Consider the following 71,131-nt stretch of genomic DNA (forward strand, 5'->3'; position numbering starts at 1 on the left):
TTTTTACAAACAATATGGGTGAGAAATTGCAGGCTCATGGGAATGTCATTTTAAGAAGAAAATGAGCTTTGCACTTGAAGCAGGGTTTCAAACAACAATCTTATTGAGAGAATAACATTGATCACAGGATCTCGTACGCAGTTTTTAGGCTTGCTGAGAGGGGGTAGATGGTAAGTTTTTGTAACTGCTGGCCATCCTCTGTATAATCCTCATTGCTGAACCTGTTCCCTTCACACAGGCTTCTACTAAATTTGTCAGAGTTGATCTTCCCAGAATTGTCTTCCCTCCTTGTTTTCAAGGAAGTGATAACCTTTCCTAGCAATACTGAAGCCATAGGCTACTCCTAAACAAAACAACTTGTGGATTCTCTCTCACTAAATACAACAGATGGAAATATCATTTTGGGACAGCATGTTGCCTAGGTTTTCAGCTTGCTTCCAACTTCTAACAATCTAGATGGACAGATTTAAAACCAAACCCTCAAGTGGGATCCCACCCTGCCCTGGACAAGGGCTCTGACACAGCACTCAGTTGCTGGGGTACCCTGAGACACTTTAGGAAAAAAACCCAAAGAAATCTCTACAAGGCACCAGCAGGAGATGTCTGGATAAATAACATATGTACGTTTTGGTTTTTTGCTGCCTTCATTTCTTTTCCCCAACCATGTAATTGTCCAGGTTCAGTAAGGAAAACAAGGAGTCCATAGACCCCTATACGTACCTGCCCTTCGGGGCTGGTCCCAGGAACTGCATCGGGATGCGGTTTGCTCTCCTGACTCTCAAAGTTGCCATCACCTCCCTGTTGCAACATTTCACCTTCCAGACCTGCAAAGAAACTCAGGTGAGGAGCCCATCATGGTTTGATGCTCTCATGTGAAGAGGTGGGTGCTGAGTTTCTCACCACGGGTGCCAAAACCAGACACTTTGCACTTCCAGGCACTACGGACCCAGTTTGTGCCTAAACCGTGGCCAAGTTTCTTTCCTTTAATCTCTACTTATTTAACTTGTCTATCTCCAAGTGTGTTTCTCCTCTTATTGTTGCAGATCCCGATGAAGCTGAGTTCAAAGGGGCTCTTAATACCAGAGAAGCCGATTATTCTGAAGTTGGTTCCCCGGACCAACACTGCGCCTGCAGGGAAGTAAAACCCAGCTGTGCCTGCCACAGTCCCCCAGCATCCAGTGAGTGCTGTGCTAACAGAGGGATCACACATCACAGGAAATGTCTCTACACATTCAGACACAGAAGAGCAGCTCTAGTTAATTCTAGAAGCAATTACTACATATTTACTAATAAACATAGCTGTCAGAAACGTAACATGGATCGCTGGGCAGTGACAATACACAACCCCCTTAATTTTGATTGCAGAAAACAAGAAATAAATCCAAATGAGGAGCTGATCATCCATTCTAAGGGGACTTCTCCATCTGGAGAGAAGGAATTACTGTCGCATTCCAAGAAAAACAAGGTGTGATGGAAATTCAAGCTGCCAGACCCTGCCGGGCAGGGACGGGCACCGTCCTTCTGGGTGTATCGATGCTTGAAATTTCATGTGTTATAATTGAGACGACTGGTGTGAGACTACATCCTAGTTACCAAACCCCTCTTGTGCCATGTGTTAATTAAACTAAAGTGTGTACAAATACTGTCATTAAAAATGTTTGAGAGCTGCTCTGTGTTGTGTATAGCAGCTGATCACTTCCTATTTAAAAACCGCTTTCAGCCTCAACCCTTGAAATTATCCATGTACATTGCTTTCCACTTAATTTAATGAATCAGATCCTTCATTTAACGCGATCAAACCCTCCCATTTGTATGGTATTTTGCAAACACTTTAACTCCCACCTCTTAGTTTGATTAAGAGGTTGCCTTCAGTTTAGCACCGGCCAACCCTTTTCCATGCTGGAATGACAGAGGATGGATTACAGAGAGCAGCAGCTCACAGGAGGTGGGGACAGCACTGCAGGAGGGCCATTGCTCCTGGAGAAACAGTCTGGACACAGCCTGTAGCTGAGCCTTTCCTCCCAGAGCCATAGATGGTTTTAGACAGTGCTCATAGTGGGGTTTTAGGCTGTTGTGATCTGCCCCACCCTTGAACTGTTTCAGAGCAGTCTGTGGCTTGGGCCCTATGGGCTGGTCCTGCTGTCAGCAGGATGCTCTGACCAAAGGGTTTATGCCATCCCTGACCATATAAACAGGGAGTATCAAAAAGCAACTGAGAGTTTCTCCCAGATTTGAATTTCACACACCAGTTCACCCCACTATATTGTGCTGGTCCTGACACCTACTGCAAACCAAATGAAGTCATCCCTTAACTTCCTCCTGGCATCCTTCAGTCCAAGGTATTATTTGCTGCATCATGCTCTATAATTTTCTCCTGTGGCCACATGCTTTTTTCTTTAGCCTGTCAGACAAAACTGCAACATGACTCAAATGCTACAATGCCATATAGTACAAATTTATTCAGGAATTCAGGTCCACTCTTTAACAATGGCAATTAAGGGGTTTGGGAGTAGATAGCCAACAGGGCAGTGGATTCCTGATCACCAGAAATCCCCAAATCAAAGCTGTCCACTTTTCTGGAAGATACAGCAACATTCACCAGACTCTAACTCAAGAGTAAGCAGCTTGTGGTGTCCCAAAAGGCAGATAAAGCAATTATAGTGCTCCCTTCTGATTCATCATCTGTGATAGACTGTTTGGGTTGTGCTGTGTACACAGCAAGGCAGTTGGGAGCGCTGCCAATGAGGCCCTTCCTCACTTTAATCTGTTGCCCATCTCTTACCAGGGGTTAAAACCGTCACTGGAAGAGCTGGGCTTGCCTGACTGCTGTGATGCTGCAGTGGCTTTGATGGGGAGAGTGCAATGCCCCTGCACAGAAAAATTAGTTGGAAAAAAAAAAAAAAAGGTATTTTCCCTGTAGAAAAATAGTGATATGCAAAACTAACCCAGATTTGAGGAAAGGGAAGGAAAGAGGAGGCAAACACAAAAGCAGTAAGGCACTTACATGCCAAAGAGCTGCTCTCAAGTCAAGTCGTTTTGGTGTCTCATGAGCAAAATTAGGTGCCTTTGCAGGGTGCTCAGAGCCAGGAAGGGTTAATCCAGCCACACCCCAAGACAGGCAGTCCCTGCCCGGCATGTGGCATCTCCAGGAATGAAGTCATTAGTGTAGCTGTACAGATCATTCTTCCAAATGTGAAAAATGTGACTAATTTTCCGGCTTCAGCCAATTATGACCTGCCAGGACTATCATAACAGCCCATAAATAATGTGTAACAAAATCATGGTAATGAGTCTTCTAGAAGAAAATTAGATCCTCTGTGTCTTAACTCCATAAAATTACTTTGCTTATAAGGGCTGCCTCCATCATTCCCAGCACTTTCCACTGCTTTGCCGGCCACCCCTCAGAAATGACTTGGCCAAGAGTCTGCTGGTCCTGGGAGCTGGGCATTCATCAGATTTGTTTTCGCTGGTTTGGCTGTTTCCTCTTTAAATGAGACCTAGCACTGCTTAACAAGACTTTTGAGTGGTTTTTTGCTGACAAAACAAATTTACTGTATCCGGATTCCTATAAAGATCCATAGAATCTTTACAGTTAGAAAGAGCCTCCAAGATCATCAAATCCAACCATTAATCCAGCACCACCGTGTTCACCACAAAACCATGTAAACCATGGCCACAAGTGCCATATGTAAACACATCTTTTTGAACCACCACTGCCCTGGGCAGCCCGTTCCAGTGCTTGACCACTGTTTCAACACATCCTTGGCAGGCCTGGGACACTGTCTTGTCCAAAATAGCTGGGTCTCATCAGAGGAAAGAAAACAGAGCATAAGGTAGAAGTTAATTGTGAGGACACTTCTATTTTACCTCCTCACCTGAATCCTCCCAAGGCCCAGGCAAGAAGGAAAAAAGAATGAAGAAAATAGATGTTTCACCAGCATTTTAAAGCACATGGTTTTCTCAAAGACTTTAGAATCATGTCTCACCAGAGAAGTTATTTTCACATCACACAAACTCACACCTGGTGAAACACCAGCATCACTCAGGAGCTTCTGTGAGTATGCAGAAATATATTCCCCTTAACACTGAAAGGCTTGCTGGGAACTTTCCAAAGGAGATCTATATCCCATGGGATGAGAACTGTTATTGCATCAGTCCTGATGAAAGACAAAAGCTGGTTTTAAGTGGGGAAATTTGTTTTCTCTTTCCCAGTTAACTACAGCAGAGTCACCATCACCATACAGTAACTTGCCTAAATGATGCAATACTTCCAGTTGATTGCAATGATCAAATGGATTTTATGAAAAACAGGCTTCCTGCTTACAGTGGGGGAATATTTCTTGTGCTTCACCAAGTCAGTTATGAGGTGTTTCAACACCAGGCTGAGCCCTGACAGAGAGAAGAATGGTCTGACTATTACCAAACTAAGTGTCCCTAAAGCATTGAATTCTTTTGCAATTCTGCCGTGCCTTTAAAGTGAAAAATGAAACATTTTCAGGCATATTTCACCTGAAAAGAAGAATAGGCAGCATTGCTCCTTTTACCTCCGCTGAGGCACAGCTTCTCTGTCACTACTCTGGCACCAGGAGCCTGCAAGTCAAGGTGCACAAGTGGCAAAGCCAGCACACAGAACTGGGGTTGATCTCAGTCCCTCCTTCCTCTCTTCATCCCCCTATTAGAAATAACAAGCCAGCGTGGGGAATTACCAGACAGCTTGGAAACATGGAAAAAACCTGCAGCTGAATTTATGCACCGACATCACTTTTATCTGCTGTAATGGAGAGAATTAGGCAGATTGAATCGCTCACCACACAGATATGGAATTTTGAAAACCCTTACTACCGCACAAATGTTGACAGGATATTTTATTTACTGCATCATTAAAGGTTAAAGAGACTCATCCTCCAGAGGATTCATTTTTTTCAACTCCTAATATCAATTAAAGCTAATTTCAGCTCTAACCTAATGATTAACATAAAATACAGAAAAATCTCTAACTGAGCATTTCTGTTCATTACTTCAATTTTCTTGTGTTGCTGGGGTACTTTATAGGTACTGATGCAGCTTTATATCACCCCTGACACAGTTAATTTTCCCCTCAGAGGTTCTTTTTTTTGTGTTCCCGAACACTTGAAGATGTTGCAAAGATGCTCAAAATACCTTTGATGATTGGGAACAAAGTTTTTAATTAACCATTTCATAGCTGATGATCAGTGATGTTCTCTGTGGGTTGGATACAAATCTACCTTGTTCCACAACCTACAGCTTCCATATCATTTATATATATAATGTATAAACCCACTCTGATGTATTTGTGCAGCCAGAAGTTTGCAAATGAAGTGGGGAGGACAATATAACTGTTCAAGGGAAAATGAAAAACCTTGCCTGCCACTTATGAACTGAAGCCAGTCCAGTTCAGCTGGATGCATTTACCCATCTTCACTTGGCAAAATACTAATTCCATCCACACAGGAGTGCCCAGGAAAATAAGTTACAGTCCATCCCCTGCCTTTGTGCAGCTCAGCTGAGGAGGCACAGGTGCCACACCACAGTACCCCCATCCTGGGGCTGTCCAGCTGGTTTTGTTCTGGAATTGTAGGTAATAAGAACAGAAAACACTTTTGGAAAATAGACCACACAGACCAACCACCAGCATGGTGAACAGTCTTGCACTAACTTGCCCTGAGCTTGTCTAACCTTTTCAGAACTTGTCTACTTGTATCCTAATTTTAGGGTATTTATTGTTAACAAGCACTAATCTGGGATCAATCTGTATCCAAAGGTCACAGCAAAAGCCAGAGGGAAGGCGAGGAGCAATACAGATGCTCCTAAGAAGGTCAGCTGCTGCCACTCAGGCTGCTCTCCAGCGGTAACCACACATCAATCAGCCCACCAGTAGCCTTAGTGACATCCATGGAAGCAGCAGATGTCTGATGCTCCCAGTAATTATAACAGACTCCAGTAGAAACCTGCAGGATGTAGAAGTGGGGAGAAATGCATTTGCAGATTCCCCTTGCCAAGAAAGGAAGGGTTTGCCACGCTGGCTGTTGTACCCATGAGCTGTGATTGCAGTTCCCACAGAGCTCTGGCCCAGGGCTCTGTACTGAGCTATGTGTGTCTCAGACAGGCCACTGAACCCACTATTCTTATTTTTGCTCATCTTTTCAAGACTGCAAGTGGCTTTCTCCTTCCCCCTCTGCATTTTCATGCTTAGCTTTCAATGACTGGAATTCATTTGGCTGGGAGTAAGTGAAGCCGCTCTCTTAAGTGGAAGAGCTGCCTAATAAAGTTTTAATGGAAGATATAATTTCTAATCTTTACATTACATTAAAAGCCAGTCGGGAAATGAAAGCCCAGGAGGGTTAGGCATGTTGGAAATATTCAGCAAGTCAGTCTTGTCTTCAAGGAGTTCACAGACTAAATGTTGCCCTGAGAAACAGAATGTGCAGCAAACAGACAGCTTTGGCTGTTACAGACTTAGCAGTCGTGTGTACATATATATTTATATTTGTGTGCATATATACACACTCAAAGGACAGAAGGGTATCTTTGCCTTTGGATAGGCTCTCCAAAGCCAGGTCTGATACCCAGCTGGGAGAGTCTGAGGTGATAATTTAGGGCCTAGACCATTTATTTGCCTGTTCTGCACCACCAAGGTACACAACTGATGTTTACCAGCATCATTTAAATATCAAAACTACTGCCATCTTCAGGAGTTTTTTGTGTGACTTACATAGAATTCTTCACTAATGCACAACCTGAATTTAAGAAACCTTCTCACCCTCAGTTCCTCACTGTGCTAAACTTCCATACCACAACAACAACAAGAGCAGTTACAGAAATCTGTTTTCAGCAGCAATAGCAGAACTGAGCAGTTCTCAGGCTCCCCATGGAGGGCCAGGGACATTTGAACTCATATCAGGAAAGACAAAATGGGTCAAAAGAGTACTATGCATTCTTGAAACACTGGCCTTTGAGTTTAAAAAAGTTGACCTTTCAAGTTTTGGTTGGCTGAGAGGGACCACATTTGGTCACTGATGCTCCTGCTCCCAGGTAACAAGTGACAGGTTAAGAGAAAGAAGCCTAAAGTTGCACCAGGGGAGGTTTAATTGAATATTAAGGAACATGTCTTCATGGAAAGGGTTTTCAAGCATCAGAAGAGGCTGCTCAGGGCAGTGGTGGAGTTACCATCCCTGAAAGTGTTCAAAAAATGTGTAGAAGTGGCACCTGGGTACGTGGCTCAGTGATGGGCTTGGCAGTGCTGGGTTAGTGGTTGGACCCGATCTTAAAGGTCTTTTCCAGCCTAATCCATTTATGATGTTGTAACCACCACCAAGAGTCAAACATCCTCAAAAGCTGTTTTTAAGTAGCAAAAGGCAAATTTCAAAAAAAAAAAAAAAAAGCCAGAACATAAATCTTCCCAGGGACCTGGCAGGCCCCAAGGTGGCAGCAATGAAGCTTCTGCAACAGGAACGGAGAACTTCAAAAGACAGAGATCTGCCACAGTGTCCAAGAAGCAGCTGCCCCAGGGAAGTGGCCAGACCCACTGCTGGGCTGACCCAGCTCTAAGGACAGCGAGAACAATAAGAAATTAAGTTGCACAGTCACAAAACCCAGCACACAACAACTTCTGGCACTGGTCTGATTTGTGTATTAAAAACCACATTGGCTTTGTGTTGGGCTTTCTGCCTTCTCTCTGCTTGCTGGCAGCAGCTCTAGAGAAGATCTTTGGAATTTTGCTAAAAGTTTCAGATATTGGTTTCCTTTGCAGCACCTGCTCCATTGTAAGAAGATAGAAGCTCCCTCCAGGCTCCCTCCCTAAATGTATGCCACAGCTGCACAGCTTATTATTTGCCACATTTATTACATAATCACCAGAATGTTTGGTGTCCAAACCTGGCTGTCCCTGCCCATCTCTGCAGCAGGTCCCAGGTGGAGTTTGAGAGCCAGAGCCAACCCTGCTGGGCTGTTCAGCCCCAGGGGAAGGTTCCTGTTGTCCAATTCATCCCTGAAGCCACAAGGAAGGAAAATAAACCCATTGATCAGCCTCTCCTTTCCTCACTGCTCATATTCACAGCTCAAAGAGCAGTGCAGGGAAGAACACCAAGCTCTTGGCTGAACACGTGTCCCAGTGTGACTCCCAAGTGCCTCCATGCCAGGGCAGCCTGATTCCCAAAGCCTTGAGATTTTCCTGACAGATACCTGCTGAAATTGTCCATCTGAGCATTCATCTTTCATTTGTAATTTCATTTTAAATCCATTTTTTTAGTGTTTGCTGGAACTTCAACCAAAATTGCTTTCAGAAATATGGGAAACCTGAGGGGAACTGGTTTCCCCAGGAAATGTCACCCTGCTTGAGCCTCTGAAGAACAGCTGCCACCTGAGTTAGAGGTCCAATGCCTGGGAATCTTAATCTTAAATGCACATTATGTACCTGCTTAACCCGGCCTGCCAAGTGAGAGCCCCAAGCAGTTCATGTTTGATGGCTTCCACTTAAACTTTTTATTCCAGTAAATAAAAAAAAAAAAAAAAAAATCTGGCTTTGGGATAAGTGTGATCCGAGATATTTTTTGTATAACTTGGGCAGTTTTTCGATTGAAGTTTCGTGGAAGAGGTTGGGCACAACCAATGCTGAGAGGCTGGGAAGAGGGACAGCGAGGCAGGGAGCAGCAGCTGAGCTGGCAGAAAGGATCTGAAGCTTCAAACACACCACAAGCAGTGGGTGGGCTTTTTGAATAAGGAGAAAATTCATTAACTCAGTGTCAAGGATCACACAGAATTTAACGAAAACCTTAAGTAAGAGATGCTAAGCGTTTCTGAGGCCTCCTGGATCTTTCCTTGAAGATCTGCAAAGAAATGTGAAGGAAATGCTCCACTTTTAGCACCATACTGCGAGATTAGATGCTATCCTGCTATACATTCTTTTTTATAGCCCACTTTCTATTTTTATTCCTGTTCTACTGTGGAAGTGTTTGCTAATAATATATGATAGGATGCTTTGTCATGAAAAAAACCTTGTATCATTTATCTGTTTTCTGAAAAGAAATTCTCAGTACAAATCTAATAAGGGAAAAAATCCTATTCTAGCTCCTGTTGGAGGAAAGGGATTGATTTATGGAGAGAGATGAAAAGCACTAAGTATGTATTGCTTGGCAAAATGAGGAATTGTAGAGAACTGTCTTTATGCATTTGAAGGGTGTAAACATCAAAGAGGCAGAAGAGCTATTTAGAGTATTAGGAGGAGGCACATCTAGGAGACAAGAGCTGAAATTAAATGAACACCCTTAAGTTAAAAATCATACTTCTGCCTGCAAATCTATTTCCTGGTATTATTACTTGTAGCACTCTAATGAGTATAAATGGAGCTTACAGAAAGAAATATCCAATCTATTTTTCATATCCGATCAGCAACTCTTCTTGTAAAGTTTATAAAGCCCAAATCCTGAAATTTTGGGAGAACATCCTTTAAACCTCCTCCTCCACCTTCCTGTTGCCAACAGGTGCTGATCAGCAGGATGGGTCACTTCCTCACCTCTGTGTTCTCCGACTGCAGCCTGTGTTGGCTGTCTGGGATCTGACTCATGGAAGCTGTGTGGGTGTAACAGCTTTTACTGCAGCCGATGGATAATCCCAGTCATTAATAACCCTTCGGAGAAACAAGAGCATCCTGGCTCATGCCCTGCAGGAAACCCATCACTGATCCTGCACGATGCCCAAACCTGTCTGCCTGGGATTCAGTTAGTTGCCCACAGACCTGAGCTGAAACATCGAGGGAGGAAAAGCTCTGTAGGAAACGAGTGCCTCTGCTCTCATCCAGGCTTTGCACCACATTCCAAAACACTGCCAAGTGTCCTGAGAGCGTATGGAGATCTCAAGGACAAAGTTTGGCTCTCCCTTCCATCAGGCTTTGTGAGCTACCCGTGCCCATCTGTGGGATGGGGGTGGCAGCAGAGCCAGGCAGGCTCCATCTCAGCAGAGCGGGGTCTGCACATCCATATGTATGTGCTCGGATAATTGGAAATGTCATGCAGCTGGAGGCTCACAGCTGAAAAATATCATTTGGTACACACCTCCCTCCTGATTCCTACCAGACAGCCTGGGATAACAAGAACTGTCCCTCTCTATGCCTTCTCTCAGAAGCATTTCACAGCTGACCGACACTGGCGGTGGCAGGGGAGGACTCCCCGCTCTCAGTCTCCCCAGAGAAATCCTCAAATCTTTCCAGAACTACAGACACCTTTCATATTATTTTTTTATTCCCTGTATTTTCAGTCTAAGGGCAATACTGGACTCACCCCCTGGGTGAGATGCAGTCTTGTATTAGCCAATAAAGAGAAACAGAGAAGATGTTTCTGTGCTCCCTCACTACCTTCACCAGCAGGAAAAGAGGTAAAGCCCAGGGGAACAGAGGCAACAAAATTGCTAAGTCAGAGCACAGAGGCCATGGAGTCTGTGACTTCCCAAACATCCTGATCCCTTCAGTCAGAAACCACTTCATCATCAAACACAGCATTTCATGTGCATAAATATAAGGGAAGGGAAAAGATCTCAATAAAATTCAGGTAACAGCCAAGATTCACAACTGAATTTGTGATATTTTAACAAAAAGCATATATTAATGTAAAATAAACGTGATGCCCGTGAATGACAGGCTCTGATTTATATTCCTGATGTTTCCAGCCCTAAAGCATCATAAGAACATGCCAATGAAAAACGTTCAGAAGTAAATAGGAAAGGATGAATCTCTGTCAGCAAGAAGGGAAAAGCGCTGCTTCCTGTGCCCCTGCCTGGGGGCAACAGAGTCCCACGCTTGTTCACATCCAAAAGCATCAGCTCCTGAAGGAATGGAGTTTTTGATGTAGTCACAGTTCTGTGCAAAGCCTGTGCAGCTGAGAAAAGCTTATCCCAACCACAGGGCAGGTGCTCAGGCATGGGCAGGAGACATAGATGGCAGGGGCAGGGCTGTCCCCATCCCTCCTCGGACACTCAGCCCCTCTGCAGCCCTTGCAACAAGCTCACACTTAGCACGAGTCACAAACCCACCAGGTTAATACTTCAGCAAAGCAAAGCCTTACCAGGCCACATTTCTCAGGTGGATGATGAGGGTCCATGGTCAGGCATGGCTGCACTGCCACTGGAGACTTGCACATCTCCAGCTGAGCTCAGGGGAGAACTAGTGAACCAGGATGAGCTTAAACGGGCTCTAGGCCCATGGGTGGGGTGTAGAGCCCAGGTGAGGCTGGGCAGTTTGTCCCCACCCAGCCTTGCTGGCAATGCAGGAGAACCTCTTCCATCCTCAGCAGGAGGAAATTACTGCCTGATAGTTTAGGGCCTGCCTAGTTGAGGTTTGAGTGTCTTGAAGTTTGGTGCCTGGATAGGAAGCAGAAGATTCTAAAAGCCCATTTCAGGCCTTATACACAAAAGTTTTGTTATCTTTCCTACCCTTTTTCCCACGGCATGTTTGGATCTGACAGTCTGGATGTGAGACCAGCACTTCAGAATGGGCACTGGGAAAGTGAGCAACCCCAGCCACCCCTTTGTCAGGGCAAGGAGGAAGTAACAACTTAATTTTGATGTTTTATTTTTTTCCTCTGAGCAGCAAGAGGAAACACTGACAGTCCCTGAGCAGTGACTGGTGACTCCCAGCCAACTCCCCCAGTTTATACACCGAGTGTGATGACCTGTGGTAAGAATATCCCTTTGGCCAGTTTGGGTCAGCTCTCCTGGCCATTCTCCCTCCCACTTTTTGTGCACCTTGTCACTGGCAGAGCATGAGGCACCGAAAAGTCCTTGACTTTGGGCGAGCTCTGCTCAGCCACAACCAAGCCATCAGCGTGTCATCAACGTTATCCTCATGCTGAACCCAAAGCACAGCGCTGTACCAGCTACTAGGAAGAAAACGAACTCTATCCCAGCTAAACCAGGACAGCTTCCCTTGTCCTTTCCCCTCTCCTTAACACGAGTACCACATTGCCACTGCAGGCTCTCACAAACTGAGGCAGTAACTGGAGCAGAAAGGCAGTAACCCTGCACGGGGCCGGCGCGTGGCCGCAGTGCCCGCAGGAGAGCTGCCGGAGGAACCAGCCTGCTGTGTGGTTCCTGATGCCTCAGGCTACTGCAGGAGATGCACCATGCCAGGGCATGTGGCTTTGTAAGGGAGAGATGAGTCCATTTATTTCAGGAGTGAATTTGGCCTGGGGCTGGAGCTATTTAGAATAAAGTTGGACTCAGTGACCTGTGGAAAGCACTTGTTCAGCACCTGGTTCAGTTAAGAGCCCAATTTGCAAACTAAAATCTGGATGTTCTGCGAACCAGAACAAGTCCAAACGCTGTCAGAGTTTGCTGGTGAGGTTGGAATTTTCCTGTCTCTTAATGGAGTTTCATTCTCAGGGCATTGTATCCATTTCACAACACATTTAACTGTCTTCTGCATGAACGTCCTTTCCTTAGTCCTTTACTTAAAATGGTGAATGTGAACATCCTCTCCAAAACCTCTAAAGCTCTTCTGGTGGTCTGTTACTAAATCAAAGGCACTGGGAAGATGCTCAGAGGTGAGGAGGTCACAGCAGAGCAAGGAAAGTCTGGGTGTGGAAGCACAAAGCAAAGAAGAAAAGCTGGAAGAAGAAGGTATGAAAGACTGTCTTGTGCTACTGTTCCTTGTGCTGGCAGGTCATAGAGATCAGTGCACCACACCACTCAGACCAAAAAACCCACAGTACACACTGAAACACAGCCAAAAGAAAGGGCAGACTGATGAATGAAGCCATTACAGGTGACAGGGGACAGAGACACAAAGCACAGGAGTTGAAGTGTTGCTTAATGACTCGTGTGGAGGTGTAGGAGAAGGTGGAGAGACAAAACATCCCTATCACTGTCAGCTTCTAATGGGTACAAAATGCTCATTGAAAACCCTGCAGAAGGTCACTGGCCCATGGGGAGTGCAAGGAGGAGGCAGCAGCCAGCACCCCTTGTCCTCTGTGTCACCACAAATAACCCTGAACCACCTACAGACACATCCTGGTGCTTGAGAACACGTGAGGCTGTCAGTGAGTGAGACTGGGTTTGTTTTACAAGTTCACCTTCCTCCGCTGCACGGTCCCGAGCTGGGAGTTGCCTCATTAATTGGTCCGTGTTGTAGCATTAATTGCTACCCTAGAAATGTGGGATTATGATTTTGGAAGCTCACTCACCTCTGTTTATCTCCCCATCTCATTTGACTGGGAAATTGTGGGATGATGAAGTGTGGCAGGACTGCCCGGGACGGCTTCGCTTTCCAACAGCTCCACTCAGGAATCCTGGCAGGAATCAGCCTGTGGCACTGCTGGGGGTGGCTGCTGCCTTTCTCTGCCCAGGGGTAAATTTCTTGCACTTGACAATAAACTCTGTGGGCATAAAGATGAGTCAGGAAAGTAAGAAGCAAGATTCTCATCTACAGGCAGCATCACAACAGGATCCCCATCCCCAGGATCCTGGAGGGAGGGCAGCGGGTCTGCAGTTATTCACCCAGCTCAAGTGCAGAGAGGCTGTTCCTGTGCAATGCGTGTGTGCTTTTGCATGTGAAATTCTTAAAAGAGGAGTAATTATAGAAGAACTTGTCTCCAAACTAAAAGAAAAAGAAGAAAAGAATAAGCAGGTAAGACACCACCTGGGGTACATCAATCAGAGCAGAGCAGTGGAAGACAAACAAGCTGGATAAACTCTTCATAGGAGCTGCCAGCTATTTGCCTAAATTGCATTTCTCAGCACCGTTGAGAAACACTCCCCCTTCTTCCAAAGGACAGATGAATGCAGGGCTCCTGTGATGTCTCTTTCCCTCATCCCTTCTCACACCTCCCCACCCATCTGGGAACTGCTCCCTGCTTTGGGGTCTGCCTGCCCACCAGCCCACCTAACACAGTCAAGGCTCTTTCCTTGCGACCAAATTTACTGCTTTAGTATCATTCTGACCTCTGCTTTGGCAACAATGGGGCAATTTGAGATCCAAACACAACCATTTGCCTTTTTAACCCCATTCCTGTCTTGCACTGGATTTGTACTGTTTTGGGGGCAGGAGGATGTGGGGAATACCTTTCATCAGGCAGCAGAGCTGTGCTGTATTTATCCATCCCTAGGCCGAGAATGTTTCACCAACTGATTTAATTAGACGAAGCTAATGCTGGAGTTATAGAAGGATTATCTGGGTTTTATCATGGTTATTATAGAAAATGATTATATTGTTACTATTACAGAGTTACAAAAAGTAAAGAGGAATCACAGGAAACTTGGCAAGGGCTCATTAGCAGTGTGGTAGTGTCTGCAGAAGCTAATTAAAAATGTCTATACCTCATAATAACCATTTATCTCATCACAGCCTCCATTCCCTACGTCTCTTTCTCTGAATAGAGTGAGGGGGGATGATCTCTCCTCACTGATGAATGCATACACAGCAATACAACTGAGTACAGCACAATACAAATGGGTTTGTTCCAGGATGTGAAGCCACCAGCTCTGCTCCTGCCTTCCTGAGCTGGGGGCTGACTGTCCTTGCCTTGCACACAAAGCCACAGAGATGCTCAGGGACCTCGTGGAGTCACTTCAAGAAATATCTCAGCCAACCTTGCCGTGCTGAATGCGAGAAGATGGAGACAGTAAACCTGGGGGAGATGCTGGTGGGGAGACACGAAAATAGCATTAAACCAGCATAATAACACAAGTGTTTTAACATTTGCTGTGCTCGAAGTCTTACAGGAGTCACTGGTACCTCTGGTGTCTCAGCAACACACTGGGCTGAATCACTGACTAGGTGGGCAGGATTTCCTCAGACAAACATCTGTATATCCTCTGTCAGATCACTCCTTCTGCAGGCTTTCAAAGCAAAAAAAAATAAAAATGACACAGCTCCCAGTTAATCTGTGTTATCTGGAAGAAGAAATCAAGGTGAAATTCAGTCTGTCAACAGGGGTGTGAGTGCTGACAGGAGATGGATCAGAACAGGCAAACGCCAGCTGTAGTTTTGCCCGACGAGTCATTTCTCACACTCACACTGCCGGGGTGCAGATGGATATCCTGAAGATGACACCTGATGAACTTGTTTTGGATTGGAGTTTGAACTGAAGGTGTCTGTAGGGAAAGCAGAGGAATAAATCCCAAAAGCCATGATGGTTGTGATACCATTTTCTGTTCTGCTCCTTGGTACTGGCCAGCACGGAGGAGGAGACAGCCTGCCTCAGTCTCCAGGGAAAGGAAAGTACTTACACTTTCTAATCCATCCAAAATATCAGTCTCTTGGAAACAGATTCCTTGTCATGTTTAATCTTTGCACACTTTTTCAGTAAAGCAGATGAAGTGGGTGCTTAGTGAGGAAATCCCTGAGCCTGCCCCAGCTGAAGTCAGATGTAAAATCACCCTCAGCAGCACTGAGATGATGCTTCTCGTGACAGCAAGGACCAAGTGTGAAGTCCTTTTGCCTCCCACACAAAGGGGGGGGACTTCAGTCCTCTGAGATGCTGCTCCTCTGTGCAAGAGTTTACAACCTCTTGGGCAACTAAAGGCTTTCCCCCTTCCCAGCCCCCTCCTTGACACCAGTTGACCATGGTTTTACTGTGTTTCTTTGACCAGGTGGAGCTCTTGTCCATGACCTCAGGCAGAAGTCAGAACCATTTTGTCCCAAAACACGTATTTTTTTTATTGTTCCATCCTAAGGAGAACTGCTGTTAGCTCTCCTATTATTATTCTTATTGCATGTGAACACAGATGATGAGCAGTGCCTGCTGTTATCCAGCATATCCAGCCTGACCTCTTTGGCAACTGGGAACACTTTTTCTCAAAACCAGTCAATTAAGCCTCACCACTGTGCCCATTGGGCAGCCCTGTCTAACAGTCAGAAAAGAAAACCAGGTACTGAAAATCCTGGCACTTTCCCCAGAAATATCACCCTCCTTTTGAAAACAACATGATAAAAATCAGTTCCTGCAATTTCTGCACACTTTCTCCTTTTCAGCTTTCCCTGCCAAACTCCATCCTCAGCTGCATTCCTGCCTGGGACTGTGTTGTATCAGCCTGTCTCCCAGACATCCTCTGCTTTCACAGGCAGTTCTACCCACACACAGCAGCCCAGCTGCTGCCCCAGATGGGGAAATCTCTGTTTGCAACAGCAGCAGTCACTAACGGTCTTGGTGGATGAAGCGACCCATGACTCACTTCCATGGCTTTTCCAGGAGATGCTGGAGACAGAGGCAGGACATGTTTAACTGGGATTTCCCAACACAGAAAAGAGTCAAAGAGCTGTTGTAATGTTTGTGTGGACAAAAATGAGTCATTTCTAAGCCTAAACATGCTTTTCTCCCCTGAAATCACATTATCTACCAAGAAAAACTCATATTTCCTGATGAAATCAATCTGGGTCACCTTTCCTGAAATGGAGGCAATTATAAGGAGCATGAACTTACCTTCTCTTTGAGTTTATGGGACTTCCCTTGTACCTGAGACCAGAATGAGAAACAAGGTGGGAGACAACAGATATCCCATCAGATCCTGTTCTTTGAGACCGGCCCTGGGAACCAAACAGGGATGCAATGCTCCAAAATCTCACCTGAAACAAAAACAACCCCAAAAGCCTGATGAAAAATCTAGATTTTCTTCTGGTAAATTACTAAAATAGTAATTAAATTAATTACTTAGGTTGTTTTAGAATTAGCAGAGATAAACACAGTGATATAAACTGTAATACAGGCCAGGAAAGGCAGGATTTTACGTGTATTCTGTGCAGGGAGCATGAGGTGCCTTGACAAACACACACAGCAGAAATCAGCTGGAAGGAAGAAAGAGCTCAGAGTGGGGAAAAATTAGGAGACAGAAAAGAGGGAGGGGGATTAATCAGCATTAGTGCTGCTTTCAGTCACTGGGTTCCCCAGAAATGAAGTTGCTTGACTTGTACCAAGTTACACATTATCAACACCTGCCGTTGCTTTCACCCCTCACTTTCCCGGGCAGACGGCAGCGATGTCCTGGTGCTGCAGCCTTGGCTCCAGCACAGAGGGGTTAATTTCCTCTCACTCCCCATCTCTTTAAAGATAACTCATAAACTTGATTGTTTGCTTGTTTTTATTACAAGGGCTGTAGTTCTTCTGGAGAAAATACACCTTGCACATACCCTGCAGTTTTCCAAAGGGAGGTTTAAGTCTCCTTCAGCAAATGCAATGGTCACAGGTTTTAAATCTTACGATGTGGGCAATAAGCTGTTATTGGCCACAGCCAAAATGATAGCCAAAAAGCTATTATTGCCACAGCATAAAAGCAAAATACAAGGCTTGAAAAACAACCCAGAGATTGCAGCTCCAAACTATAGATGTAACATAACTAATCTATATAGACGTAACACAACTACTCTACGTAGATGTTAATTCTTTGCATAGCTGTCATATATACACGTTACATACATATAGCACTTGCATTGTTATATAAATATATATATACTCATAGTTGAAGTGGCCACAAATGATACTGGAGAAAAACAAGTCTCTTGTTTTTTATTGCCACCTGTAATTCCACCTGGGCCCATTACTTCTTTCACTGAAGCAATGAATAAAGTAATAATTCTCCCTAAAAGCTGTGCTGCCACCAGCCTGACACATCAAAGGAGCACTGGGAATGGGCATTAGGAGTGGTCAGGTCCAGGTATAAGAGCTGAATTTCCCTCTTTACCTGAAATTCAGAAGAAACCCAGCAGTTTTAGGAGAATTACATGTATTTTCATCATGTAAGCCAGGCAAAACTGGGCTGAGGCTGCGGGCATCTGGAGGTGCTCATGAATCCAGCGTTCAGCATGAGTTGGAAACTTGGCTTTGTGTCCCTGAATAAGCCAAAAATAGTTTGTCCATAGGGACTAACTGACCTCTGTGCTCCCTTCCTAACTCTGTGTATTTTATCTGATGGACTTCAAGGGATTTCCTCCGATTATTACAAATTCCTCTGGAGACACATTCAAAAGGATCCTGAATGCCTGTAAAACCTCTCCCTGTGAAGTCAGCCTGCGAAGAAACCTCTAGGAGGAGATGTAAATCTTGGGAGGGTTTATAGCAGCTCCTCCAACATCTGTAATTCCTGTATCAGCAAACACTTTACACGTTGCTCTGGGAGCGGGATGTAGAGAAGGGAGAGTTATTTCAGAAAGCAACCACTTAACATCTACAGCTTTACATGACAGCCAAAAACATGTAATCCCAAACAGCTTTCCTAATTTGGGCTGTATTAAAATGCATATATATATGACCTAACAGCATTTCACTCACATGGTCATTTTTCACTGGCTGGTTATGGACAAACTCTCGATCCCATCCAGGTCCTGCTGTGATACCACAAATGCTGGAATAGTTAAATATTCGTGCTGACTCACTTCTAGTGGTTTTCCTTCCTAAAAAGAGGAAAATGATTACCCTGTTCTGGATTAAAGGAGGTGTGTGAGTTAAGAGTAGAGCTGCAGAAGGAGTTTTGTTGGATGGTAACAGAGGCAGCAGAACAGGCATAAAAAATGAGGAAGTGGGAAGAGGATTTTGGTGCATGTTGGTATTTCAACAGCATCGCTAATTTTGGCCAGACTACAACCTCAGTCTGCTTTGGTCACAGTGAGGTGAGGAGTTTGTACCCTATTTTACAAAACCCAAATGTATTTTGATAAAATGTGCCATAGCAAGGAGAGGAATCGATACAGTGCTGCCTCTGTGTATGTATGTTTTATATTAAGACTTAGTTGATGACTTCTCATCATTTGAAAGAAATGTTCAGCCTCGGTGCTTGAAATTATCCAGCTGCAGCATTTTCTACTCAATCCAATCTCCAGTTAATTTGATCCTTCATTTATCTTGAACAAAGGCTCCTAATAAAAACATTTGTATTACAAATGATACACTTGATCAATGGGATTGCTTTAGGCAAGTATTTGATAATTTGAACACCAGCTATAAAAAGTTCTCATTTAATCAATGTGGCTGGCCAAAATTTGGAGCGAAAGCCCCAAACCTGTACATTGCTAAACAGCCAGACTATAATTACAGATCAGGTTATTCAGATGCTCTTACCAACATTATTGCTAGAACTGGGTAGTGTGATCTGTGTGATATTAGCCCTAATTATTTTTGGTAACACAATTAATTATTTAGTTCGCTCAAAGTGACAAGAATGGAATGAATCAAAACAAGGAGCTGACTGGGCAGGCAACTATTAATTTTCTTTCAATCCCATAATTCCTTTGGTCAAATCGATGAGATAAATAGGCAGATGGAAAAAGCCAATGGACATTTCCATTGAACACAAAGAGTATCCAGGTGCCATGCAGGTCAGGAGCTGGGAAGTTGCCCTTGAGACCATTCGGGTTTGAGATGGTTTTTCAAACATAAGAAATCTTCAAGGTCACAGGCTGCTCTGCTAAGGGTGGTGTCCACCACAGGCTTGTGTCCAAAGTAGGAAACATTATCTCTTGGCAGTCAAAGTGGATTTCTGCTTTATTGCATCTGTTGCTATCCTTGGATGCTTTGAGAAGCAATAGAATTTTAGCCTGTGTTTATTTTCATTAACAGTGGTATTAATCAGCATTTTCCTCTGTTCTCTACAGGCCGCTGAGGGATGCCTTTCGAAAGCAAAGACAAATTCCAGGTCAAGTTTCCTGTTGTTTGATATTATTATATGTGAAAAGTGAAATGATTCTTCCCTTTGCTCGGATCTGTTCATGAACACTAAAAAACTTTCAGTAGCTCCAGCATTTATTGGTTGAGGAGGTTTATTTTGACACAGCCACCAGCAGATATAGAACTAAAAAAGTTCAGAAGGCCTAAAAAACCTCCGCAGTGCACATCAGACTATTTTATTTTGTTTCTTCAACCCTTTTAAATCAGCATTTTCAGGACTTCATTTAAAGCAGAAGACAGGAAGCAGCGCAGCGAGGACTCTCCTGTCACATCGCGCACAGAGCTGTATGACACAACCGCCTCGAATCTCTTTCAATCCATCACTTATTTCCCTCTAGAAACTTTTTTTTTTCCTCCCCCGTATTGTCTTTGACCGTTATTTATTTATTTTGTTAGTTGACTTCAAGGGACGTTTCTCCTGGCTGGATGAAGGCATTTTACAAACAAATGCACGGGAACATTTTTGATAACGCTGCAGAAGCAGCAGCAGGGTCCCCGTGGGCAGGTAAAGCTTTGTGTCATTCAGCAGCCACGGCTCTGCTCCGTTAGGGAACAGCTTTTTTCACAGCCGGCGTGGCTGCTGCAACAACAGGCCCCAAGCAGAGGCCTGGACCAAAGTGTGAGGAATTAAAAGGGCTGCTCGAGGTTCCATGGGGCTCTAAGGACTCCCCTGGGGAGGATAAAAAAGAATTAGAAAGGGTTTTATTGACAAGGGTATGTTGCCTGTGCTTTGATACACACACAAAGGAGAGTAATTGTCAGTATGGGGAGGAGGGGTCTCCATAGCTGAAACTATCATTTATGCCCTGTGGAGAGTTAAAAAATCCCTCAGCTAAGAACTGGGGTAGACACTACAGCCCAGGGCCCAAAGAAGGGGTACTAAATAGGCAGAAAGGATTTATAAAGCAGCAATAAATAACACTGCTCCATTTCAAAGAGCTCCATGTCTCCTGCAGCACCCCGAGACATCGAGAGGGAAAGATGTGCATCACCATCAGCAGAACATGTTCTTGAAAGAAAAAAAAAAACACCTTTGGGCGAGTCTGCAGCTGCCAAAGGAGAGGCAAACACAGCGAGGCACCCGTTCAGCATCTGGAGGGGAGAGCATCTGCTGTGAGACACCTCAGCGTTTACTTTGAGTGAGAAATCATCGCTCTGGCTGTAATCCTTCATGAGAGAGACATATCAAGTGAATGGAATCCACACAAATGAGGTCGTTAGCATAACCGAATATGCTCCTCATTCCTTCAAGAATGAAAAATATGAGTAATTCCCTGGCAAGGCCCAATTACAGCCTGCCAGCACTAGCACATGGGTTATATCTATTATGAAATAATAAGATAACATTAATAAGATTCCCAGAAAGGACATTAGACAGCTAATCTCATGACTGTGTACAACCAGTCTAACTATTCAGGCTGTCTCCTGCCTGCCTACCTCAACAGTTTCCAGGTCTTTCTTGTCATCTTTAGTGAGAAAAGTTCAGGTCCACTGGCTTTTAAGCGGGGGGCTCTGAGCGGGGAAGGGGGTGAGAGCTCTGGGAGTGCTGAGAAACACGTGGATAGCTGCTCTCTTTAAAGGAGTTTCAGTATCAGCCATAAATGTGAGAGCTACAGCAAACAATCACACCACTCGTGAAATGTTCCTGTAGATACAGCACGGTGCTGGCAGCTGTATTTTGGGTCGTTAACCTGAGTGCACAGGCACGGCTCAGACAAATGCTGGCAGTGCTTCCAGCCTCTTGCTCCAAGAACATCTGAATAATCCTTTTTTTTCACCCATTTCCTCGTGTCCTGAGGCTCACGATCCCGCATGCACACACAGACCTGTTTCATGGGTGTGTGAGCACAGGCTAGGAAGAGGGCTCATGGTCTTTTAGATGAACATCATCCCACTTTCCTGAGATACCCACAGAGGTAAGCTAAAAGAGAAAAAGTGGACAAAAAGATAATATATATATATACACATATGTATATATCTATATCTCTATATATATATCTGAGCATAACATCTCATGCTGCTCAGAAGCCTGGTAGGACAGGAGGCAGCCGAGATCTCCCTCACTGTAATTTAGCAAGATGCATCTCAGGTGCTGGCAAGGAGCATCCAGCTCCCCAGGACCAAGGGCACGTCGATAGCAGCAGTCAGACACTGCAGGTTTGGCAGGTGGCTAAATTGGCTTCACAGCCTCCCTGGCCTTCGTCGGGGAAGGGAAGGTGCCGAGTCTCAGCACAGAGGGCTGTAATGAGGATTAATAAGGCGTGTGAAGACGCTCTGTAATTGTCGGGCTGGCTGTTTCCTTTGCACCTTATGCTATCATTTATGTCTGTGCAAAGTGGCTGTAAAATGCTCCAGGTCTGATTCAATAGAACTCTGCAGACTCCTCGTACAGGTGTAAATTGCTCTGTGACGTTCAGGGCAACGTCTAAGTGCAAACTAATCTGATCATCTCTGTTGGCTTTTTTTTTTTTTTAAGTCTGTAAACTCCTCTGCAGCCAATTGAACATTTTAGCGCCTAATAAACTACAAAATATCAGGTATTTCACGCATGAACTTACGTCCCAGGAACAGTATTTGCAGTGTTGGCCTCAAGGAGAGCTGAAGCTGCATCAAGATGCCACAGCTGGGCCACCAGTGCCACAGTCCTGTGTGCTGGTCGCTGTCCACAGCCGTAAGACCAAGCAGAGGAACACTCACATCATAAACCTCAGGGGTTGGTGCACAGTGACAGCAAGCCTGAACCCAGGGAAGCCATGAAAAATGGGCTAGCAACATAATTTTGGAGGGAACAGGCAAAACCAATGCCTGACCTTGTTCAGACACAGGGAAAAACAACTGCAGACGTACAGGAGCTGTAAAAGGAGCCTGACCCAAAATGTATGGGCAGTATTAGAGGGAATAACCCTTATGAGGTGGAAGGCTTTGATAGACGCACTCCTACAGGTAGCTTCAATCCCTGGCAGCTGCAAGGCTTCTGTAATGAATGTCAGGCTGCTGGCCAGCTGAGAGGGGAATAAACAGCTATTTGCCTTCAGTGGAAGTAGCATCAGTTTGACATATGACATTCAAATGATAGGAGCTTTAAAAGTGTGGTTAAATGACTGCTGTTTGACTCCAAACCTCGAGTCCGCCGAAGCAGCGTCGCAGCCGTTTACCTTTGCTCTGTGGGGGATTGAATCACTGAGCTTAAAAATGGAAGATCAAAGTGCCTCTGCAAATTCAGTCCACAGTGTGTCGTGTGTCCAGCTGCTCCTGTACGTGTGCTGGAGTGATGAGAGGGGTAAAGACGGGTCCCCCCGCTGCTGTGGCCTTTGGCTCTGCCGATGGCTGCTGCTGGCACACATGGAACCGAGGAGACACTGAGGTGCCTCTAATTTAGGGCTGTGGGATGGAATAGGGCGAGAAAAAGGGGTTATCCCCACCTGGTTCGATCCCATGGTCTGGCACCTCGTTCTCCTGATATCCTCCTCTTCCTCCTCCACACTGGTTGGCTCCTTTTCAAGGCTCTCCTGCATTTTGCCTTGCAGGATGCCAGTTGATCCTGTGCCATGTCCATCACCTGCTTGTTTTAACAAAAAAGCACTGCAAAGAACTTAGCTCTCTATTTTAGGGGACCTTGTTATGCATTTGTTACATTAGCCTGTCAGCTAAATACCAGCAGTCACAACCCTTTGATAACCTACCTGCTGAAGTGCTTTGGCTTGCAATCTTCACGCTAAAACAAGAGCTCAGGACCAAAGTTGCTGCAGGAAAAAATCACTGCCCCCTGACCTTTGGGCAGACTCCGTGGGCTGATTATTCTATCGATTCTAACCAAATCGAGCACTCAATACGGGCGTCTGGGGGCCTGTGCCTCTTCAGCAGCGGGTCCAGTACAGCACCAGCAGCAATTATACAGACAACCTCTATGCAAGCCTGGGTCAGGGTCAGGAAAGCTCCAAGTGTCTTGCAAATTGGGACAGGCACAACTGCTCTACCTGGGACTGGCCCCGGGACCTCCCGCTCGCGGCGGGGGGAGGACGGAGCGCGAGAGAAGCACTCGAGCACATGTAGAGCCCGGCAGCAACAGCACTTCAGTGAGGGAGCACCATGTTAAGTGCAAATGGGTGCTCTTGCTTGAAAGAAGCCTAAATAATTGAAACACGAGCGAGTGAGGCCAGATTTGAGTGATGCCACTTGACGGTGGACTGTCCTTCCAGAAGGAGCTGGTGCTGAGCTGAAGCGTGTTTGCACTAGGCAGCAGCGCTGTGCTATATACAGAGAGCAAAGGAGTTGATGCACGGGGCCCTATAGTAATCCTATATGTTTTTTAGGGGGAGTAGAGGACTTGCTTCCAGCTGTCAGCAGCTGAAGCATGTTAGATGAGCTCTTGAAGCACTTCTGCTTTAGGGTCCTCCTAAAGGAAACCCATTTGCTCACTCTGTGACCTTGCTGGGATCTGAATCAAAGCATGGCATAAGGTGGACACCCATCAAAGTTCACTATTGCCTAACTGTAAATAATTTAAAAAAAATTACAAGTGCAGGTAAACTGAGGCCCAGAAGAGCACAGCTTTATTTCCCCTGGTTACAAGTGAATGGTGCAGGTTTGTTACCTCTGGAAATGGGACCAGAAAGTGTTGACACAGAACATCTCCCAGACAGCTGCTCAGTCTGGAATAAACCCAAGAAACAGAGTCCTAGGTACTGTGCCTGCTGGAAAACCCACAGCATCAGAGCATTTCCCCACTGCAAGGTCCCACCCGACCGCCCCACAAAGCCAAAATCTGTTGGCAACATCCCCCCGGAACAACTGGGAACCAATGAAGGTGTGTGCTTTCTGCTCTTAAGCACAACTGAATTCAGCAAAACAAAGGTGGGATTTGGCACAGCTCAGCACTGCTTTGTGTCTTGCCAGACTCCCGTGCAGGTGCCTGGAGATGAGGCAGAGCTGTGCTGGTCCCTCTGCAGGCACAGCAGTGCTGCCCAGCACAGCAGCCTGTCTGCCCACTTCACTGGCACGGGGTGGAGCAGATGAAGATGCCTTTGAACAGACATGAGAGAGGCTGATATCCTTTGACACCTGCAAGTGAACTGTGTATTTCCAAAATGTTAAGCAGCTTTGTGAGAGAGATTATCCTGAAGGATGTTTTCCTTAGTGTTGACATTTGTGAGTGATTAATTCCAACGCAGGCATGGGGCGAGGAGGCAAAACTCTTCCCTCGCTGCCACCGGGCAGGCTATGGCCTTCGCCCCAGCAAGGTTATTAATTCATCCCTGACCTGTGACACTGCGTGTGACTTTGTCACCCTCATCTCCTCAGTCCCCTCTCCAGGCAGAGACCCGAGGATTTCTGTTCCCCTTTTCATGAACCGCTGTGACGGTGCAGGCACTTTTCAGCTGTTTGTTCTCCAGGGGTCCCGCTGCCTCTGCACTTTGTCGTCCTCCCCTGAGATGTGCCGTCACAAACACTCTGCCACAGCTTTAAAAAAAGGGGAAAGCAACAGCTCAAAACAAAGATGAATTGTCACTTTTGTACGCTGGTGGCAGAAGGGAGCTGCACTGCTGCAGGTTACGAAGGCGAAAGGGGAAGCCATGGCTGCCCGAGCTGCTGGGAATTTTCTAACCCTCTCACCCAGCTCACTGGTGACTCTCTAGAGAAGCAGCTTCACTCCTCCCTTACACTTCCAGTCAAAGGTGTCTTTCACTGGAGAATTTAATTTGCTGCAGAAAGGTTATTATAGCTTTTCTGAGATTTTCTACTCAATTCCTAAAAAATATAGAAAGTAAGTATAAAAAGAATATATAATATGTATAATCTATTTCTACATAAAAGAATGTAAAATATAAAAACTGATATGTAGTGAATAAAGTTCCTAAGCCAAATTTTACAATAGGAATCGCTTCCCACCATCAATGACTCTGCTCAGCTGTTCATTTTGGGAACGTTGTACCTTAAACTCTGCATCTCCAAAAGCAGCTCTTAGTACTGATGTTACACATAGGGATTCACTCAGGATATAACGAGTTTTCATCTCCCAGGAATCCAAGCAGCATTATCTATGGTAGTGAGTGGGCTGGATATATATGCACATGCAAATACTTCACCCAATGCTGAAATCTGACAGCTTGGAAACAGAAGACATCCTCCTGTGGAAGGTACAGGTAGAGCAGGTGCATGAGGTGTTTAGGAGAGAGCAGAGAGCTCTTTGAGCACTGTATGAAGTGACATGCTCTGCAGCACAGAGCAGATGCTGGAATCAAATCCCCCCATTCTCACAGAGAGACAAATGCCTAGCTGAGACTAGCAAGACCACGTCCTCACTGATTTGTGGTGCCAAAAGGTGACAGCAGAAGAATGAAACACAAAAGAGAACTTCTATATCCACTCTGTACCATGGATTTTTGAGGATCCCACCCAAGAAGTGAAGAATCCAGCTGGGAGAGGTGATGGGACATTGTCACCTGGCCAAAGACTTATGAGACCTTCAGATGGAGTCACTTGTGTATGGAGAAAGCACAGAAGCAGAGATTGGCATCAACTGGTTACAGAAGAGGTAAGTGAGCTTTTTATTGCAGTTAGCACTCCAGTTTCTGGAGGAATAATACCAAATGTCAGCATACAGGTCTTTTAGAATCTATAAAAGGAGACAAAGTCTGGCAAGACTTTGAAGCTCTCAATAGCCAAAGGCACCTTTTTTCCAGACTAGGGTTGTCCAGGACACCGAAGGCTCTCGGTGCTGCACCCTGCATCATTATTAATTCAGTTAAGTTGGTCTTACAATGGCCTGATATAAACCAGAGTAAAAGGTGTCATGATAACAGTATGGACAGTCCCTGTGTTGACAATCTTTCCCATGGGTGATGGCTGCATGCCCAGGGTACAATAAGCAAACAATCAGGAAACACATGTGGGACACTCCTCTCCCACTCTGCCAATCTCTAGACATCAGGGGTAACTGCTTCTCTCTGGGCTCCTCCAGTTAAATCATCTGCACTTGAAATCACGCAAAAGCCATCTAAAATCATACAAAAATCTAAATAAATCACCATCAGAAATTTTGCTGCAGGCATTCAGCTCTGCAAGGATGTGACCATTTTAACACTTGTCAGGGTCATAGCACAGAGCTGAGGAAATGGCCCTGGACAATTCTGCATTCCCAAGAGAATAAAACCAGAAGACACACAGAGTTACCCAGCAGGCAGTGGGAACAGGAGCAATGGCAGCATTACTTAACTATGTGCAATTTGTTCTCCCTATCTTGATTTAAATTACACTGCCAGAAGAGACTGACAGTGTCTGGAATCAAATTGCTTAGGAAAGTGCCTCTTCAGAGAGAAAAAAATGCCCAAATAACTCAAGTGCAAAGGGTCTTGCAGAATGCGTATTGTGATTGGGGGCAGCGGGGCCTGGGGCTCATGTTCATTAGGATAATGCTCATGTAATTATGCTGGGCCAAACCCCTGTGAAATGGGGGACAGCACCTCTGACATTCCTGCAGTGCACACATCAGCCTGGGCTCCTCTCAAGAGTTAGAGGAGACACCATCAAGTAAGTGCTTCTTGCTCTTTTCCTGCCTCTTTCACTTCTTCAGGTCAGCCTGGCCTCTGGGGACCATCTTCAGGACGATGGGCTTCTTTGGCTGCATGAAACCTTTCGAGTCCAGAACCAGCGGGATCTTGAGGAGGAGGAAAAAACCAAAACAGCCACGTAAGCTGGGAAAAACGACAGACACGACAACAACAGGAGCCCTACAGCCCACATACATCCCGGCTGCCACTCGTTTTCAATGCACTTCCTAACTTACAGGTGTACTTACAGCAGGACTATCACTGTTGCTCATGCAAAACAGCTACCAGCTGGTGTTTAATAGCCCTCAGCTCTCGAATAAACTGGTTACTGAATTCTGGCTCTCACATGGTGTGGTACAAAGAGCTCGGTGCACTGATCAACAGGCTGCACGTGGAGGGAGAGGCAGCCAAAACCCATGCAGCCAAGGAGGGGCACACGGTGCCATTTTGTTTAATGCCAAAGTGTGTCAGCACTAAGGGGAACTACATTGTAATGGGAGCTGGAGGAGCAATGAGCTCTCCAGGAAAAACAAAACTAAGATTGCTGCTCAGACCAAGTACCAAAGAAAAAGCATCCTCACACGAAAAGGTTTTCATGGGGTAGGCTGGAAATCTCATTAACAACATTTAAAGTGGGTGTTGGAGGGACTCACTTTGCAGGGGAGAGTGTTTTAAATCATCCCCTAATGGATGCTGCTCATATCCGAGCTCTCCCACACCCCATCAGGACAAGGGTGATACACTCAGCCTGACAAGCTACATTCAGATCCCCATATCCCAGTAAGCTTTGTTTCAGGAAATTTAAGCAATCTGGCTTGGAGCCCAATGTGCCATCAGTGGAGAAGTGAGAGGAGGCTGCAGCTTCCATGTACATATTCCAAAGGGATGTTCCAGCGTGAATTTTTTCCTCCCACTCTGATCTGATGTACATGGCATCTTCTGCAGAAAAAAGGGCTGAAAGAGCCCCATAAACCTATGGGCACCAATAATACAATACATATTTAACTTGTCTCCTTTTAATTAAGGGCAGTTATAAAAAGAATCAATTTTATGGATTGCAGAGGACTAGAAAAATGTCATTAGACTTGGGGGAGGGTGGATAGGTCACTGCATTGTTAATGGACTATTACAGTCTTTCACCTCCAGGTTACTAGTTGAGCTGCAATCTGAATCTGCAGAGATTCCAGCTGAGCACCCGTGCCAAGTAATAATTTAATAAGGATTTCTCTGTTTCTTACAACAAATGTCCTTTGAATGCACTTGCTGGCCCCTCTGCTCTGATTTCCCAAGCTCACCTCACCAACAAAACACATTAATGGCACAGCCTTTTGCAGCAGCCAGTGCAGAGAGCTGGGCTGGAAACCAACTTCAAGGATTTCAGTCTAAAATATTCCACCAATATTAAATATGTTTCTGTAGAGGTTTAAAAAAAAAATCAGTAACTTGTGGTGAACCACTTAAAATTAACTGAGAAGATTTTAACAGTTTTTCCCATATAACTGTAGGACCATCTCAGTGGGAGTAAAGGGCAGACAACGAAACACATCATCCCATATCCTCACCGGTGTGTCTCTGCAGGTTCTGAAGAAGAAGTTTTGCAACAGGACGACCACAGCCACTTTTACGACAAGGAGAGCAAACCTCATTCCTATGCAGTTCCTGGGGCCAGCCCCGAATGGCAGGAAGGTGTAGGGGTCAAGACTCTCTTTGTTCTCTTTACTGAACCTGATTAAAACCAAAAAAAACCAAGTTAGCATGAGCTACTGTTCCAGGATGTGTCAGCTTCCAGATCTGAAGTGATGAGGGGTCTGGGAAGGCAAAAGCTTTTTGTGTTTCTGTGCATATTAGAAGAATCCAGCTAAGTCCCTTATTTCTGTCTCTATAGATACCTTATGCTCTGCTTTTATCCCACTGCTCGGAGTTGGTTGTGCAACTCCAAGTGCCATCAGGTGACCAGGGAATACCTGAAATATGCTAATGGATTTCATAACTACTCTTTTTCTCAGAACTCCCTCTCAACTCCAAAACCGAACCCAGATTTCAAACCCTAAAACACATAGGTCTACAGCTTCACGGCTTCCCTGCAGATCAAAGGACTGAGCGAACACAAAGACGTTCTCCCCCTGCGTGACTAAAGGCAGGGTTGCTTTTGAGACATGCCAGCCATTCCTCTCCTCATCATGAGAAACAGGGAAGAACAATCAGCTTCACTGAGAAATTTGCCACTGAGCATTTTCAGTAATACTTCTTAGTGATCAGTTAGTTTTCATGCCAGGAGGCTTTTCATTCCCAGTGCATGAGGTCCAGGTACAAACCTCAGCCACGCTAAGTCAGTAGTGAAGTATTTCGCTACTGAGCCACCAGCACATCTCTCTGATGAACTCCCAGCAAGGCAAGTGATCCCTAAAGAGCTCCTGTCCACCCACCCATGCAGTTTGTCAACTGGAATAAGGATGGAGCTATTGGAGCAACTGGTGTAGCCTGTCCATTGCCAGTGTACTCCCATTTGGGTGTTTCCTCCTGAATTCAACACAAGGTGTTCCACAGGTGACTTCAGCAGCACCCACCTCCCTCCCTAACTTCTGCCTGATACTGCTGCCACATTTTGTCCCAAAGGTCACCACATCCCCACATCAGAACTGGCTTTCAGGGGTATTCCAGCTCCTGGTAAAAGGGCACAAGGTCTGGTCCTGCTCTCTCTGGACTAACTCTCAATGTCTTTGTGGCCACCTGAAGACTAGCAGGCCCAGGGTCTCCCAGATCTGCCTTGGGCTATTGCCTCATTTTGCAGGGTCTGACAGAGCTCCTAAGCAAAGATTGCTTCATAACTTGAATTAAAAATTAAGTTTTATTTCCTACCCATCTTTGCCCTTCCACTGCTGATTTGCAGGGCATTGTGCCAGTCACCCAATGACTCTTGCTTTAATATCTGGCCATAAACCCCTCAGTGTTACAGCTGCTGGGAGCTGCTCTCACTGTTGCTCCCTTCAATGCAGTTAATTAAATTCCATGCACAGTTTATGGATGTAGATCATAAAACTCCCCTCACGGTAATGCTGGGACTAGATGTCAGACAATGATAAATGCCTAATTTAAATGTTATAATCATACATTCCCCACTTTTGCTGCCATTTCCACTCCCAGGGCTGAGGTTGAGCACGCAGCTATTCCCCCTGTCCAGCCCTCACCTCTCAGGCCTGAACTCATCGGGATCTGGCCAGTACTGCGGGTCACGGTGCAGCACAAAGGCTGGGATCATGACCACCACGTCCTTTGGAATAGTCACACCACTGATCTCCACCGTCTGCTTGCAGACCCTCTCGAGTCGGCCCCCGGCGGGGTAGAGCCGGATGGATTCGTTCACCACCATGTCGAGGTACTCCATCTGTGTGATGGCGTCGTACGTGGGAGTGGCCTGGGAGGGGATTGGGACAGCTGTGAGCACAGGACTCCAACTCCCACCCCAACACCCCCACAGCGCTTCCACTTCAGGCATCAGAGACCAGGGGAGGGGAAATCTCAGTGCCAGCACCCCAGCCACTCTGCTTTGTTTCCAACCTGGCTTTTGGCTCAGGGTTTGCAAGGCATTGGTAGGGACAACCCCAGCATCTTCCCACCCTCCTTTACCTTGCTGGGCAGGTATGCATCAACTTCATCCTGGAGTCGCTGCTGCACGTCAGGGTGGATGGCCAGGTTGTAGGCTATGTAGCTGAGCGTGGAGCTGGTGGTCTCATAACCAGCAAAGACAAAGATAAGAGCCTGGGCCAGAATCTCTTCATCACTTAATGCTGAAAAAAGGCATAAAAGCACATACACGAAGCTGAAAACAACAGTAACTAACCCTTGGGAATTCAGGATCCCACCTACCAATCTAGGTAATGCTACTCCTAAAGGAAATTTCCAGCTTACCCTCTGGTACCATAAAGGGGTGGATCTGGCAGTTGTAGAGCCAGAGAACTGCCGTCAAGATCAGCAGTGTTACCTTGCTTTCTTTAAGAGCAGAACCAAGGTATGTGCAGCCTGAGCCTGACTCAGAAAGACTCTGCTATCTTCTAGGACAATGCTCCTAGGCCAAAAAAAAAATAAAATAGGAGCACATGCCAGGAAAAGATAGAGAGGAAGAGATGTCCAGCATCTCCTCTAAGCCATGAGGTGAGCCTTGCACTGCCAAGGGATTAGTAGCCCTGAACATAATGTGGCAGTGGTAATAAGCAGAACCCAGGATTTAATGCTGGCACTGCAGCAGGGTTTAAGCACCGACAGGATGCAGCCTGCAGTGCAGGGTGTCCTTACAAATACCCTGTCCTGGCACCTCAAAATTTACAAGCATCCTGACTTGACTGAGGTTGATGGACTAGGACTATACTTGGCTGAGTCATTATTTCTTAATTTAACAGTTTACCCAGGATGGGGGACAGAGATGAGCTGACAGATGAGCAAGGTACACACAACATATGTGCTTTGCGTGCTTTTGAAACACAGCCATTGCTGGCCTTCAGAGAAGACAATATAAGAAAGGGGAGTAAGGAAATACTCACTCTTTTCACCCTTTGTTGCACAAACACACCTCAGGAGCAAGGTACACACAACATATGTGCTTTGCGTGCTTTTTGAAACACAGCCAACATTGCTGGCCTTCAGAGAAGACAATATAAGAAATGGGAGTAAGGAAACACTCACTCTTTTTACCCTTTGTTCCACAAACACACCTCAGGATTTATCCCAGGAAATGGGATATAATGAAAATAGGCTGATTCGCAATAAACATCATTATGGCCCCACTACCGAGACCTTGAATTTTGCATGGGATTAAAGACTAAAATCCTCTCCCTACTTCCCTCCTTCAACCCAATAAGGAACTACTGCTTTCTGTTGAGAGGAGGACAGATCTGAAGACATACTTTTGTCCCAGTCGGCCTCAGCAGACTTGGAGCCATCCTGCGAGTTCTGGGATTCAATCATGAGCTGCAGAAAATCAACCCGGTCCTGGGGAGAGACAGAGGCAGTCAGAGAAGATACGGGTGAGGAGAAAGCAAATCTTGTCCAGCACAAGTCTCTTGCTGAGACATCTGCTCCAGGCACAGCCCCCCAGTGGCAGTTCATGGCTTTAGTGCATGATGAGGTCCGGACTAGAGACCCTCTATGAACACAGACAGTTTCTCCACTTGGGATACCCAGGCAGGGCATGGTTCTGCCTCTCCTCAGGACTGGTGAGCCATGAGCTCTTTTGGAGAGCAGGTGATACACCACAGATTCTGAAGGTGCCACCAGGTCCCTCTTGCACTCAGGACAACACACTTCTCCTGAAGAGAAGAGGCCACCTGGGCTGGACTCACCGTGCTGCTGCTCTTTTCCCGTTCCTTCTTCATTTTTATGAAGACATCCTTAAAGAAGTTCAGGACTTCTGAGGGTAACAGAGTCACCTTCATCTTTTCCAGCACAGGGATAACAAAGGGGAACAACACTAAAAGGAAAGAAGAGAACAACGCATTTGAGCTCAAAAGGGGCCCAAGAAACTCAAAACTGGCACAAAGCATAGAAAAGAGAAGGGTAAATCTGGACCCTGACCCAAAAAATTGCTCTGTGACAGAGCTGCTCTCCATCATGCTTCTGCAAACAGGGTCTCTGATTTCAGGAGAATGCTGCAAAGTCCCACATGGTCTGTAAGAATCCTGACTGCGGCTTCCCTGGGGAAATAATTCTGCAGATCTGCTAGGGTAAATCTAATCCTGCAAAGTGCTGAGCATCTCCCATGTGGCAAAGAGGACTCAAAGCTACTAGGGAGCTACCAGGAAATGCAGATGGTCACCACCTTTGACATCGCTTCAGGGCTGTATGAGATGAGGTGTGTCATACCTAAGAGCATGAACAGAGGACTCAGGAAACGGAACTTGAGAAATCTCTTAATGTTGGTGACAAAGGGGTCATTGGGGTTGCCCATGGAGTCAACATTGACACTGAAAGAAGTGCTGGCCACCACATCCATGCTGTAGGCTCCAAAAATGCTGAGTAGAGAAGAAGTGAGAGCGAATGAGATGAACCCAACCACAATAGTAAATAAGAGCTCATCTAGGAACAATCATTGTGGGAGGGAATCTCTCTTGATGCAAACATACTAGGTCTGTCCTAATCTGGCAGTAACCATCATTATACTTTCCCAAGTTTTCCCCAGTTGCATTCATTCCCCAATTTTTCTCAGCTTCAAAAACCTAAGCTGCAGTTGGAAAGCACTGAACTGCAGTCTGGGTAACAAAGACTATATTCTGACTTCCATCTGTAAAAGAGATTGCAAAAATGACATACAAAAATACCACATCTTGCACAGCTTCTGGAACAGTCCCTGCTCCTTCCTCAAAATGCATCTCCAGTAAAATGAAACAGGGGACAGAGCACAGCTACCCCCTTGAGCAGAGCAGAGCACAGCAAGCCCACTGCTGAGAAATATGCCATGCCCATGACTGCTGTGGAGTTTGCCTCCATAGCTCACAAGGGATCTACATTGCAGCATGGAAAAGACCCTCCAAAACAACCCCTTCCCCACACTGAACACAAACCCCTTCCTGTCAGCCCCACACAGTTACTCACTCCTTTGCGGTCACGAATTCATCATTAGCCACTTTCTTCTCAATGTTTTTCACTAATTTTTCACCATAGTGATTAATGATATGGAACATCTGAAACGCAAACCAAAACAGAAGGCACTGTTGACTCTTTCCCTGCCACCAAACAAGGCTGGGTGATTCCACCCTGCCACCTGCCACTCGCCAAGTCTGGCTCGGGGAGGTCTCATTTCCAGGTCTCAGACATTGCTTTCTCTCATCTTAACAATCTGTCCACAGAGCTCATCTACTATGACTGAGCAAGGCTCTTCTCCCAAAATCCACACACAGCTCCCATTCCAGCTAAGCATCCACTCCAGTTGTGATTGAACATGGCTCCTGAGTGCATGGAAAATGGACAACCACGGACTGAGTGATGTGCTTAGCAAGATGAAAATACAGGCCATAGGGCCAACAGCCTTGTGAGCTGTTTCATCCCCCATCGCCTTCTCCTGACTCCATCCCCACGATGGCAGACAGACACTGCATTGCTGAACTGTAACAACAATGCAGGTGCTCATGGATGTGGTCCTGACAAACAGGGCGATTTCCCTGTCAGAGGTGAAATGGTCCAGTCCTCCTCCAGCTATTGATGCAAAGTACCAGTGGCCTGTGCTTTACCTCCTTCAGCTTCCCACTGGTGAAGGTTGGAGACAGCACTGTACGAATCCTCTTCCACTGCTCATCTGCAGCCATGTTGAGGGCCGAGTCCAAGAACCCGTTCAGACCAAAGTTCTGCACAGGGGAAATGTTGCAGCAGAAGGGACATGGTTATACAGGGAAACAGGTGAAGCTTTACAGCCCCCTTCCACGTGACAGAAATGCAAAGAAAAACCCACTATGGATTGTTCACTTGGCCCCCAAAGTCATGTGAGCTCCACCTCAACCAGCAAACAACAGAAATGGAAATAAAAGTGTAAGAGTCATAAATTACCATCAGCCCTATGGTACCTCCAGGCCGACGGCCCAATGTCCCAGCCAGAGTGGCCCATACACCTCCCCAGCAGAGTTTTGATGTTGGTACCATCAATAAACTGGGGCACATCAGAGAGCAGTACTTACTGAAGGGCTCAGAGTGAGAACAGAAACCATGAAGAAATCCCCTTCTTGCTGCATGTGCTCTGTACTGGAGAGCAAAGCACGGGACTAGGTACCTACCCGGCGATTGGTAAAAATGGAGTAGCACTCTTTCACCAGGATGTTTTTGATGAGGATGGGGTCCAAAACAGCCAGCACAGGCTGCCTGCCATCATAAAACCTAAGCCATGAGAAACCCACAGTCAGTCCATTGCTCATGGTCAGCTGGAGCAGAAGCAGCCTGTTCTGTCTGTGGCCAGAGCCACGGCACAAAGGGTTTGGGCCAGCTGAGTCCCCTCTGACTAAACCACCAAAAGGATGAGGCTGGAACTGTTTTATTATGTAGTAAAACATGAGAAAGGGAAAGAAAGTGCCAAACATGGACAGCATGAGCATTTCTAGCAGTTGTCTGTGGTACTAAAGAGTTGACAAAGCGGCGTGGGTTTAGATAAAAGGCAGCCTTTGCTACAGTGCTGATCCCCTGCACTTGGGCTGTCTGAGCTCTGTTTCTGCTCCTGATAGCTGGAAACAGTAAATCCATGCTGAACAGCCTACCTGTGGGGTAAAGAGACTTCCTGCCTGGCCTACGAGGCACTGATTGGTGAAAAACTCCTCTGTCTCCTCCATTTTCCAATCAATAGCAACAGAAGAACTTAAAAGTCATGGTGTGGGCTAAAGGGCAGGGAGCCTTGGGCCACAGCTGAGGGAAGCTGCCATCTTCAAGAAGCTTGAGAACATTTAATCTCTCGAAAAAAATGCGTCAGGTTTCATGAAGCCTCTCAGGATTTTTTTTTTTTTGGCACAGGAATTTTGCTTCAGTTTGAGAGGTTCTCAATAGAAGCATGATAAGAGGCCTCTGCACAAAACCAGTGCTGTGCAGGGAGAGAGGAAGCAGGTTGAAAGGTAGCTTGTGCCCCAGCTCTGGGAGAAGCAGGGAGCAAGATGAAAAACCCCGTGGCAGCCTGCAGCTCGCTTCCTGCTCCAGACAGATAGAGCAGCAGCTTCAAAGGCAGGAGGCTCAGTTTGACACCAAGCAGTGGAGGTTATTTTCAAAGCTTACGCAAACAAATCACCCCCCTAACTGGCCACCATCATCCCAGCCCCACACCATACTGAAATCCCAGCAGGAGAGAAGCCTTGGAGAGATGGGTGGAGACTTTCCCAGTGGTGAACCTGGATTTTCCCAAGTTGCCACTGCTGGAATTACAGTGCTGAGTGACACAATGGCAATGTCCCTTTTTCCATTCATCCCAAACAGGTAGTTTTGTTCTGCAGAAACTCACCCCCAGATTTTTCCATACTTTTCAAAGCACACCTGATCAAAACAGTGGACTCCCTGGAAAAGAAGAAAGCAGAAATGAACAGTTTGCCAGTAAAAAGTGATTAAAGCAGGTCACAGCTGGCAGCACAGGGCATCCCACAGACCCATTGTAAGCGGCAGAGGTTGAGGTTGGGAGGTGCACAGTTGCTCTCCATCACGTAGATGCCTAAGGGACATTTGCACTGGAGAGAAAAAAGAGAGCAGAGAGAAAAAAGAATAAAAAAAGCACTGTCAACTTCTACCAGCCAACCTGATCCAAAAATGTAGCGAAGACAAGGTATGACAAGGTACACTGTTTTAGTGTGAGCAGAGTTAAGAGGCAGAACCAGATCCCAGGGTGTCCTTTCACCTTCAGCTCAACAATTGAGAGCTGCTACTGCCTTGTCCTCATATGATCTCCCACTGCAATTCCTGAACTGGAGTGAACATGGCTTTTTTGTTTTGTTTCCATTAGGGTTTTAACTGATGTTACATGTAAGGATGAAACTTATGGGACACACAACACTCACTAAAGCATTAGTAAGAGATCACGTGCATGCTGTAAACCCAGCAAACACAAGGAAAACACCTCTTTTACTGAAGCCAATACATTTGATCTGCATGAGCAGTTACCTGAGATCAGCTACTACCTAGTTATCTGATTAGGTTTGATAAGTCAAAAATATTTGAGTTTCACGTAAAAATCTATTTAGCATCATAGAATCACCTGGGTTGGAAAAGACCTCCAAGATCATCAAGTCCAGCCCTTGATCCAACACTGCTGTGGTTCCCAGACCATGGCACTAAGTGCCACATCCAGTCTCATCTTAAAAACCTCAAGGGACAGTGAATCCACCACCTTCCTGGGCAGCCCATCCCAATGTCTGACTACCCTCTTTGCAAAAAATTTCTTCCTAATATCCAACCTAAACCTCCCTTGGCACAGCTTAAGATCCCTCTTGTGCTAAATTCTGTAATTTGGATGGAGGGTTTTTTGCACAAAGGGAGAAAGATGGAGAAACAGAAAAAACAAATATTTGTCTGGCTTAGTCTCAGGCTGGCCCAACAGCAAGTGGCTGGATGAGGCATTGCTGGGGCTAATTCAGCCTCTTCATGTTGATGACAAAAAGGGCAAAGAAACAGGCAGTTCTCAGAAATAGCAGCCTTAGGCATCTCTCCAATATTTTTTTATTTTGTTTCTAACAGAACTTCAGCTGCTCAAGAGCAGGCAGAAACACAGGGAGAAACTAATAATTTAAATTACAAAGTAGTTTTAAAATACAGCACACATCCTTCAGGTCAGCCTGACTTTTTATGTTCTCTGTGTGTCCAAAGAGCTTCCTACCTAAAAGCATCATTTGCAACCAGCTGAAGCAGGGGCAGAGGAAAGAGATGTTCAAAGAACGGGAAAAACAGCACCATCCACAAGAAGAACCTCAGGCAGCTATAGAGTAGCAGCTGCTGGTACTCACATGCCGGTACTCCAGGAAAGTTCCCAGAAAGGGCAGAGGCCGTGGACCGGGAATTCCCAGCTTCTTGAAGGTCCGGTAGGGCCATATCCCATAGCTGCCAATCAAAAAGCGAGATGCATTTATGCAATGAAAAGAGAAGGTTCTTCATCCTGAGCACAGTGAACTGCTTAAATAACTGGTTCCTGTCACTCGAAGAAAGCTGAAATTATGGACCAGCAGCAGCAGCCCTGCTGAAGATACTCTTCGAATAAATGCAGCATCACTTGGGGTACAAGGTAATTTGGGGTACAAGATAATTCAGGGTACATTTTGATAGAAGAGACGAGCTGAAAGGAGTTGCATCCCAGCCCTGCCAAACTGGTGTACATGGACACCTCAGGTCTTTATTCAGGGGCACTTTTAGTTGCCCAGATCAGACAACTGCATCTCGGGTGGCTGAGGAGAGGTCTCAGAGCGTTTAAATTCTCGGGCTGAGACCTGCCCTTGTGTTTGTCTTTGCAAAGACCTCCTGCGATGCTCAGGTGGTCGAGCCACAGCAGCACAGCAGGGACATAAATTACCACAGCAAAATTAAGTTTTTGCCTGTATAGCTCACTACAGCTCCCCCGAGCCACATAAGCCGAAGTTTTGCCAACATTAACTACTTAATGGGGGTGTTCTGCCGGCAGCAGCGCCGGCATCGCCCTGCCCTGCTCCCAGCTGGCACAGCCCAAGGACTCCCCGGCCCCTGAAACACCCGGAAGTTACTTCTCCTTGAGAAAAGTAAAAAGAAAAAAATAAAATAAAGGATTTCCTTTTTACTTCCGTCCCCGTCCAGCCCAGCTTCCTCCTTCCCTCCCCGCTGGCAGCAGAGCCCCGCAGCCCCCCCGACCAGCCCTCGCTGTGCCCTGAGGGCAGTGCAGGAGTCCCTGAGTGGCTTCAGCGCTGGTTCACTTGAACTCGCCTCCTCCCCGGTCACCCGGGGGGACCGGCCTCTACTTACAGGGCCACGAGGCAAAGGAAGGCGACGAGGAGCAGCCAGGTGACGGGGGAGAAGCTGGGCAGGAGCTGCATGGTGCCCGCCGCCCGCCCGCTCCTGCCGCCGCCGCCCCGCACGGCCCCGGGCGCTGCCCGGACTCCTGCCCTGCTCCTCACGTGAGGGAGGCGCGGACGGGCGGAGGCGGCGCTTTCCCTCAAGGCCGAGCCCTGGGCGGGTGCCCCGGGATCGGGGTCTCGGTCCCCGAGCTGTGCTCCGCTGGGGCTGGAAGCTGCTGAAAGGGTGGTTTGTCCAAGTGAAGCAAAGGGCGTTAGCTGCTACTGTCTCTCGTCTGTCCCAGCTCCCGAGGAATGGCTGTGCAGGTGCACCTTTCCTCGTCCTTCCTCTACCAACCTGCACGTGTCGTGTCCTGCACCTCCTAACTGGGGTCCAGGAGGGACCAGGCTGGAGGAGACAGACTTACACAAAACACGTGCCCAGACTGAGAGGGGCTTGTTACCCTCAGCCAGATCCTCTGGACCACAGGTTCTGTGGGGAGAAGGATACAGCATTAGGACAAGGCACTATGGTGGCACAACCTGTGTGGGTGGAAGTTCTGCCTGGTGTCCCACTGCAGCCACCAGTGGCTTTGGTGACCTGCCAGCCTGTGGCTCAAGCCCCAGGAAGCCGCCAGGGCATGGCCATGTGGGCAGGAGGTGCTGAGGATGGAGCTGTCAGCTGGCACAGGGAGCAGCACTACGCTCACATGAGGTCAGCCAGGGCCTACCGTGGCGTTTAGGGATGGATTCCCATTTCCCTTCTGCCCCGGACATGCTGTTTGCTCTCAGGTTCCACAAGATGATGTCATTTGGCTTTAGGCAGTTCAGTGTGTGTGTCCCCCCCAGACATAGACACAGGACTGGCTGCTTTCTGCCAGAGAAATAAAAAGTGAATTATGGGGAGGCTGCAGTGGAGCCCCTGGCCAGTTGAGCTACAGTGTATGCACACACCTTGTGCTGCAGTGGGTGGGTGTGGAGATGGGTCAGGACATGGTGTCCTTTGTCTCTATCACACTGGGAAGGGCCATGAATCTGCTCCTCTGTGCAGTCCACATGGTTCCCTTCTCTGTGTTCCCTGAGTGCATCAGTAGACCCACATGGACAAGAGGAGATGAGACCTTGCTGAGGACCCCGTGTGCACCTCACGCTCCCCTGCATCAGGTATCACTCACCTGCCTTTGGCACACTCAGCCTTGAAGAAACCCAAGTGCTTCCACAATGACCTGCCAGTCAGATCACATGTGGCTGTGCCCCCAGGCCAGTGGCAGATTTGGCCTCTGCCCAAAGATTTCTTTTGCCTCATAAAAGACAGGTAGTGTGTTTTGAGCTGCCGCTGGATCCAGGGGTCACCTCCACACCTGTGTGGAAGAGCTGAGCAGCGGCGCTGCCAGTTTTGGTAGGACAACATCTCAGGCATCCTGAGTTCCACATGGCAATGATGTGCTTGATGATTTACATAATTAGTAGGTGAGAGTAATCAAACATTTTATGGAGGCACATGCCTGATTCCTCCTTCTCCATGCTGCTCCGAAGCACTGAGCCCCAGCAGTGGGCTGTGACAGGAACCTTCTTCTCCATTTTGTGGGCCCCCTTTTAAGATACCTTGAAGCAACCGTACCCTGGGAGTTACCCTTTTTCTTGCATCCAAAGCCTCGTTCTTCTCCTTGATGGGTCCCATACCAGAAGGACATAAAGAGCAGCAATGAGAGGCAAGAGGAGAGACCAGGTGCTGGAGCAGCAACTCCCTGGCCGGGATTAGCTGCATTTCTTCCCTCACACAAACCCTTTGATTTTCCAATAACCTCTGCTAACAGCTGTTGAGATTTCTCAGTAGAAAGTGGGTTTGTGGTTCAGTATTTTCTCCTTTTTCAGACAGAAACTGAGGCAAAGCCAGAGGAGGAAAAGAGGATGTTAGCTACCCCCCAAAATATGTAAATAAATTGTGCAGCATCTTTACGTGCATGGAAATTACTCGTTTGTCCAAAATAGGTTTGAGTGGGAGCAGTCTACTCATATAGAGGTGATGCTCTACAGAGAAGATAGAATACAGAGCTTGATCAAACCCTCAGTGCTCTGTCATGCACTGGAGGAGGGACAATGACACCATCCCCAGACCTATTTCACATCAGGAGCTCTTCTCTTCCCAGCAGAGACATGCTAAAGCACCCTGTGACCCCATGGTGATGAGCACTCAGGAGGGAAAACCTGCAGGGCTGGTGGCAGGGACATGGCTGTGCAGGGCTCCCACAGCCAGGCTCTGCAGCACCCTGCTGGAAACCACATCTGCAGGGTGTGCACATGGCTGGTGAACTTCTGCAAACTCCTTATTTATCTGATTTTTGATTTGCTTTTTTTGCACATCCCTTGAAGCACCGTTGTCTCCATAGCTCCAGAGATTTGAGAAAATCATAGCTGATAAAAAATCCACCTCCCAAACAAAATTGCTGCCACGTCTCAGAGCTGCAGGTGGGGCCATCCTGAACAGTCACTGTTGGATAATTTTGTACAAATTTCATGTATTAAACTTACACAGCCCTTTGGACCAAATGCAATGGTAGAATCTGTACTTACTGAGACTATTTTTCTAATGTGAGTATCACTGAAATGGCACCCAGGAGGGATAAAGCAGAGGGAAAGGCTCTCCAGATCATTTTTCTGGCAACGTTTAAAGGGGTTTAGCATTGTGGGCAAGCAAACCACACAACAGTGCTGCAGGTGAGGGGCTGCCATGGCATCCCAGCACCTTGTCTTAGAGAAAGGAAGAAAGCTGCCCAATTTGGGCTACACAGCTCTTGTCTGTCCAAGGCTAGTGATCCAGCAAAAACATCTTGTGGTATGAAAAGGGGAGCAGAGAGTGCTCCCCACTGCACTCATGCAGCAGATGTGCTAAAATGAGCAAAAAATAACAGCAGCAGCAGCAGAGTCTGAGTTGACATCAATGCTGCTTCTAATTCACCTCTTTCACAGAATTGTCACTTTTCGCCCCCTCTCCCATTTCAGATAATAACTTATTTAATAGATGTCTCCAAGAGAGCTGTTAAACCCCATTGGTAAGAGTCACATCAATGGCCAGTGACCTCTTCAATGCACTGGTCTACAGGCATGGTTATATATTAGAAGACAGAGCTTACAGCCCTAGCGATGTTTCCAGGGTTAATGATCTGTACCTATGAAGGACCCAGAGTGGTCCAAAAGGAATGTCCTCCCCTGGGTCAGGAGCAGATGTGGCCTCAGCCTTTCAGACATCGCCCTTCGTACTGACACCAGCACAGTGACACTGCTTTCCCTGTTAATAACAAATCCCAAGGTTGCAGAAGCCCTGGCAGTGTGCACAGAGCTATAAAAAGACTATTAATTTTTATACCCTGGGGAGAAGAGGAGTGACTCAGTGTGACCCTGCATCCCCCATGGCAGGGTGTCCTGTAATGGTTCTGGACAGCACTGAAGCCATGGCCCTGCACACCTTCCCTGCTCATCCTCCGGCCACCAAGTGATCCTGGCATGTTTGCTCTTGCCACACCACCCCAGCAACAATCCTGGTTCAATATTAGCTCACACATTATCTACCACTCCTTATCCCAGCAGTGGCAGGGTCCTGGGCTTTCATGCATTGGATACTTTCCCTGTGTTTGTGTTACTGTTGTCCTGGAGCACAGAGCCCTTCTGCTGCTGCCAACACCCTGCACTCCTCCGTGCTGAGAGGGAACAAGGGGCCAGGAAAATGAGGTATGTGGGGGTTCAAAAGCTGATGGTCACCATGGTTAACACAAACAGAAGGAGACATGAACTGTGATATCTGACCATAGTCATAGCTGTAAAAATGGGACAAATACATCTCAGACCAACTGAACTGATGAGGCACAGAAGATGATATTGAACCTCATGCCTCATGCAGAACTTCAGTTTATAAAAGCTCCCAGAGAGACAGAGATACAAAAATTTAAACTACAGAATCCCTCCTAGAGGACAGGTGATTTTGCCACTGTCCAAGGCCAAGGGAAGAGAAGTCCTGTGTGAATGCACACCACTGAGTGGAAGGCTACCCTCAGGAGATACGCTCTCTGCTGCATCTCAGGCTTTGTAGCTGCTGTATTATAGACCCAAAGGTTTTCCTTTCCTCCACATACTGTGGGAGAAGTCACATTGTAACACACAACACTCTTCTAAGAGCCACAGCAAAATGTCAGCCCTGTTAATAACCAGGCTTTTATTCACCGATTGTCCCATCTTTAACAATTCTCTTCTTATTTTCCTCGTCCCACAAATGGGATTGCAAGCTGTTTATTCCTGGCTCTTCCTTACAAACCTTGCTCTCAAACGAGCCTCTCGAAAGGACTAAATGGGAAAGCACCAGATGTATGACATCCTCAAAGAGCTCCAGCAGCCAGGGAAGGACCAAGGGCTGGCACCAGTTTCTGCCTTCCCTCTCACCAAGCTCAAAACCACACAGTGCTTCATGCCTGGGTATTTCTGAGACCTCCACAGAGCAAAACACCACGTTGCTCCTTTCATCCAGCAACACTGCTGAATGCTCCTGAAGCCTCAACAGCTGAGACCCATCTCCCTTTCAATCCTCTATAATTTCTAAGCAAGGATGGAAAATTATAAGCCACAGCCAGTGTTACAGTATAGAACCAATTACAGAAAGCACGGAGGGGGCAGTGCTTTGTGCACTCTCTGCTCATGCTTGGATACCAGATCCTTCAAGGACAGCTTCTCCTTTGCCTGTCTCACATTGTACCAGAACAGACTTCTCTGCCTTTTTAGACCTCCCCACCTGGTAGCTTGGTCTCACCAGACAGGGCAGCCAGTGCTTTCCAGAAAGCATCATTGCATCATTTGCAATGACCTCAATTTCTGCTGAGCCACTTCCAAACCAAAAAGTCAAGCCAGAAAGAAACAAAAATCATGACATGACCCTGAAGACATCAGCTCTAAACACGTGACATACAGCCTTTTCTACCAGAATCCCCTTACCTCCAAACCCACCCTATCTCACGAGGACACATGTTAGAAACAGCCCAGTGAGTGTCATCTCTTTTAGAGCCAGGATCTCTGCTCAGCCAGACCTGGTGCTCAGAGCCACATCGCTGCCCAAGGGCAGAGTTTGGCCCATTGCTTCTCTCTCCAGTGCCTGGGTTCTGGATGTTTTTCTGGACACATTCAGTGTATGGACTAAGGGCAAGGATGAAGCTGTTTGGCTCGTGATTCATTCAGCATTGTGGACTCCCTGTCAGCAGCTGTTGGATGTGAGCCATCCCAAACATGTTCAGGCACCGTCCTTGAGAATCCAAGCAGGTATGGCAGGAGGCTTATCACTCAACCCCACAGGGAGGATTTCTCTATTGCAGCTAAAGCAGGCATTTGGCTGGTTGGATTAACCCTTGCTGGCTTCATGGAATGGGCTTCATTGAAAATGAGCATCTTTTTCTCACCTTTTAATTTCTTCCGTGGTGTGGAGACAGCTATGGATCAATGAAAGTGTCTTCATCAATCACCCTGGATATTTTTTGATGGACAGAGGATTGAAATACTGAATCCTTCTTCTGCCATGGTGGGGCATAAAACATTTCCTAATTTCCATCAGGTTATGTGAGGTTTAATCCCAGAGGATACAGTCTACCAGCAGATTAAGTCACGGTCTCATAAATCAATCTGAAAATTTGCCCTTGTTCATCCCAAATTTTCCACAGTTCAGCATCTCCGATGACTCCTATTGCCCTGCTCCTCCCCTGCTCCCCACCTTTGGAGCGTTTATACCAATCAGATAAGCCTTTACATACATAAAAAATAACTTAAAATTTAAAAAGAAAAGTTTGTATTTACAAGTTGAGCCTTGTACTGTTGGAATTAGACTCTAATTAGGTCAGTCATGTTCCCCTGGTAGGGTAAGAATGATAGTGCTGGAAAACAGACAATTTATAAAGACCCAAAAATAACTCATCCTGCTGTTTTGTAAGAAAGATGTGTTTTCTTCGCCCTGTGCTGAGGACATTTGCAATCAAGGCCACTTGGGCACAGTGATACCAGCCACAGACTGCAGCTTGGTCCCACAGGCAAAACTGGCCTGTGCCTCAATTTCCTCCTACCAAAGGCGGGATATTAATCCTTCCCAATCTGACAGGGTTCTGGTGAGGTCACTTGTGTTTGTAAGGCATTTTGTCACTCTTGGCATGAGGCCCCAGACCATATTACACATGCTACTTTTTTTTTTTTTCAAACTTGCCTTTTAGCCTTATCTACACCTTCTGTCAAGTGCACAAAGGGCACAAACTCAAGATTAGCAAAGCTCAGGGTGAAGAACAAGTCCGTGGCTTTGCCACTACTGCTTTTCCAGGGTGTGGACGGGTGCACGGAGCCCCTTGGAAGTTGCACAATGCAGGGAATTACCTTTGAATGACACCGTGGGCGTTGGTTGCTTCTTCCTCTGAACACAACCAGGTTGTCACACAACCCTGGTTTGCAGTTTCCTTGTTTCTCCACACACGGGTGCAGGTCCTCTGATTCCACAAGACTTCACAGGTTTCAGTGCCGCTGACAAATTTGCCTTTTTAAAACCTTAAAGAATGACTTAACATATCTGGTTTAGGATTATCCTACCTTGTTAACAAATGGTGATGAACATGCCAACTGCTACTTAATGAAGGTCTCAACCAGCCTGGGAAGTCAGCGGCCACACCAGCTTGGCTTGGAGGGACGTGCCCAGCATTCCCAAGTAAACAAGACAGCAAAGCTAAAGAACTCCTGGGGCACAGTGGAAGTGAACAAAAACCCAATAAAAACACATGTTCACACGAAGTTCCTTTTGATTTTGTGGGAAATGCAGGTTTGAAACGAAAATAATTAGTGAGGCAAGAGGAGGAGAGGAAAAATAATAAAAAACAAGAAGTAGGCTTAAAAAAGAAAAAGAAAATAAAAGCAGCAAGGAGAAAAATAAATAACCCTGGAGCAAAAACGCAGAGGGGAAAAAGAGGGAACAAAAGAGACAAATAGCAGGAAAAGGATCAGTAATGAAAGCCCAGATTACTTGATTCAGTCAAGCCACTGCTTGTGCTGTTCAGGGCAGGGCGGGAAGCCAATCTGTTTTCTCTGGTATTGTTTAGGCTACAAATGCTGTGGCAGATTTCCCATCCACTCCCATGTTTAGGTCCATGCTCCAACCCCAGCCACAAAAACATGTGTGGAGGAAACGCGCCCTGAGAAGAGTAAGTAAGGGCTGGAAGCTGGAGGATGATACATTTTGGAGCTGAATGGCCTCAAAAAAGCACTTCTGCATCTTATGGCAATTTTGCAGAATAATGTCTCGTTCATGAAATGCTGTGGCGGGAGGATTTTCATCTTCAAAATGGGTACAGTGATACCTCTGGGTTATTACAAGCTCCCAGCCGCAGAGGGCTGCCTGTATTTACACAACACTGCATTATTTATAATATCCCTTTCAGGAGCAGGAGAATATGAATGCTTTCCTTCACAGTTTGACTTTTTTTCCTTCCCTTCTCCCATTTGGAAAACATTGATTTCTCGCCCTCATTTCTCCCACCAGAGCTGTAGCTGACCTGACTGAGTTTAGTTTACTTCTCTAGGCCAGATGCTCAGTAGGTGAAAAGCACAACCACCCACCCTGGAATAACAGAGCTGCCCTGATTTCCCCCAGCTGAGATCTGGTCCTGCCTCCCCAACGTCTGCACGTTTGTGGGAACTGATTAAAGGCTGCTACAACACTGCAGGGGAGGACAAATATTATTTGCAAGGGGACAAAGGCAATAAAAGTGCTGGCCTCGTGACTTTCTGTTTCTAAGTGGGTTCTGACTCTCTTGTATTAAGGATCTGGAGGAAGTTTATCACTGCAAAATAATAAAATATTTAAAGCTGATCAAATTTTGGGTGGAAACTATTTGAGAGTGTCAGTTTAGCTGAGAAGCAGCAGGGGTTATAAGATTTTACAGTCCAGAACAAACAGTGAGGAATTTCAGCCCGTTACATTTTCACTGTCCTGAGCTGTTAAGTCGTGAGCACACTGGCAAGGCACCCAGAAACTTCTTCAATAACAGAAGAGTCTAGAAAAGTACTTTTTTCCCTTCCACAAAATAAATGTACCAAGGACACAACGGTTTCAAAAAGGGTTTCTTTTAATCAGAAGCAAGTTTGCAAAAGAAGAAGTAACTTTCTCATATAAAATAGTGGAGTGGTGAAGGTGAGGCTAACAAGAGGTGTGGAACAAAAATCCAGGGTGAATCTCCAAGGAGACACTGAATTAAAAGCAACGATCCGATAACCGCAGTACACCGAGGGTAACTCAAACACAGCTGTGTAAGGTGGTCCTACCCCTAAACTGACAGCAGATCCCAAACCAGAGGATGGACTCCATCCCAAGAGTGGCAAAGTGACCAGCTACAAACCATAATATGGGGCTCTTGCTACCTCTCTGCTACCTGAGAGCTCCCACTGCACCGTGACAGGTCCCAGCACTGCCCAGGGGTGTAATGGCATCGAAGGGGGAGCGCTGGTGGCACTTTCCGGGTGCCCCAACTGCAGAATGCCACCATTGCATGGTAGCAGAAATGCCCAGATCTAGAGATTTGGACATAAATGGGAAAACACTTTGACATAAAGCTCTGCAACCCCATTCCTGTCTCTATATCCAGTGATTCAAGCCCCAAGAAAGTGCACAGTGATCAAACAGCATCGGAATAATGAATTTCCTGCCAAGCCTTGAGGCCCCAAGGCCATTTAAAGTGGGCAGGTGGCAGCTTGGAGAAGATAAAAGTCTGAGTCAGAGCCTGAATCTCAAGTGCTAATGGTATTTCACTCCTTGTTCAAACATATCTCACCTGTCCCACTGTTCTGTGTGTGCTTATCTGCTGTGGCTCTCTACTATCGGGGCACAGCAAACTTTACACCTTCACAAAGTGCAAGCCAGCTTTGTTTGTCTGGAGGGCCTGGGGGAGAAGAAAAGGAGTACAGAAATACAAAGAACCCAAGGGACTGGAAGTTTTCAAGGCCAGGTTGGACTGGGCTTGGAAGCAACCTGATCTAGTGGAAGTTGTCTCTGCCCATTGCAGGGGGATTCAAATGAGATGATCTTTAAGGTCCCTTCCAACCCAAACCATTCTAGGATTCTATGACTTGTCAGGTGGAGCCATTTCAGACCCAACATGTTCAGTGCTCCTAAATCCAGGGGTAGTTTCTATAAGAAGGTTTCAATGGGTACTGTACAAACAACCACATAATCACATGTGGGGATTTGTATAAATACCACACCAACACACCTTCCCCACCTCTAGTAATGCCATGATGATGTGTGGATTCCACACGAGCTGGCAAAAACCTATAAAAACAACCTAGGGAATGTGACTGAACTAGCAGGAACTCCAGGCTGAGGGAAGCTGTTTGCAGTATAACCTGCCCATGATGTTCTGTGATGGCTTTTCCTCTCCAAATAACACCCCTCACTGTGTGTGTGCCCTTCTGGCTGCTACTGATACAGGAGATCAGTAAAGACAGGAGGTCTTGGCATCATGGGCAGTCTTACATGTCCCAGGTTTCTAGACTTCAGGATTTCTAATGACTCTGCCAAAGGTTATCTTTCCTGTCTGGTGGTTTGTTTTTTTTTTTTTTTTTTTTTTTAAAGTTTCCCGACAAATTCCTTTTTTAAAAGGATTTTTCTCAAACAAGTTGCCTGCTTATCTGAAAGCAGTGAGTGGGAAAAGACATCGGTGCTCTGCATGCAAAAACGTCTCTCTCTCCTCCCTTTTTGGAAAGCAGATTGGATAATCTTTGGATGACCCAATGGATTTCTTGAGGGAAGCAATGACAAAGATAATAAATGTATCTCCATGTCAAGATAGGCTTCGATATTTAGTCTAAAAAATTGCTACAGCAGTTTCTGGCAGAGACCTGGGTATAAGTAGGAAAAATGAGATCTTGGCCCATCTGCAAAACATCACTGGTTTTAACACTCAAAATGAAGAGGAAAAAATCCTTTTGGGTAATAGTTTTGTTCTGTTTTGGGGTTTTTTTTGGGTATGTTTTTCTTTCTTCTCTCCAGTAATGCCAACTTCTAGTAAAAGTGGGATTGCTGGCCACAGTGTGATTCCTTAAGTAAACACTGATGAAACCCTTTGCTCTGTGCTCTCACCTCTCCCTGCCCTCCCCACGAAGGCATTTCTGACTCCCAGGGTAGGGAAAAAGAGACTGTCAGAGATGAAAGCAAGAGAGTGCCCTCTCCTGTCCCTTGTCACCGCTGCCACTTGCACCCACAGTGCTGGCCCTGCACCAGCATCGGAGCATGAAAAGGTGGGAATGGAAAACGCTCCACCCAAGGGTGTGGGCTGTGGTGGGAACACAACAGGTCTGATATGGAGTACTGAGGGATAAAATGCTCCACTTGGAGTGGGCTGGAACAGTACAGCTCCTCCACGTGGTGCACTTTTGCACGTGATTTATGACAGGGACAAGGTGCTGGGAGCACTGCTGACAGTGGTGGTTGGTGTCATCTCAGCCCTGGGAGAGGGTGAAGACTTGGGCACTTTTTTCCTGCAGGAAATTGGATATTGCTATGGCTATTGCATGAAAAACAAGCTCCTGTTAAACTGTTTGCTGAAATGTCTCCCTTGGCCATTTCATGATGCTGTTTTTACTTTTTAGTAACAGCCATCAAGAGACCTGAGAAAGGGGAAGGTAAATAAATAAATAAAAATAAACCATCCTAAGAATGCGTTTTAAATATAAGCCTTCATTTTTCAAGACTGTTCCAAACAGGAAGATGGAAATGGAAGTGGATTTGATGGGTGAAGTTACTGGAACATGACAACTAATGTTTAAAAGTCGTATTTCAAGGCTGCAATTCCCAAAGATTGCAGCTGTGAAATAGAGCTTTCTTGCTAACTGATGGAGTGTGTCCTTCCAGATAAAACAATTTACCTGATATCTGAAGCAAATAAAACCTACCCATTAACCATATTTTACAAGTACAGCACATCAGCAAGGAGACATAGGCATCATCCATGTAGCTACCCAGGATCCTGGGCAGCAGAACACTTGTCCTGTGCTCAGCTCAGGGCTGAGCAGGGCACTGCACCTCCACGCTCTGCAACTGCCTATTGAAAATAAACCCCCATGTCAGAACAGCCAACTCCTAAACAAAACATAACCAAGAGCGACAACAGTGTGGATGAGAACGGAACAAAACACCGTTGTTTGGATCAACAGGTCCTAAAGGAATCACACGTAACCTGTTATTTCGGCAGCAGTCAGAAGAAAAGAGCCATACAGCCAACTCAGCAGGTCCTCAGCAAGCTCAGGCTTTTTACTTGCAGCTGGTTCTGAGGAAAAAGGAACAGTCTCTTCTCCTTGCTTTGTACAGATAATGCTGTTCCCCATGTTGTCCTTCAGCAGAGCAGTGGCCACAAAGTCCATTTCCTTTACTCCCCGTGGTTTTCTTGCTTTGTTTTTGCTCAATGTGGTATCAGATCAGCCCCAGGGAGTAACTGCACCTTACACCAATTCTGATCTGGCAATATTCAGGAGATATGGAGCTACTCACACTATGCTTTCCTTTGGAGCAAACTCTTCAGTGTTTGATCTGCTTCCTACTAATCTATATCCCGAAGTACTTAGTGGTCCTTGAAAGGCTCCTCCTGCAGCACTACCTCTCCTACCTGTTGGATAAGCGCCATTAAAACTCCAAGAGCAATTGCACTGCTATGTCAAATGTATAAAACCAAGGCATTTAAAATACGTAATCTGATGCATGAAATAACAAAGGAAAAAGAAAACGAAACAGAAAGCCACGTAGATAATTTTGTCTAAGAAACAAAAAACTCAGACTGCAAACAAATTTTGGCAGTTCAGTAATTAAAGCAAAGTCCATATGGCTTAAGAGAACAGTCAAAGTGCACAGAAGGCAGTGGGTTTTTTGTTTGCTTTGCATTCCTCTTCACAGCAAACTCCAAGTCATCCTCTTTGGAGCCCCTTCTCCATCCCACACACATCCTACCCAGGTGCAGAGAGGGGGATGACTCACAGGGTTTTGGCTCGAGCCCCTGTCTTTGTGCATCCCTTGCCATCTAATGAGCTGCGGATCATTATCCCAAACTCAAAAGCCCTTAAACACACCCACTGGAGTTTTTGGTTTTGGACTTTTTCTTTCTGGAGCCTTTGGAGAGGAACAGCAACCCAGTGCCAAAGCTATCCAGAATCTGCATGCACCAAGAGCAGCAGTGCTCAGAGGCAGTGCCAAAGAGTAAAAGCAGTTCTGAGATCCTTTGCCCTGTCCAAGAGGCACTGAAAGGTGACAGCAAGGCTGAGCTTGCCCTTGAACCTCACTGTTCTGGTGAGGTGCCACCAGGATACTCCAACCAGGCCTCATGGGCAGGTTGGTTTCAACAACCTGCCTTGAAGACACCACCGCCCCCTGCCACAGATGTCCTGCATCCCCAGATGAGATAAAACAACATCCCTAGAGAGGACAGGGGCAATTTTCAACAGTAACAGTGCCCACATGTGCCCTGATGGGACTTTAGCAAGCACCAATTTTTCTGGCTGATCCACCTGGAAGGAAATGCCAGATGCTGGAGTGGCAAGGACTCGCCTCCTTCCAAATTCACCTTTGAAACCCTTGTGATAAAAAGTCTGGTGAACCAGGACTGTTCAGGTCCAAGGGCTGGCCTTGGATTCTGACAACTTCCTTGTGAGTGAATAACTTGCTGCTAAAACACGAAAGACTCGGGAAAAGGATAGAAAAGAAAAAAAAACAAAAAGTGAGCTGTACAAAAGGATCGGAGATAAACTAAAACTCCCCTCTCTTCTTTCCAAGGGCCACAGTTTCAAGTGCACAAACAGGCTGTAAACATGCACAAGGTAATTCATGACCCTAATGCCTGAAAAACCTGGTTAGCTTTATTTGGAGATATGTTGTTGCTTCTCCCAGATACGAAGCTGAAGAATCAATAAAAGGCACCTGTGGACACCAAAACTCTCCTAGTCTGTGTGATGTGTCTTTGTACTAAAAGAAATAAAATCAAACAAACCCTGCCACTGTGTACTTTTTACAGACCAGTAAACAGGACTGCAGTGTCTGGGTGAGAAAGGATGCTCAACTTCTGTTGGCAGGGCAGGATAACTTTGATGATCAAACCCCTCATCAATTAGTAGACTCTCTAGCTTGTCACTGCAATTTTAATTGAAAAATTCCTCTGGCTTGCTGGGTTGTGTCCTTTGACTTTTAAAAAATGACTGATTCAAATGGTACACGCAGTCCACAGGGGAGGATTAGAGCCACGCCAAAAATAAACTGACCTTGCATCTGAATTCTTCCCATTTGCTTCACCCACCGCTGCCTACAGTGCTCTTTTGAGCCATCTTCTCTTCCAAAGGCCCTGGAGTTGGAATATTTAAAGAATGCAGCAGGTCCCATTTGAAGAAGAAAGAAAAGCAGGTCAGTTATTCAGTATAAACACACCAGTAGTGAGCTAGAGCAGAGTGACACATCTGAGCCTACGTTGATCAGCCAGTGCTCCTAATGTGGGGAGCAGCAAGGAGAAGAGGAGAGATCTGCTTTTCACCTAAAAATTTGTCCCTTTTCTATGTTTTTCTACTTGACCTTGATGAAAGGGAAAAATTTAAAGAGGAAAAAAGAAAAAGAAATNTCTAGTGGAAGTTGTCTCTGCCCATTGCAGGGGGATTCAAATGAGATGATCTTTAAGGTCCCTTCCAACCCAAACCATTCTAGGATTCTATGACTTGTCAGGTGGAGCCATTTCAGACCCAACATGTTCAGTGCTCCTAAATCCAGGGGTAGTTTCTATAAGAAGGTTTCAATGGGTACTGTACAAACAACCACATAATCACATGTGGGGATTTGTCTAAATGCCACACCAACACACCTTCCCCACCTCTAGTAATGCCATGATGATGTGTGGATTCCACACGAGCTGGCAAAAACCTATAAAAACAACCTAGGGAATGTGACTGAACTAGCAGGAACTCCAGGCTGAGGGAAGCTGTTTGCAGTATAACCTGCCCATGATGTTCTGTGATGGCTTTTCCTCTCCAAATAACACCCCTCACTGTGTGTGTGCCCTTCTGGCTGCTACTGATACAGGAGATCAGTAAAGACAGGAGGTCTTGGCATCATGGGCAGTCTTACATGTCCCAGGTTTCTAGACTTCAGGATTTCTAATGACTCTGCCAAAGGTTATCTTTCCTGTCTGGTGGTTTGTTTTTTTTTTTTTTTTTTTTTTTAAAGTTTCCCGACAAATTCCTTTTTTAAAAGGATTTTTCTCAAACAAGTTGCCTGCTTATCTGAAAGCAGTGAGTGGGAAAAGACATCGGTGCTCTGCATGCAAAAACGTCTCTCTCTCCTCCCTTTTTGGAAAGCAGATTGGATAATCTTTGGATGACCCAATGGATTTCTTGAGGGAAGCAATGACAAAGATAATAAATGTATCTCCATGTCAAGATAGGCTTCGATATTTAGTCTAAAAAATTGCTACAGCAGTTTCTGGCAGAGACCTGGGTATAAGTAGGAAAAATGAGATCTTGGCCCATCTGCAAAACATCACTGGTTTTAACACTCAAAATGAAGAGGAAAAAATCCTTTTGGGTAATAGTTTTGTTCTGTTTCGGGGTTTTTTTTGGGTATGTTTTTCTTTCTTCTCTCCAGTAATGCCAACTTCTAGTAAAAGTGGGATTGCTGGCCACAGTGTGATTCCTTAAGTAAACACTGATGAAACCCTTTGCTCTGTGCTCTCACCTCTCCCTGCCCTCCCCACGAAGGCATTTCTGACTCCCAGGGTAGGGAAAAAGAGACTGTCAGAGATGAAAGCAAGAGAGTGCCCTCTCCTGTCCCTTGTCACCGCTGCCACTTGCACCCACAGTGCTGGCCCTGCACCAGCATCGGAGCATGAAAAGGTGGGAATGGAAAACGCTCCACCCAAGGGTGTGGGCTGTGGTGGGAACACAACAGGTCTGATATGGAGTACTGAGGGATAAAATGCTCCACTTGGAGTGGGCTGGAACAGTACAGCTCCTCCACGTGGTGCACTTTTGCACGTGATTTATGACAGGGACAAGGTGCTGGGAGCACTGCTGACAGTGGTGGTTGGTGTCATCTCAGCCCTGGGAGAGGGTGAAGACTTGGGCACTTTTTTCCTGCAGGAAATTGGATATTGCTATGGCTATTGCATGAAAAACAAGCTCCTGTTAAACTGTTTGCTGAAATGTCTCCCTTGGCCATTTCATGATGCTGTTTTTACTTTTTAGTAACAGCCATCAAGAGACCTGAGAAAGGGGAAGGTAAATAAATAAATAAAAATAAACCATCCTAAGAATGCGTTTTAAATATAAGCCTTCATTTTTCAAGACTGTTCCAAACAGGAAGATGGAAATGGAAGTGGATTTGATGGGTGAAGTTACTGGAACATGACAACTAATGTTTAAAAGTCGTATTTCAAGGCTGCAATTCCCAAAGATTGCAGCTGTGAAATAGAGCTTTCTTGCTAACTGATGGAGTGTGTCCTTCCAGATAAAACAATTTACCTGATATCTGAAGCAAATAAAACCTACCCATTAACCATATTTTACAAGTACAGCACATCAGCAAGGAGACATAGGCATCATCCATGTAGCTACCCAGGATCCTGGGCAGCAGAACACTTGTCCTGTGCTCAGCTCAGGGCTGAGCAGGGCACTGCACCTCCACGCTCTGCAACTGCCTATTGAAAATAAACCCCCATGTCAGAACAGCCAACTCCTAAACAAAACATAACCGAGAGCGACAACAGTGTGGATGAGAACGGAACAAAACACCGTTGTTTGGATCAACAGGTCCTAAAGGAATCACACGTAACCTGTTATTTCGGCAGCAGTCAGAAGAAAAGAGCCATACAGCCAACTCAGCAGGTCCTCAGCAAGCTCAGGCTTTTTACTTGCAGCTGGTTCTGAGGAAAAAGGAACAGTCTCTTCTCCTTGCTTTGTACAGATAATGCTGTTCCCCATGTTGTCCTTCAGCAGAGCAGTGGCCACAAAGTCCATTTCCTTTACTCCCCGTGGTTTTCTTGCTTTGTTTTTGCTCAATGTGGTATCAGATCAGCCCCAGGGAGTAACTGCACCTTACACCAATTCTGATCTGGCAATATTCAGGAGATATGGAGCTACTCACACTATGCTTTCCTTTGGAGCAAACTCTTCAGTGTTTGATCTGCTTCCTACTAATCTATATCCCGAAGTACTTAGTGGTCCTTGAAAGGCTCCTCCTGCAGCACTACCTCTCCTACCTGTTGGATAAGCGCCATTAAAACTCCAAGAGCAATTGCACTGCTATGTCAAATGTATAAAACCAAGGCATTTAAAATACGTAATCTGATGCATGAAATAACAAAGGAAAAAGAAAACGAAACAGAAAGCCACGTAGATAATTTTGTCTAAGAAACAAAAAACTCAGACTGCAAACAAATTTTGGCAGTTCAGTAATTAAAGCAAAGTCCATATGGCTTAAGAGAACAGTCAAAGTGCACAGAAGGCAGTGGGTTTTTTGTTTGCTTTGCATTCCTCTTCACAGCAAACTCCAAGTCATCCTCTTTGGAGCCCCTTCTCCATCCCACACACATCCTACCCAGGTGCAGAGAGGGGGATGACTCACAGGGTTTTGGCTCGAGCCCCTGTCTTTGTGCATCCCTTGCCATCTAATGAGCTGCGGATCATTATCCCAAACTCAAAAGCCCTTAAACACACCCACTGGAGTTTTTGGTTTTGGACTTTTTCTTTCTGGAGCCTTTGGAGAGGAACAGCAACCCAGTGCCAAAGCTATCCAGAATCTGCATGCACCAAGAGCAGCAGTGCTCAGAGGCAGTGCCAAAGAGTAAAAGCAGTTCTGAGATCCTTTGCCCTGTCCAAGAGGCACTGAAAGGTGACAGCAAGGCTGAGCTTGCCCTTGAACCTCACTGTTCTGGTGAGGTGCCACCAGGATACTCCAACCAGGCCTCATGGGCAGGTTGGTTTCAACAACCTGCCTTGAAGACACCACCGCCCCCTGCCACAGATGTCCTGCATCCCCAGATGAGATAAAACAACATCCCTAGAGAGGACAGGGGCAATTTTCAACAGTAACAGTGCCCACATGTGCCCTGATGGGACTTTAGCAAGCACCAATTTTTCTGGCTGATCCACCTGGAAGGAAATGCCAGATGCTGGAGTGGCAAGGACTCGCCTCCTTCCAAATTCACCTTTGAAACCCTTGTGATAAAAAGTCTGGTGAACCAGGACTGTTCAGGTCCAAGGACTGGCCTTGGATTCTGACAACTTCCTTGTGAGTGAATAACTTGCTGCTAAAACACGAAAGACTCGGGAAAAGGATAGAAAAGAAAAAAAAACAAAAAGTGAGCTGTACAAAAGGATCGGAGATAAACTAAAACTCCCCTCTCTTCTTTCCAAGGGCCACAGTTTCAAGTGCACAAACAGGCTGTAAACATGCACAAGGTAATTCATGACCCTAATGCCTGAAAAACCTGGTTAGCTTTATTTGGAGATATGTTGTTGCTTCTCCCAGATACGAAGCTGAAGAATCAATAAAAGGCACCTGTGGACACCAAAACTCTCCTAGTCTGTGTGATGTGTCTTTGTACTAAAAGAAATAAAATCAAACAAACCCTGCCACTGTGTACTTTTTACAGACCAGTAAACAGGACTGCAGTGTCTGGGTGAGAAAGGATGCTCAACTTCTGTTGGCAGGGCAGGATAACTTTGATGATCAAACCCCTCATCAATTAGTAGACTCTCTAGCTTGTCACTGCAATTTTAATTGAAAAATTCCTCTGGCTTGCTGGGTTGTGTCCTTTGACTTTTAAAAAATGACTGATTCAAATGGTACACGCAGTCCACAGGGGAGGATTAGAGCCACGCCAAAAATAAACTGACCTTGCATCTGAATTCTTCCCATTTGCTTCACCCACCGCTGCCTACAGTGCTCTTTTGAGCCATCTTCTCTTCCAAAGGCCCTGGAGTTGGAATATTTAAAGAATGCAGCAGGTCCCATTTGAAGAAGAAAGAAAAGCAGGTCAGTTATTCAGTATAAACACACCAGTAGTGAGCTAGAGCAGAGTGACACATCTGAGCCTACGTTGATCAGCCAGTGCTCCTAATGTGGGGAGCAGCAAGGAGAAGAGGAGAGAGGAGGTGTCTGCTTTTCACCTAAAAATTTGTCCCTTTTCTATGTTTTTCTACTTGACCTTGATGAAAGGGAAAAATTTAAAGAGGAAAAAAGAAAAAGAAATAAAAAAGAGTAGAGAAAAAGGAAGAAAAAGGAGCCTGGAAGGTTTTATGTTTTCTCTTCAAATCACATCACGAAGTCACTCATTGCATCTAGGGAATTCACCTGCTTGTTTGGGAACGGTGGGACAGAAGGACGGGAGAGAAAGAAAGAGGGAAGAGAAGGGCGTGGGAGCTGCTTCCTGAAGCAGTGTTACAAAAAGCGGTTAAAAAACCCCTACTATTCACAAGTGGTTAAAATCATCGCTTTTCAGAATTCCTTTCTGTCTTTTTTTTTTTTTTAAAACAAACGTTCAGCTCGTTCAGCTTCGTGGTTTTTTTTCTTTTTTTTTAGAGTTGATTGTCTTCAGGAAAAAAAAACGAAACACCAACCCAGCCTCACGTGTGTTCCCATCCGTTTCTACCCTGATAGAGGAGTCACCCCCAGTTCACCGCCCCGGTCACGCGCACACAGTCCCTGCGACGGGTCCCCCCGGGTGTCACCCGTGGCTCGGCCGTGTCCCCCAGCCCCGGCTCAGACGAAGGAGGAGAACCCTGTCACTGGAGTCCGGGAGCCGGGCGCGGGCTGTCCCGTGGGGGTGTACACCCCTCCTGAGCTCTGTGTCGTGATGACAGTCTGGAAATAGGGTTCTGTCTCGCTGGCGGTGCACTCCTCGTATCTGTAGGACGCCGGGTGCTTCACCCCTTTCTGCTGCCGCTTCCACGAGTTGTAGTAGGTGGGGTCGCTCATGTAGTGGTTCACAAAGGAGTGCTTTGGCAACTCGTCCTCATAGTCTGAGTCTGTGACCTGGAGCAGCAGGAAAAAATATAATTAAATAATTGGCCGTTAGCATCTATGGTTTATTTGTCCTGTTCCACTCTCAAAGAAATTAGAGGCAAGTTTAATATCAGCAGCTGACAAAAGGTGTAATGTTAAGGGAGGATGGTTTGAAGTTCAGGTGTAATACAAGCTGGGCTGTAGAAAAGCACTGTGCTCTGGTTTAGCCAGACTTTGCTCCTAGGTATCCCCCCTGATGAACGCTGGTGACAAGCAATGCAGAGAAATCCCTTCTAATTCACTGCAAGATGGTGCAGCAGGAGCCAGGAGTTCCTGTTTGGATACAGAATGCAGGAAAGTGTAGAGATGCCACAGGGAAACCAAGAGCTTTTGCTCACTATCACTACTTCGAGCAATAATCAGAAGTGTTGCAATTGCAACTGAGCATCTCTCTTCTGATGCAAGGACAACACGAATGTCTCCCACCTAAAACCACTCAGGTTGGCCAGATGGGCTGTTGCTTGTGGTAGCCAGACCAGGCCACCTGCACAGCACTCTGGGTGTGGCTTACCCTGTTAAGTATTGAAAATTAGTTATGTAACTGAAAGGGAGTTAAGCAAAAATTAGATTTTTTTTTTTTTTACAGGCAAACAACTCCATCTGCATATTCCAGCTGATTATTGATGGTACAAGGTGCACAACCAGCGGCGACAGAAGAAAGAGAATACAAAATCTGGAAAAGAAGAGCTGCCAGGCAGGAGGGGCTGCTTTCTTGGGATGAGTCAGACACAGCTCTGTGTTCAGAGCGCATCTTACCCCTGAAACATTTATGCACGGTGGCTGGAGAGCTTCAAAGCTCATATCAATATCGAGCGGGAGCTCTATTGAGATGTAACCAGATAAGCTTTGTGCATCTGCCCCTCCTCTGAAGTGCTGCTGCTGTGATGCAGCTGGAGGAATCACAGAGGGCTTGTACATCTCTGCTGAGCACAGAGACCACGGCAAAGCCTTGGCCATGGTATCCAAGTGCACATTTTCCTTCTGTTCCCACTAACGTTCCCACCAATAACAGCCACATCCCATACAGCATGCTAACATCTATCCAGTCATTTCCAGATCTCATGCCTTCCCTCAAAATCTCCAGTTCGAGCATGCAAAAGCATTTATTCCTTTTTTTTGTCCCCAAAACAATCTACACAGCCAATTCTAAAGGTAATTAAATATCAGAGCAGCAGCTGCCTAAGACATACAAGGGAGACAGGTAAGCACAGCTCGTAACTGTTAGTTGCTGCAATTAGTTTCAAAAGGTTGGTATCGTTCTGATCTATGACACCACGCAGCACACACACATCCTTCTCGATCCTCCTGCCACACAACTTGTCTCTCCTCCTCTAAAGCTCCTTTTTAATGGTCTCTGAAGAACAATCCTCAAATGCCTTACAAACCATCGTTTGAAAAGGGCACAGCATCCATCATCCCACTTCTTTGCTTAGATAGCTGCTTCAGTACTATTTCGGGCCCATTTCCCAGCTCAGAGGGTGATGGACAGAGCTGAGAAATTTTTCCCAGAGATTTCCAAAAGTCTGAGCAAAGCAGCTCTTTACAACTTTGCAAAACTTCCCTTCCACTATTACCCAGGCTCCAGCTCTTTAGGAATCATGGACGGTTTGATTTTTAAGAATGACAAGCTTCAGGTGCTTTGACATGTAATTACTAATACAGCAAAGCCCTACCAGCATTTAATAATTATTCCAGAAGGAACTCAGCAAGTCTCTCTCCTAGAAGAACACTCCTTTGCACCAGCTGCCAGCTTCGGGAAGCCAACACCCAGCTCCCTCCAAAGACCTTCCTGAACAGGTGGGTTTTGCAGCATTCCTGGAATATCCCCAGATTTGGACCACTTCACAGCCAGTGGGTGCAGAGAGCAGCTCCAGAGTCTTGGCACTGCTGGTGGGAACATGCTGCCAGCACTGCCCTGTCTGTTTTTGTAAGGGGCTCCAACAGGAGTGCTGCTGATGACCACAGATGTGGCAGGGAATGGCAGCAGGAGCTCAGGCAGGCTAGTCCTCAGCTGCAGACAAAACCAACTTCACCAAAAGATCCCCAAACCCTGGTTCCCTCTGTACTCAGCAGGAAACAAGTTGTTGCACTTTGCATCAACCTACATCTCCAAACATTATGTTCTGTCTCCACAGTCTAATTTTAAGGTAAATGCCTGGGAAGCTGGGGATGATGTGGGCATCCAGAAGAAAAGTCTCTGCATCCTGAGCAGAGACAAGTGGTTATGGATCACTCACCAGAAGCACCTAAAGATGTGAACCCCTTTGGCTATGATGGATGTGCTCTCTCCATCAAAGGCACAAGGCTGCCACTGCCCTTGCCATGTCCTCTGACTCCTTCCCAATCCACCATCACTGACTTAGACACTTTCATCCACCTCTCAGGGAAACAACCCCCTGCTGAACAGATGGATCACAGCTCAGTTGAGCTGGAATAAGCATAAGGAGAAAAAAACCCACAAACTTCTAGTGACTCCTTATTGATCTTCCTGATGTCCCCAGAGACACACAGGAACATAAAGGCAAGTAAAAGGCTGGAAGCTCTACGGAGAAATGCAGAAAAGAAGCTGTATCCAGAAGAATGACACATGACTTTATAGGTATAATAGTACTGATGCAGACACTTGATTGCTGTCCACTGCTTGCAGAAAAACACTCACCCACAAAACTAATATAATTTCTGTACCTAAGCCAAGTTCTTTCAAGACTGCCAGAAGTCAACATAATAAAGACGAGAAATACTTGGAACGCTTTTAGATGGGCTGCTGCCTTTTGAAATACGGTGACACCTGGATGTGCCATGAACTGAAAGAAGGAATTTAAAACCAATACCACCTGCTGATAATTTGTCCACTAATTAGTCCATTATACCAACTGAAAGGAAACACTAATTTGGTGTAAATAAGGGCAGTGCCTTTCAGAAGCAAGTCTCATAAAACATATATAGCTGCACTAATTTCAGCCCTTTCACCATCATTAGCACTGATGCTGGAAAGGATAACCTGCCTTGTTAGTGTTGATACAACATGTTTTCTCTGTGTTTCCTTCAGAATAGGCAGGAACTGTCCATTCTGTCCATGTTTCTGAAGTATCTTCTAAGGTCTGCTCCGAGCAATACTCCAATAACTACCCTTATCAGCAAGGAATTGCCGTTCCACAGCCTCGATGAAAATCAAGGAGAAGCCAGATAAACCTGTTTAGCATGACAATACAGTCAGCTTATGCTAGAGGATTACTTTTTAGTGGTTTTTAAACTATTGAGTAAATAGAAATGCTGCAGGGCTTTTTGCTTTGTTTTCTGTTTCCTCCTTTCCATGTGACTGTGGCTGTGTTACCTTGGAAACCTCCATGGGCTGGAACGTGATTGGGTGTTCGATGACATTACAGACTGTCAACCAAAGGTAAAAGGATGGCTATGAAACAACAAATACAGAAAATGAGAGGCTATTCAGGTATATTATTGATAGCACAAAATGCACAAGTGCTCTTCAGAGGCAAGTCAGCGACCAGAGTTGGCTGCCTTAGTTCAAAATATACTTTTTAAAGTGACTGCAAAAGAAACAATCTTATCAGATTACTTCTAAAAATGTAGATGGCAGCAGTTTCTTTTGGTTGACCTGAAATTAATATGCTGTAAAAGAGATAAGGTAACCTAATATGCAAAAAGATTTCTCTGGACACAGGAGCCCCTGCTTATTTAATGTGTCACCTGCAGCTGGTTCCTACATGGTGCTCAACTTGTCAAAATCGCTGGAGAACTTTACTGGAAACAAGTTAAACCGTATTCCCTGTGAAGTGTTAAGTGGAAATTTAAAATATCTTCCTACAGAGCTGAGAAAGCAAAAGCCATTTAGACTGCAGAGAGCAGTGGGAACACCAGAGCATCGCCAGCATTCTGCCCTGACTGATAACCTGTGTGACCTGTGAGAATATTTTCTCCTGGAAACAGTTTTTGGGAGACCATGAGGACACATGAGAACACACAAACATGCAGCACCTTCCCCTCTCCTTCTGCAAAACTACTCTTCCATGGCTGGATGACATTGCAGATATATCATCAAATTTTTGTACATGGTGAACACCAAATTTCTTCAGATTATCTGTCCAGGGCCTTGTCCACTTGACTCATTAACTAAAAGCCTATTATTATTAATCACTTAGAAATTCCACTCATAGCAGTCTCTTGCTCCATACCTGCCAATTAAACTTCTTTAACCTCATTAACAGTACTGGTGCTTGGCTTTCATGACATGGAGTAAGTTAACCACTTGATTTATGAATATTAAGAGTCCTACTTGATTTCCTCAGTGTTTCTCTCTGGCTCTCCTCTTCAGGAGGAACGCTCCCAGGCAGCTGTGTTTTAAGTGCAGTCAGTCAGACTAAGAGTTTCTCACAGACTTCTTCATGTTCAGTAAACCCCATGTGACTTGAAGCCAGTGAACTTCTTTCTTTTCCATAAAAATTCTTGACACCTCAGGCAAGAGGAGTAAGACTAAGCATGACGATGACATGTGGATTGAAAGCAAAAGCACAGTTTTTGGCCCTGCCTGCCCTAATGTGCATCATATTAAATGGAATTTGAGAACCATGCACAGATGTTTTAGAAGAAAACAGCATCAGCACCCTTTGTTGCAGAGGACCAAAACTAGGTAGAGCTCTTATATAAAAAGATTATCTTTAACTCTTCATATAAAGGCAAACATTTCTGCCTGCTAGGAGAGATGGAAATTCTGGAACTCTCAGAAACCAGAGCTTGTCTGTTACGATCTCCTTTGAGAACAGAAACAAAAAGAAAATAAAAGACAAACAGGAAGAGCTAATAGGTACAGGAACACTTGAAAAGAGAGTGGTCAATCATCTGTACCCACCTCTGCCCCAACCCACCCTCACCTCCTGTCTGTACCCACCAATATAAACAGCATTTTCAGGCTGATCAAAAGGCAGCATCTCCTATTGCTACCTCTACTGGGAGCATATTAACATTTCATGACTAAAAGCACTCCCCACCACAAAAAAACCAGCATCAAAGACATTACACAGACAGGCTGCATATCTAAGCCCCAAGGAAAAACAGGAGGCATATTTTGTGCACATTCTCACATGCACACCCAGATTCAAAAAACCACCAGAGTCTCAACTGAGACCTTCAGGCTCAACAGCAACTCACAGTAAATAAACAATATTAATAATAGCCTGAGAAGAAAACCACCCAAATCACTTCCTTCTCTGCTGTACAAACAGTGCACATAGGAGGCATAATGACACCCTGCAAGGAGACTTTTGCACATTACCAGGAAATACCACATGGGACATTGAAATTAATGTCAAAAGGTGCCGGTGCTAAATTCACGACCATGCTCAGCAAACTGTTTTAATGACAGGTTTAATGCTGGGCTGTTACAGTGACATGACCAAAGCTCTATGGGTTTAATCTGGAGGGTAATGCTTGTGCATTGCAGAGACAGCAGCTTGAGCTCCACCAAGGAAAGCTGCCTTCATGACGGGTCGGCCACAGGGCAGCACAAAGCAGCAGGCTGTCTGTGGTAATTAGCAGGAGGTGAGAGCTAGGTAGCCAGGAAAAGCAGCTGTAGCTGCAGGTGCAGAAAAACTACAGATGAAAACTGTCATCTTCTTTCACTACTTGCTGCTCTTGATTTATTCTTGCTAGAAGGGTCACGTTTGGAGTGGTTTGGCCCACTGCTCGCTTCTTGCGCCGTCAGTTCAGATTCGTCAGGATCTCAGCTGACAACGTGTGATTTTAGAGACAGATTTACCTTTCTGGATATCCTTTGAAGTCTGTCTATTCACCCCTGGCCACTGTTGGACTTTCACAGACAAGAAGCATTTTGTTCCTTCTTCCAGGGAATATGGGACACAAGAGGGAGCACAGCCAGATGGATAATGCTGGCACGCACCCGCCTTCCTTGGAGAACAGAGTCTAAAGGCAACCTGAGCATAAGGCTGGGGTGTCCAGAAAGCTGAATGCTGGGCTCTCACAGCCATGGGGCCATGTGCTCCCTGGCAAGTTACTCATTCCCCACTGACTCCCCCTGTCACTGAGGCAGTGGTTATCACAGCTCAGACTGCTCTTCTGAATCATGGGGTTTGCTGTAGCTGTCTATAAAACAGGCACTGTGAACTTCAAACCACAGCTCCTACTTCAGTCAGTGCAACAATCCAAAACTCATCGCACCTTTAACCTCATCCAGACAGTAGCTGGTTATTTTTCAGTGCCTATGCCTTTTCCCAAAAGTGCTCCAAGTTTGCAGCCCACAGGCAGAAGAGGATGTTCAGTCCCTTCCAGAGAGGTCAGCATACACAGTCTGACTGACTGCACTTATCTTTCTACCTGACCCTGGAAAACTGAATATCTGCTAAGGCCAGGTTTGGAATCTGCCCTGGCTGGGTCCTGCTTGTTATTCTTTCCTTAGATATTTTAATTTTAATTTAATTTTTTTGTGATGAAAACAGCCCGGTGGACATTTTAAAGGCCCTAAGACAGGCAAACAGTGACCACCCAGTATGGTGCAGGTCTGGGACTGGGACTTCAAAGACTTGCCAGGATTCAGCAGGGTTATCTGCAGTGACTGGGCAATATTTGGTGAGGCAAAGGGAAATCCTTACCTCTGACTCCGACACTTCCAAGGGCTTCTCGTTGAGGCCCAAGCCCTCGGTCAGCACAGCTCCATTGTACTTGTTGCAGATGTCCTCATCAGAGTAGTGCAGCCCCCCTGGGCTTGGGCGAGGAGGAGACCTAGGAAATGCAACACTGAGTGTATGGGATGCTGTCATTTCTCTGGAATGACACAATTAAATCATGCTTAGAAGCCAGAATCACAGCCTGAGGCAGAGACTTGGGCATTAGTCCTCCTTAGATTCTCCAGACAACAGTCTCTCCCCTTTGCCTATTTAACAGTTGCTTGAAGCTACATAAAAAGCCATTTCCAAAAGCATGGCATTCCCAGCTTCTTACCTGGTTCCATTTTTCTTTGAGAAGGTGCTCTTGATGTTCAGGTGTCTGCTGTTGAGCTCCAGAGCAGTGAAGCCTCCGTTATCCAGGGTGACTGACTCTTCTACATTGGAGATGGTTTTACCTAGAGCCAGGCAATGAAAGATTCAGCTGAAACAAAGGCACTTTCCCCCCAAATAGAACTGCAGAAAGTAACTTGTCCTTTCTGTTTTAATTATTTGAAATTTTCTTCACCTTTCTTACTGGCAACTAAGAACAGAGTGAAGGAAAGGAGTGTATCAGGAGTGTGAAGGGGCAGAGGGAGCCAAAAGAGGGGAATAAATAGGATTTATGAATGGATGGATGCATTTCATTCAGAGGTAGGTAAAATAGCACAGATAAACTGTGCTCCAAAAGTGCTTATTCGTGTCTTTTGACTATAAATAGAAACCAGGTGACTAATTTGGGTGGCCACTGAAGATGTCCTAGATCAGGTGCTGTGAATCCCATTCATGCTGACTGAAACAAAACAAGAGAAAGTAAAACTAAAAAAGGCAGAAAAAAGGGAAAAAGAAAAGAGAAAAAGAAAAGGCAGGAAAGAAAGCAAGAAAAGGGCAAGTGGATAGCAAATGTGAAAAAGATGTCAAAGCTGTAATAAGGATAAGACACAGATGTGAGAAATCAGTGGACAGTGTAAGGCAGAAACAAGGACGGGATGGGAAGAAGAAGGAAAATACAGCAAAGTATATTATTTCCTGTGATCAAATACAGCAGGAGCTTGTTCCCTCTCATGTTCCTTCTCGGTAATCCCAGAGGTGTGAGCTCAGCCCGTGTCCCAGGGAGAAGGGCTGGGTACAAGCTGCCACTGTGTAGCAAGCAGGTGCTTTTTCCTCGGCTCCAATTTCAGTGCTGCATTAAAAGTCTGTGAACAAGTCTGTGACAGTACAGGTCAGACCCGTCTTTTCATGTCTGTCCCCCAAACACAGAGCAAAACTAAGAAGATGAGAGATTTCCTATGAGCTATGCATACAAATATGTAATAGTATTAACTCGGTAAAATGCCATGGTATTCATACATCTCATATCTCAGGGGACTGAAATCTGATTTTCTAACACTTGTTAGAAGTGAATTACAAAGAAAGAGAAGATCTTCACTTGGGGACTGAATTACTAAATACTGCCTGGAAGACTTCATTACATTAATCCCTAAGAACAGGTAGTGCAAAGACCCATCCACCCGATCCTACTCATTAATGTGCCTTTTCTGGCACCTCCTGGCACCAGAGCAATTCTTGCTGTAGGTGGAGGAGCCTATCAGAGAAATACACATGTGAACAACCCTTCTAGGACTTTATCATGTAGGGAGAAGAAAAGGTAAAAACAATTTTCAGAGCTCAAGAACTAGGCTTTTTGAAAGGGGACTATTTAACATTCCTGTTACAGAGCAGGTAGCTCCTGTTTCCTTTCAAGAAAGGAGACCTGTAAAAATCATAACTAAAGGAAAATTCAAAGCTTGATGTTCATTTTGTCTTAAAGTCTAACAGGTCTAACCAAGACACCTCCTGGCTTCTTGGCCCCCAGCCCAGGAAATGCAGCTTGGCTTAGGGAAGGAATGTGAATGCAGGGCACTCTAAATATACAGGAATTGTGATACAGTCCTCACACACACAGATCTAGAATATCTGCACTGGGTGCAGCCACAGAAAAGCAGAATCTTTATCCTTCTCCCCATCTATTAGGGAATGATGACAAAGCTAAACAAAGTCTCAGCTGATTCCTTATTTGTGGTCTTTTGCCATGTGTTTGACCCAGAGTCCTTGGCTTTTGCTACAGTCCCTGGGACTTCCAGATGGGGTCCTGTCTGAGCCCATGGCTGGTGAGTATCCAACCCCTGATCCAGTGGTGATTATGGGGAAAAGCCATTTCTACCAAATCAGATAGCAAAAAGATCTGAGTCTTCTGCCAAACAAAATAGAGACAGTCCATGCTGATGAAATCAGGGGTTCAAAGGGAAGATATTTCCGATTCTCACAACTCTTGAGAGTGTGTGCACAGCATGGAGATGATGCCTTACCTCCGTTGCAGTTCTTGTACTTCTTGCTCTGGCCATGCAGGACCAATGCAAACACCACCAGGAGGATGAGGATCAGGCTTGAGAGAGCCATCACCAGCAGAAACCACCACTCCTCATAGAAAGGGGCTTCTGTTTGTGCTGAAAGAGCAAAAAACAAATTACATTCCCTCTTTATGCCCCTTCAAAATTTTCTCTTCCTCCCCACAGTGAACAATGCATTGATAATGGTGCTCAGGAGAAAGAGGTGTTCAAAGGATGTCACATAGTCTACTGGGCACTTCTGAGGGCCTTTCTGACACTTCTGAGATGGCAGAGAACAGGAGCATATCACAACTCCAACACAGAATCATGGCATGCTTTAGATTGGAAGGGACCGTAAAGATCATCCAGTTCCAACCCCCTGCCATGGGCAGGGACACCTTCCACTATCCCAGGTTGCTCCAAGCCCCATCCAACCTGGCCTTGGACATTTCCAGGGATGGGGCAGCCACAACTTCTCTGGGAAACCTGTTCCATCTCTACAAGCACCTTTCACACACCTGGAGCAGGGCTCCAGGATCCCTTAGCTAAGAAGTTATCACCAAGAGAAGAGAGGTAGGTTTCTTCTCACAGCTCTGCATACCTACATGTCTTGACTACCATGTTATGCTTAGTACTCCCTGGGTCAAAGGAACCACTAATACATCTGTCATGACCCATGATTAGTCCAATTTTCAAGAGGCTTGCCTTGCCAAAATGCTGCTCAGTAGCTGTTTGAAAAATACAGCCAGTGACAGGCAAAAAAGTACACTTGGTTCAGTGTCTTTCAGTACTCCAACTTCCAGCATTCACTGCTGCTCTTTATCACCTCCCATCCGCTCAGCCAAGCCTGATGTGCAGCACATGGGTATCAATTCAGTTGCCTGGACTTTGTGCAATCTCAGGTCATTTCACCCCATTTGACCTCAATTTAAGACACAAAATGATACTAACTTCCCCTTTCTGGAGTTATCTTGCCAATCTTGGTTTAAAGTAATAAGTATTGTTATTTTCTTGCAGTGACATTCTCTTTGTCTTCTCTTGAGCTCCCTCGGCTTTGGGAAAAAAATGCAGCTGCTGGAGCATGAGCCAGCAGTTGTATATAATTCCCCTGTAGTCCAGAGGGTGGAACACCACCTGGCAGGAATGGGCAATGCCAGGAGACCAACGTCAACCCCTCGTAGCACCAAACCCAGGCACTCTCTTTCCCTGACTGTCCTGAGCCTGGATCTGCATACAAGACTGTTGTTAGCCTGACAATATGAGCTTAAATTTGTTCCAGATCACTGGGTATTCTACAGCAGGGAAAAGCAGCCCCTTTTTCTTCTTCACTAGGAGGCCAGTCCAGGCCAATAAAATCCTACAGGCAAACTACACAAGCCATGCTGGGCTGAGCAGATTCAGGGCAATTTATACCTCCCTGTGCCAGCTGAAGTGGTCAGCCTAAAATGCTTTATACTTTTATGACTGTGAATCTCAACAGAAGCCTCTTACTTTCATGCAGCAATTTGAGAGGAACACTGAAGCATCAAAAGGAGGTGAATTAAATAGTTCTGTTCAAGTGGAGATCTTACAAACAAGCAGTTTATTTATAGAAAGCATCACAAGGAGATGCATGCCCAGCTTCAGAGGGAATAATGTCTTCCAGGAAAGGAAAGACTGACATGATTGCTGATCCTTTACATTGTGTTACAGCCTCTGCAAAACCACAGATAGGAAAAACACTGACTCGTGGTGTTTGAAGTGGGTTGTCCATGCCCTTGTCCTGAAGAAGAAAAGCTGGGGTAGCACTCACACTGAAATCCATGGAAGCTCTCCTGGGCTAAGTGGTTAATTGTGTCAGGACAAACGCAGCCACGATGGCAATAGCAGCGTTTGCTGCTCCTGCCTTCTGGGTAGCTCTTGAATGGTGTTTATGCTTTTCACTGGAGCAGCAAAGAGATAAAAGCCACTCCAGATACTGGAGCATTGCCAGGTTCTCAGGACTCTCCAGAATTTTGAATCACAAAGCCGCTTTATCAGGTTCTTTTATTCCCCTTGTCTTTGCTGACACAGCAAGGGTGAAACCTGCTGCTCAAAAGCAACCTGGAGCACAGCTGGGAGGGTGAGAGGAGACCCAGCAAAGCCGTCCCCAGGTCAAGGTCTCCCACCTCACCATAGGCCACTGAACTCCACCTGCCCAGCCCTGGCAAGCTGAGGGGAATTTGCTTTTCCAGGTATTGAAGTTCTTTCAGAAAACCAGAATTCTGGGCTGCTCACAGGGATTTTGGAAGCATGTTTAGGCCATAGCCCTGTTTACTGGGAATAAACACAAGAGGGCAGGAAGGGTGGGAAGAGCCCAAAAGCATCACCAATGAGCTGTTCTGATGAAGGATGACTGGAGGCATCACACTGGACTGGAACTGCCAGCACAGAGGATTATCAGGAATAATTTTGTGAAACTACTCCTTCATGTTTTTGAGAAAATGACATAGAAAATGTTTATCCCAGAATCTTGGAGAAAAAAAAAGAAGAAAGCAGAGCAAACAACACAACAGACTAGGAATGGAGAAAAAGCAAACAAATTCTAGACTGCGTAAATTAGTCTTAGGACAAGAGATCTTACAGATGAACACTCTGAGTAGCTTCTTTGTCAATCTTAAAAATGGCACACATGCATTTTTCCTCTTGAGAGTAAAGCATACTGTAATTACAAACCTTGACTCACCACCACATCACTCCACTTTTATCCTGAAACAAGTGAAAACACGCTGCCCTTGATTATCTGTTGCAACTAGAGGATCTGGGTTGTTTCTTTTTTCCCCTTTTCTCTCCCAACCTCAAGAAATTCCACTGAAAAAGATACTTTTTTAAAAAAATCCATGATTACCTGATACTGCCACAGAGGGAACACTTGGCTCTCCATAGCCAAATTCGTTGACAGCCACCACCCGAAATTCATAGGTGACACCCTGTCTGAGTTGGTCCAGGCCGACTGTGTAGGAGGTGGCACTGCGAGGGATGTCCTTCACAAACATATCCCAGAGTCCTTCATCTAGGAAAGCAGCAAGGAGAGAAATGGCATGAGCTGTGTGACCTGGCACTTCCTCCTGCTCACTGGAAGAGGGTGTCATCAATTGTGTGATGGAACTGCAGGCAGTGGACATACTCACCTGAAGGCTGCTCTGTGATGCACACAAATGTCAGAGTGCCCTGCAAGGCCCCATCTGTAAATGCATTTATTCATGATGGGGTCTTATCACAGCCCAGATGGAAGAGGTCTCCTCTAAAATCAGCAGCAGCACCCACAGTGACCTGAGCTGGCCAGAGCAGCTGCCCAGCCATCTGGGCCCCTCCTGATCAGGAGGTAAGGCCACTCATCAGCACGCCTGGCATTTGACAGCGCAGGTAAACCCAAAGCAGCTGCTGCATTAGCGAGTCCTGATCACAAAGGTTTTGCCTACTTCTTACACTGCAAAAATGGCCTCGCTATGGAAGCGCAGAGGTGAGGCTTGCACTAATGGAAGTTTTGGGAAGCTTTTGTAAACTGGTGCCTGAGGGACTGGTGTCACTGGAGTGCTGCTTGCTCCATGATATCAATAGTGTTATGTTCTCCTCATGGCACAGCCTGCAGAGTGAGCCTGCTGGAGCTGCACTCTGTGCTGTACATTTTTAAACAGGAATGAGGTTTTTCTTTGTATTATAAATCTCTCAAAGTTGTTAGAAGCACAATGCCATTCTGATGGGAGTGTTTCACTAGGTTGATCTCCGTTCTCAACAGCCTTAATAACTTCGATCCTGATGCACATCCAGACCAGGCACCATTCCCATCCCTGATCCATTCCCACAACCTTCTACTCACTTGACTACAATGGAACAGACTTTCAACAAGATGGATGCTGGTACCAGTAAGAACAAATCCAACTATAATTAAAAATGTCACTCCATAATTTTGAGGGCAGGAATCAAACATTAATCTAACCAAACTGCCTTCCAGTAACAACTTGTGCCCAGCATTTTCGCTGAGGAAATGGAGTCGCTGTCTATGTGTGGGGCCAAACGCCAGCGTAGCTCTTACAGACCTGACCTCACAAGCATCCCATTGGGCTCTTACGTTCAGTTATCAAAGCCGTTCCAGCAATGTCTATTTTTCTCTGCATGTCCCCCAGCTATGCGAATAGGATGATAACCTCTGCATAGATACGACTCAAGCGCAGGAGCTGCCTGCTTTGAAAGACAGTCCTCTGCACTGCGAGATTCGAGCAGCAGTAGGACTTCTGTAGCTCGAGGTGTTATCAAGGTAACAATAAAGCAGGAGCCAGCAGCACTATCCTCAGCAACTTGTTCCACTGCTG

General features: G+C 45.9%; 3 protein-coding genes across 8 annotated transcripts in view; 1 reads left to right on the forward strand and 2 right to left on the reverse strand.

Moving 5' to 3' along the window:
• The window catches only part of LOC108496698 (cytochrome P450 3A9-like), an 11,727-nt gene extending 10,062 nt beyond the window's left edge, over positions 1 to 1,665 (forward strand). The window contains exons 12-13 of the mRNA XM_017813651.1: positions 678 to 840; positions 1,044 to 1,665. Coding sequence (XP_017669140.1) covers positions 678 to 840; positions 1,044 to 1,142 — 262 coding nt within the window. The 3' untranslated portion in view covers positions 1,143 to 1,665. The remainder of the gene's footprint in view (positions 1 to 677; positions 841 to 1,043) is intronic.
• Positions 1,666 to 26,373: 24,708 nt separating this feature from the next.
• On the reverse strand, positions 26,374 to 38,760 carry LOC108496643 (cytochrome P450 3A12-like). The gene is made up of 13 exons (XM_017813540.1): positions 38,642 to 38,760; positions 37,660 to 37,753; positions 36,171 to 36,223; positions 34,969 to 35,068; positions 34,432 to 34,545; positions 33,797 to 33,885; positions 33,068 to 33,216; positions 32,548 to 32,675; positions 32,113 to 32,197; positions 30,839 to 30,999; positions 30,400 to 30,626; positions 28,774 to 28,936; positions 26,374 to 27,318 (listed from the first exon to the last, which is right to left on the reverse strand). The coding sequence occupies exons 1-13, from the start codon at positions 38,710 to 38,712 to the stop codon at positions 27,223 to 27,225; spliced, it is 1,530 nt and encodes a 509-aa protein (XP_017669029.1). The 5' UTR covers positions 38,713 to 38,760; the 3' UTR covers positions 26,374 to 27,222.
• Positions 38,761 to 57,208: 18,448 nt separating this feature from the next.
• Positions 57,209 to 71,131, reverse strand: part of SDK1 (sidekick cell adhesion molecule 1) — a 392,652-nt gene continuing 378,729 nt past the window's right edge. For all 6 annotated transcript variants that reach the window (XM_017813542.1, XM_017813541.1, XM_017813543.1 and 3 more), the window contains 5 exons: positions 69,667 to 69,831; positions 66,780 to 66,917; positions 64,730 to 64,850; positions 64,381 to 64,510; positions 57,209 to 57,727 (listed from right to left, as the gene is read on the reverse strand). In XM_017813542.1, coding sequence (XP_017669031.1) covers positions 57,455 to 57,727; positions 64,381 to 64,510; positions 64,730 to 64,850; positions 66,780 to 66,917; positions 69,667 to 69,831 — 827 coding nt within the window. In that variant the 3' untranslated portion in view covers positions 57,209 to 57,454. The remainder of the gene's footprint in view (positions 57,728 to 64,380; positions 64,511 to 64,729; positions 64,851 to 66,779; positions 66,918 to 69,666; positions 69,832 to 71,131) is intronic.

The sequence above is a fragment of the Lepidothrix coronata genome, unplaced genomic scaffold (assembly GCF_001604755.1).
Source record: "Lepidothrix coronata isolate B3197 unplaced genomic scaffold, Lepidothrix_coronata-1.0 Scaffold41, whole genome shotgun sequence".
Classification (NCBI taxonomy): domain Eukaryota; kingdom Metazoa; phylum Chordata; class Aves; order Passeriformes; family Pipridae; genus Lepidothrix; species Lepidothrix coronata.

What these genes read in the sequence shown, in the direction of transcription:
- LOC108496643 (XM_017813540.1), bottom strand. Translation starts at nt 38,712, where the DNA reads ATGCAGCTCCTGCCCAGCTTCTCCCCCGTCACCTGGCTGCTCCTCGTC. An exon ending in TTCCTTTGCCTCGTGGCCCT is followed by an intron (nt 37,754 to 38,641) that starts GTAAGTAGAGGC and finishes TTTGATTGGCAG; the next exon opens with CTATGGGATATGGCCCTACC. An exon ending in TCCTCTGTTCATGCTCTTAG is followed by an intron (nt 32,676 to 33,067) that starts GTATGACACACC and finishes CTTTCCTTTTAG; the next exon opens with TGTTGTTCCCCTTTGTTATC.